This window comes from Clarias gariepinus, chromosome 27 (assembly GCF_024256425.1).
Source record: "Clarias gariepinus isolate MV-2021 ecotype Netherlands chromosome 27, CGAR_prim_01v2, whole genome shotgun sequence".
NCBI classification, from domain to species: domain Eukaryota; kingdom Metazoa; phylum Chordata; class Actinopteri; order Siluriformes; family Clariidae; genus Clarias; species Clarias gariepinus.
Window position 1 is genome coordinate 23,697,824 of NC_071126.1, and position 64,677 is coordinate 23,762,500.

Below are 64,677 nucleotides of genomic sequence, written 5' to 3' on the forward strand. Positions count from 1 at the left end.
CAGATTAGCCAGTTCCGAACTGTTTCCCTACTTAGTGTGGAGGGAAAGATTTTCTTTGCTGTACTTGCGAAGAGAATGAGTGCTTACATGACCCAGAATGGATATATTAACACCTCTATCCAGAAGGGCGGTGTTGGAGGTTTCTCCGGGTGTTTGGAGCATACAGGGGTCCTCAGCCAACTCATCCAAGAAGCGAAGGAAAAGAAAGGCAGCCTAACAGTTGTCTGGCTTGACTTTGCAAATGCATATGGATCTATTCCCCATAACTTGATCCAAGTAGCTCTGGACTACTACCACATCCCGCATAATGTCCAGGGCATGATCACAAGTTACCTGAGAGACATCAAGCTACGATTCCAGTCTGCCAAGATTACAACAAAGTGGCAGCCAGAGGAGAAGGGGATAGTGACAGGATGCACAATCTAATTCAATTCAATTCAATTAAATTTTATTTGTATAGCGCTTTTAGCAATTTTCATTGCCGCAAAGCAGCTTTACACAGTCAAAAGAATTATTTAAGTTTGTATGAAATGTGAATTTGTATGAATCAAAATGGTCAGTTTGTCCCTGGTGAGCAAGCCGAGGGCGACAGTGGCAAGGAAAAACTCCCTGAGATGTTAATGGGAAGAAACCTTGAGAGGAACCAGACTCAACAGGGAACCCATCCTCATTTGGGTGAAACAGAAAGCAGTAAATGATCTGCATTTATACAGTGTGTAGGGTGGGAGGCAGTTCAGCTATAATAGCTGATGTTAATTGATGTTAATATGGAGTCCAGGTAGTTATTGAAGACCCAGGTAGACTTGTAAGAAGTTCCAGTCATAAACTATCGAACTGTCAAGTCCCCAGAGAAACAGTTGCCAACACCAGTCAAGGCCAGAACCATTTTCTAGGTAGAGAGAACCATCCCCAGACACCAGACGCATCCCAGAGAGACACACGGGGCATCCATGTGACGAGATCTTCAGCCAGAAGCGGGGCACCAGGATGGGTCAGACAGGTCCGGAGGGCAGAGGGAGTCTGGATCACTGGCAGCTCAGGAACGACATGTGTAGCTCGACAGAGAGAGAGAGAAAGAGTGAAAGGGGGGGACAGGAGGAGAGAGGAAAAAGAAAGAGGGGGGGAAAGAGAAGAAGAGGAGAGATGGCAGTTAGGTATGGTCACAGTCACACAATGTATAATGTGAATGTATATTAACTGTAGAGTGCAAGCAGAGACTCCGGCAGGACTAACTATGACAGCATAACTAAAAGGGAGAGCCAGAAGGAAACACAAACATGAGGGCTTCCTGACATGTAAAGCAAACAATCACCTCACCGTCAGCAAACCTGAGTGATCAATGAGAGTGAGGAAGACAGCATCTAAACATACCAGTTCACCATAATACTCTACGTCCATGAGTCCCCCAGATCTGCTCCTTTACCTATGGCAAATCTATTTATAAAAATGCTTGGCTAAATAAATAGGTTTTTAGCCTGGACTTAAACACTGAGACTGTGTCTGAGTCCCGAACACTATTTGGAAGACTATTCCATAACTTTGGCGCTTTGTAAGAAAAAGCTCTGCCCCCAGCTGTATTTTTCATAATACGCGGTACTGACAAGCAGCCTGCATCCTTTGATCGAAGTAGGCGTGGCGGATCGTAAGACACTAGCAGTTCGCTCAGGTACTGCGGCGCGAGACCATTTAATGCTTTATATGTCAAGAGTAGTATTTTAAAATCAATGCGAAATTTCACAGGGAGCCAATGGAGTGAAGATAAGATAGGGGTGATGTGCTCATATCTTCTGGTTCTTGTGAGGACTCTCGCTGCTGCATTCTGGACTAGCTGAAGCTTATTTATGCATCTAGCTGAACAACCAGACAGTAAGGCATTACAATAGTCCAACCTAGAGGTGATAAAAGCATGAACTAGTTTTTCTGCGTCGTTTAGCGACAATAAATTTCTTATTCTGGCAATACTTCTGAGGTGAAAGAATGCTATCCTGGTAATATTATCTACATGTGCTTCAAATGAAAGGCTGGAATCAATAATCACACCAAGGTCTTTCACTGTTGCGTTTGATGGAACAGAAAGGCCTTCTAAAGTTACGGTGTGATCTAAAATTTTAGTCCTAGCTGTATGCGGTCCTATGACTAGAACTTCTGTCTTATCCGGATTTAGCAGAAGGAAGTTAATTAGCATCCAATTTCTTATGTCCTGCACACATTGCTCAATTTTAGTAAGCTGTTTTTTCTCATCAGGTTTTGCTGAGACATATAACTGTGTATCGTCAGCATAACAATGAAAACTAATACCATGCTTACGGATTATGTTGCCCAGAGGAAGCATGTAAAGGGAAAAAAGCAGTGGACCTAAAACTGAACCCTGCGGAACGCCAAACTCCACTAGAGAACATGCAGAATAATCACCATTTAAGTCTACATACTAATAACGATGGGTCAGATATGATCTGAGCCAGGAGAGGGCTGTACCCTTAATTCCCACTACATTTTCTAATCTGTGAAGAAGAATAGCGTGATCAACGGTGTCAAAAGCTGCACTGAGGTCAAGTAGTACAAGCATAGTTACACAACCCTGATCAGAGGCCAATAGAATGGCATTTACTACTTTAAGGAGCGCTGTCTCTGTACTGTGATGAGGCCTAAATCCTGACTGATACAGTTCATGTATGCCATTTCTAGGTATATATGAGCATAGCTGCTCCGCTACTATCTTTTCCAGAATCTTAGAGATAAAGGGGAGGTTTGATATTGGTCTGTAACTGGACAACTGACAGGGGTCAAGGTCAGGTTTCTTAATTATTGGTTTGATAACTGCTAATTTAAAAGATTTTGGAACATATCCAATGCTGAGTGAAGAATTAATTATTCTCAACAGGGGTTCTATTATTGCTGGTACTATCTGTTTAAGAAAATGTGTCGGTACAGGATCTAATATACAGGTTGATAAATTTGAAGAAGAGATGAGTGAAATTAGTTCATTCTCTTTAAGGGGAGTAAAGTATTCTAGGTTCTGATCTGACATGGCTAGATTAACATCTGCATCAATTACATTGTTCGGTTTAAAAACCTCAATTTTATGCCTAATATTTACAATTTTATTATTAAAAAAGTTCATGAAGTCCTCACTATTGCATGATGTTGTTGTGGAGATTTCTGCAGTGGTCTTATTTCTGGTTAATTTGGCTACAGCATTAAATAAGAATCTAGGATTATTTTTGTTATTTTCTATAAGAGTGGAGAGATATGTTGATCTAGCTACACTAAGAGCTTTTCTATAGTTCAGGATGCTCTCCTTCCATGCTATTTGAAATACTAGTAATTTAGTTTGACGCCATTTACGTTCTAATTTCCGAGCGGTCTGTTTTAAAGTGCGCGTGTGATCGTTATACCAGGGAGCAAGTTTCTTATCTCTAATAATTTTTCTTTTGACTGGAGCTACATTATCTAAGGTATAGCGAAATGTCGACTCTAAATATTCAGTCGCCTGATCGAGTTCTGTGGGGTCAGACGGTGATCTAATCGAAGTTGGGAACTCTGGGAGATTACTGATAAAACTCTGTTTGGTAGTTGATGTGAATGTACGTTTCATACAGTAGCGCGGCGCTGTGTGTACATTATTATTGTGACACACTTGAATTGAGACAAGATAGTGATCTGAGATAACTTCAGATAGTGGTATTGTGAATAAATTTCTTATACTTAATCCAAATAATATTATTAAATCTAAAGTGTGACCTGCTTTATGAGTGGGTCCTACTACACACTGATTTACTCCTACCGAGTCCAGTATAGACATAAATGCAGTTCTCAGAGGGTCTTCTGGGTTTTCAAAATGAATATTAAAATCTCCAGCAATTAACACTTTGTCTACAGAAACGACTAGATTTGAAAGGAAATCTGCAAATTCACTAAGAAATTCCGAGTACGGCCCTGGAGGTCTGTAAATGACAATTAGCGGGATCGACTGAGCTGACTTAATATAGTTAAATACACTTATGTTACTATAAAGAATTTCAAATGAATTAAATTTGTGTCCGTGTTTTTGTACAATAGTCAAATTATCATTGTGAATAACTGCGACGCCTCCTCCTCTACCAGTTAATCTCTCCTATCTTGTTCATCATGGGAATGAACCTGATCATCTCTGCAGCAAGTACAAAGTCAAAAGGGCCGAAGACCTTAGCAGGATGTCAACAGCCAGTAATCAGGGCATTCATTGATGATCTTACTGTGATAACACCAACTCACGTGCAGGCAAGATGGGTCCTGGCAGAACTGGATCGCATGGCCACTTGGGCAAAGATGGTCTTTAAGCCCAAGAAATCAAGGAGCCTGGTGATCCAGAAGGGTAAAACAACTGAAAGGTTCAAGCTAATTATACAAGAGGAAGTGATACCGAACATCCAGGGGAATCCGATTAGATGCCTTGGAAAGTGGTATGATGATTCCCTGTCAGACAAGAACAGCATCTCCAACACTGGAAAACAAGTTGAAGAATGGCTGAAGAAGATTGATAAGTCTGGCCTGCCAGGAAAATACAAGTGCTGGATCTACCAACATGGCCTGCTTCCGAGACTCATGTGGCTTCTCACTGTTTATGAGGTGCTCTTATCAACTGTTGAAGAAATGGAGAGGAAGTTCAACAAGCACCTTAGAAAATGGTTGGGAATACCCCCAAGCTTTACATCCTTGGGGCTTTACATTAGGTCAGGCCAGCTCCAGCTTCCCCTGTCATCAGTGGTGGAGGAGTTTAAAGTCGCCAAGTGCAGACTGTCCCTGACATATAGGGACTCTCGAGACCAACTTACCAGGGAAGCAGGAGTTAGAACAAGATCTGGCCGTAAATGGGCCGCCAGCACTGCAATTGACCTGGCGGAATGTTCTCTTAGGAACAAAGAAATTATTGGAAATCCTTGTACTGGAAGACAGGGTCTAGGAACAGCCCATTTCCAGCAGTGGTCAAAGTCCAGCCCGAGGGAGAAGAGAACTATGATTCTGGATGAAGTCCGAAACCTTGAGGAAGAAAGGAGAAGAGCAAAATCAATCGAGCTCGTAACTCAAGGCGTATGGACGAGGTAGAACCTCCCTAAGAGAACAATCACATGGAGCGAACTGTGGCGGCTGGAGCCCTTCCGTATATCCTTTCCACTCAGAGCAGTGTATGACACCTTACCAACCCCAGTTAATTTGCACGGGTGGGGGAGGAGGGAGGACCCAATGTGCAGGTTATGTGGTGGGAAAGGAACAATGGCGCACATTCTGTCTGGGTGTAAGATCGCATTGACACAGGGAAGGTACAGGTGGTGCCATGATAAGGCAGTGCTCGCGGACATCTTGGAGAAGGAAAGGGGGAAGAGACAACCAGCCAAAGCAAGACCACTGCTAAGTACCATCGCCTTTGTGAAAGAGGGCCAAAGACCTGTCGTCCACAGCCAAGCCAGACAGAATCTCCTGCAGTCAGCCCAGGGATGGGAAATGGAGGTTGACCTCGGGAGGAGACTCCACTTCCCTGAGGCGGTACTATCCACAACTCTAAGGCCCGATATCATTATGTGGTCTGTAGAGGGAAAGAGGATCATCCTGGTGGAGCTGACGGTACCGTGGGAGGAGGGCTGTGAGGAAGCTGCAGAGAGAAAAAAGGGCAAATACCAGCAACTCGCCCAAGACTGCCGGGACAAGGGGTGGACAACATGGCTGATGACTATGGAAGTCGGTTGTCGAGGATTCCCAGCTCAATCTGTGTGGAATCTGGTGACAAAGGTTGGACTGAGAGGCCACTTGAGGAAAGCAGCCGTTCGTAGGCTGGGAGAAGCGGCAGAGAGAGCCTCCTGTTGGCTCTGGCACAAGAGAGAGGACATAAGCTGGAAGCCTGGTGGAGAGGGGCAGTGACCTGGCCAGTCACTGCTGACCCGCCAACCGGAGGGTGTTGTGGTTAAGGGGCGAAACACCCAGTGAAGGCTGGAGACCACCTGACGACCTCTCTTCCAGGCCAAGGCTTCATCCATTAGAAATGGGTGTATATTAGCATCGTAGATGTATTATATAACCCCAGGACTGAATAGGGGTTATCTGCAGAACCAGGCTGTGCTCATTTTAGAGGACAAATGTCAAGGACAAGGCTGATGCTTTATCAGTCTTCTTCAGTTCGAGTGGAGTTTTCATGACTTTCATTAAAGTTTTGCAGTTCAAAGCCCGCCTGCTTACCCAGCCTTGGGAAGCACCCTCATCTTTTGGTTTTCGTTTCTTTTATCTCATTTATATTTGTGCTTTGAATAAAACACTGTGTGCAAAGGTTCCCTGCATCTGTGTCCGCCTTTTTGGGAAAAGACATGACACCAAATAAAAATATGGAGCATATTAAGTTGTGATGGTATTATGATATTGTTTTATTCCAATAACACAGACATCTGCACAGGCGATAGTAATGAACAGGGATTTTCTGTAAACGCTACACAGCTGTACATGCATTTTTTTCTTATGATTATTTAATTTTAATGATTATGGCTTACAAAAATAGTTTAAATATTTAATTTCTAGTTTGAGTTAATTACTGTGCATACAGTATAAATACCGTGTTCTCTTGGTCTAGTTAAAACATCTTTGAATATCTTGATCTCAAAGGCAAACCTACCTCTAATATTACTCTAATAATAATCTACCATCCCCAAAGTCAAACTCATCTTTCATGTTGGAGTTGCATGATATCCTCAGTTTACTTTTTTTTTCCTCAACATTATAATTATTAGTGACTTTAATATTCATGTGAACAGCCCTTCCATCCATCTGGCAGCTGAGTTTTTAAATCTTCTAGAATGTCTCAGCTTGGTTGGTTATCTCATCTTTCTGGAGATCTTGTCACATGGAGGTCCTGTGTGGTCTGTTTGGAATGTGCGTGGTGACTGGGGATAGTTCCCCTTTACCATGAAGAAGGTTCTGGCCTCGGTTAATGCAAACAACTGTTCTCTGAGGATTTGTAATTGCAGTCACTCTATAGTTCAGGACTGGAACTTTTCTACAATCTAGGAAGTAAAAAATGAAGCGATACATGCCGATAGTTTTTAACTTCTGCTGAATTCAGGCAGGGTTTCTTGAGGATGAGAATAACCTTTGCCCTTCTTAAAAGCAGCAGGAACAAGAACAAACGATATGGAATGGTTGATGATGGTTGTGGTGAAGGGCAGGAGGTCTTAAGAGATGTCTTAGAGCATTGTGAAAGAGATTGGGTCTAATGAACTATTCATATGGTATAAATACCATGTGTTTCTTGGTCTAGATAAAACTTCTCGGGTTACTTTGCTGTAACCCTGTTCCCTGAAAAGGCAGGAATGAGATGCTGCATGAAAACGCTATGGGAACATCTTTTCGTGTTGCCGGTTGTGAAGCATGTGTGTATCAAACACGCCAAATTTTGGCTTATATAACCTTGGTCAGGTGACGTCGTCTGATGAGACGTTCAACATTCCTCAGATTGATTTTGTCTGAAGGGACGTCCAGTCACGCAGACAGTGCGGCATTGGAGCGCAGCATCTCGTTCCCGCCTTTTCAGGGAACAGGGTTGCAGAAAACCCAAGACGTTCCCTTTCAAAGGCTACACTTGATGCTGCGTGAAAACGCAATGGGAACGAGAATACCAACACCGCCGCAACACTGCAAGTGTCTGGACCCCAAGCTGGTGTAGCGAATGCGCACAAGGCCGAGGAGTTCTCAGAACTATAGCATAAACATCCAGACTATAAAAACTAACAAAAGTGTGCGAAAAGGACCAACCTGCCACGTCACACACTTGCTACTGAGGGGAATATCTCTTGCCAGTGCAATAGATAAGGCGATCCCCCTGGTTGAATGAACCCTAATTCCTGGAGGCAAAGTGAACCCACGCGCCTCATAGTTGGTAAACGATGCAGAAAAACTAGTTCATGCTTTTATCACCTCTAGGTTGGACTATTGTAATGCCCTACTGTCTGGTTGTTCAACTAGGTGCATAAACAAGCTTCAGCTAGTCCAAAATGCAGCAGCGAGAGTCCTCACTAGAACTACAAGATACGAGCACATCACACCTATCTTATCTTCACTTTATTGGCTCCCTGTGAAATTTCGCATTGATTTTAAAATACTACTAAAGACATATAAAGCATTAAATGGTCTCGCGCCGCAGTACCTGAGCGAACTGCTAGTGTCTTACGATCCGCCTACTTTGATCAAAAGATGCAGGCTGCTTTTCAGTACCGCGTATTATGAAAACTACAGCTGGGGGCAGAGCTTTTTCTTACAAAGCCCCAAAGTTATGGAATAGTCTTCCAAATAATGTTCGGGACTCAGACACAGTCTCAGTGTTTATGTCCAGGCTAAAAACCTATTTATTTAGCCAAGCATTTTTATACATAGATTTGCCATAGGTAAAGGAGCAGATCTGGGGGACTCATTTAGATGCTAGATGCTTTAGATGCTGTCCTCCCCACTTTCATTGATCACTTAGGTTTGTTGACGGTGAGGTGATTGGTTGCTTTTCATCTCAGGGACCCCTCATGTCTGTGTTTCCTTCTGGCTCTCCCTTTTAGTTATGATGTCATAGTTAGTTCTGCCGGAGTCTCTGCTTGCACTCTACAGTAAATATACATTCACATTATACATTATTGACTATGACTATACCCAACTGTTATCTCTCTTCTTCTGCTCTCTCTCCCGTTCCTTCTCTTCCCTCTCTCCACCTCTCTCTCTTTCCCTCTCTCTGTTGAGCTACACATGTCGTTCCTGAGTTGCCAGTGATCCAGACTCCCTCTGCCCTCCGGACCTGTCTGTCCCATCCAGGTGCCCCGCTTCTGGTTGGAGATCTCGTCGCATGGATGCCCTGTGTGTCTCTTTGGGACTCATGTCTGGGGATGGTTCTCGCTACCTAGAAGACGGTTCTGGCCTCGACTGATGTTGGCAGCTGTTTCTCTGAGGACTTGACAGTTCAATAGTTCATACAAGTCTGCCTGAGTTTTCAATAACTAACTGGACTCCATATTAACATCAATTAACATCAACTGTTATGCTGAACTGCCTGCCAACTAACACACAGTATGAATGCAGATCAATTCCTGCTCTCTGTTTCACCCAGATGAGGATGGGTTCCCTGTTGAGTCTGGTTCCACTCAAGGTTTCTTCCTACTACCATCTTAGGGAGTTTTTCCTTGCCACTGTCGCCCTCGGCTTGCTCATCAAGGATTATCTGACCATTTTGATTCATACACATTTAAATTCCATACAAACTTAAATAATTCTTTTGATTGTGTAAAGCTGTTTTGGGACAATGTCTATTCTTTGCGCTATACAAATAAAATTTAATTTGTGGGAGAGGGCAATAGCATCTCTCACCCAGTGTGACAAGGTCTGTGTGGTGGCGGCCGGCCCCTGGTTGCGGCCCCCCTAGTATATTAAAAGCTGCTCTGACTGAGAATGCAAAATGGCCTTGACTAGCCAGGGACAAAGTCTAGGCAGGATGGGGAGACTGACAAGGCGTGCAGATCTTCAATTCTCTTCAGAGAGGTAATGGCCATTGAAAAAAACATCTTAAGGTTTAGAAACCTGAGGCGCTGACTCTAGTGGTTTGAAAGAGGTGTCAATCAGACCTTCGAGCATGATAGATAAATCCCATAAAGGGACAGTAGCTCTAGTGAGTGGCCTCAACCGTTTAGCTCCACGAATGAAACGGGCAACTATAGGGTGCTTTCCCACGGAAACCCCATCAATCAGAACATGGCAGGCCAAGTCACTTTTTCTATGCATACTTGCACACCATTATAGTTCTATGTGTACAATATATTTCTATTTTCAGGTTCTATTTTTTCTAGTTAAAATTTTATTTACATTTTCTATCATATTTCTTCCATTGATAATAATTACTTATAAGTTTTAATTCTCTTTTTAAGGTCACTGGCGGTCGTGTAAGCATTTCACTACATTTCATACTGTGTATGACTGTGTATGTGACAAATAAAATTTGAATTTGAATTTGAACTTTTCCTGCAGAAACTCCAGCACTGAAACAATTCGGCAGTGGACTGGGTCTACAAGTTTTGTCATGCACCAACTTTCAAATACATTCCATCTGAGGACATAAGCTCTTCTAGTGGAGGGAGCCCTAGCACTGCAATTATAGCACAGAATAATGTCAATCACGCTGGCTGGAAGACCAGTGTGACTTAGCTGTTCCCATTCAGGTGCTAAACGTGCTCTGGTTGGCCAACGGGGCGCTATCAGTAAGAGGTGCAAACCCTGTTGACGACCCTCGTCAAGACTCCCGGGAGCAGAGCTATCGAGAAAAATGCAAAAAGGCTAATCTGGGCCACATACGGGCCAAGGCATCCAGACACAGGGGAGCTGGAAGAGTCAGAGAGTAGTAAATGGGACATTTGCTGTTTCTTGTGAGGCAAAGAGATCCACTTATACTACCTGAAATCTCTCTCAGATTGACTGACTACTTCGGGGTGGGGTTTCCAATCCCTGTGTGTCAGAGCTTGACTGGACAGCACATCTGCTCCTGTTACGTCCCAGGTCTAGGGTCCAGGAGCAACATAAATAATAAATCTTTACAGCAAATGTGTTGGTCTCTTGTTTTCTCTTCTTTTTTTTACAGGAAGCTTTCAAGCTTGACTCTAAACTCCGCCCACAGAACTTAATACACTACAAAGAAAACAGCCAAACAAAAAAACACAGGGACCAAACTGACTCCCTAACTATCCGAACAAAACATGAGAAAACGAGTTTGTTAAAAAAAAAATGGCACCCAACCCCTACAGCTTCCCAAGCACATACATACACAGAAACAAAAGATGTATTTACACTATTTACAATTTATACAGCATAACAGCGGGCAAAAACCTCCAGCCACACTAACAGAAAGGCACCATAAGGAAAAAAAAGCTATCACTACTCAGAAATCGTACCACTGGCATGACACAACAGTATATTGGTAAATGCAAAGTGTCTCGGCACATAAGACCACCATCAACAACCCGCGTGCTTCGGAATCCCCTGTGACACCCAAATATGTTGTCCTCTGAACAGGAAAGAGCACACTTTTCGTGTCGTTGGGTCTCAATCCTAAGAAACAAAAATGAGCTAGGGCGACATCCTGATGTCGAAGCGCTAGCTACTGAGACTGTGTCAGCCAGTCTTGTGGGTGAGAGAGCTAGACCAAATAGAAGAACCCGATACTGGTAAGCTTCGCCCCCAAAAGCGAACCTCAGGAACCTCCTGTGTTGTGGCAATATTTCTACGTGAAAGTATGCGTCCTTCAGATCGATTGTCACAAATCAATTCGCTTGGTACGATTTGAGAACAATCACTTTGACAGTCAACATTTAAGACTGTATTTGTTTATTTTTAAATAGCGGTTCAGCCCACGAAATCTAAAAATTAGACACAGCCCCCCGTTCCTCAAGAAATACAGACTGTAGTAGCCTGACTCTCTGTCTGGTAGGGGAACATGTTCTATGGCCCCTATTCCCAGCAACTTCTGTCAGCAGATGTGCCCTTTCCGGTTTCACGGACGTGAAGCCCACGTCATTGAAACGCGGAGGGTGATGTGAGAACTGAATCCTGTAGGCCTTTTCTACAGTTTTTAGCCCCCAGAGAGATATGCCTGGCAGTAGCTTCCATGCTGCCAGTTCCTCTAAAAGGGGCACAAGTCTTAGCACTTCGGCTGCACGGGGGGGTGTTAGTGGTTTGGCATCCTGGAGTACAGCAGGATATGACTGAAGGACTAACGTGCTGTTGGAGACCGGTGTTGTCCGAAACACCAAAGGCGGCGGAAACCGGGTGGGGGAAAGGGATGGGGGGTCATACCGCATGAGCTTCAGGACTTCTTCTTAGAAAAGAAGATGGTGCGGCAGTCTGAACCCTTTTGAGGCGGCTTGTGAGGAGCGGCGAGCCGTACCCCAGTCCTTACGTGGAGGGGTGCCCGGCTGCTGACGCTCTCCTTCTGCGCCTCTTGTCTGGTAAGAATTAGATCCGGTCGAGGCTGGGTGGCCGACAGTCTTGACTCTTGAGCACAGCGTGGGAGAAATTTCCCAAAAGCCTGTTCGTATAGCCTAGCCTCCCGAAACCTAGGGCGACAGAATTAACAGCGTCACCGAACAGGCCGGAAGGTGAGACAGGGGCATCAAGGAGGAATGTTCGATCCTTATCCTTGATGACTGTCAGGTTTAACCAGAGGTGCCTCTCTGCGGACACCAGGGAGGCCATAGAACGGCCGATAGCACCTGGCCATCTGTTTGGTCGCATAAAGGGACAAGTCAGTAGCCCACCGTAATTCTGCGAATGCTTTATCATTTTTGGGGACTTGCTCCAAGAACGAGTTAATTCGTTGTGGAGGTCATCAAAAGAGGGAGAGAGCGCTGTTGTCATTTAATTTTGAACGTTTGGGGAAGGCTTGCTCCTATGGCCAATCAATGTGCAGCCGCTCGACTGCACGCGTTATGACTTCAAGCAGCTCCTCATATTCTCTATCATCCTTAGAGGAGCGTTCTGAGGTAGCTACTTCCATTTCTACAGAAGCAAGAGAGTGAGTCTCTTCTACACACTCACCAGAAGCACTGAAGTGAGCTCGTAAAGTGGAACGAGAGACTTTCCGATCGGAAGAGAGGGCGAGAAAAAGGAGGGGAGACTCCGTCTCACACGCCTCGGCCAGATCGGCTTGTGATCCCCATGAATGCAGCGCGCAAAGCACTTTGCTGGGAAGAAGACAGTGGTCACAGTCTCCTTGAAGCCCTTGACTTTCACGCAAACATTCGCAGCAAAAAGTGTGGAGATCGCCTCTGAGAGGAAATTCTTGCACGGAGGGACACATCTCGCTTTAAACTCCGCCATTATATCGGTAAGTTAAACACTTTTCTTTCATTTTTTATTTGTTTTTGATTTGTTTGTGACACACGCACACAAGGCGGTCATGAAGACAAAATATTTAAGATATGTTTCTGGTTTACTCCTATTTATAACCTGCAGGTGCATCTCATTAGACGACATCACCTGACCGAGGTCATCTAAGCCAAAATTTGCCGTGTTTGATACACACATGCTTCACAACTGGCAACACAAAAAGATGTTCCCATAGCGTTTTCACACAGCATCGAGTGTAGCCTTTGAAAGGGAACATATTAGCAAGAGGGGATGCTGGAATGCGTATCACCACTTCCTTGCCTGCAAAGTATTCTGTTTTATTGCATTTTATTTTTTCCTCACAACTCTGTTGTAGGTCTGACATGGCTATGTGTGCATACGTGCCTTTGCCTAAGACTTTTTGCTAATTATTTTTCTATGCTTTATCATCCCTTGTGGATTTACATGCAGCCATACTCACTGGCTTGAGAGCCTCCTGTCTGCTGCTGCTACTGCTGCATACCAGATCAGTGTGGTGGAGTGCCGGCTTCTTGCTGTGCTCTTTACCCAATGCTGGGTTTTACTTGTTGTAGTCATCTGTGATAGTGTTAGCTTGGCTATTACCTTAATTAACCTGCCTGCTGCCTAGCGAGCAAGCTGTGGTAGTTGAAATGAGCCAAGTTATTACTGCTAGTCTAATCTAGCTGCCTGTCATGGAAACTAACAGACTTGAACTCCTGGACTTCAACCGACTTCTTGTTTCTAATTGTTTCAATATTAAAAGACACCATGGTTTATTAAACTGCCCTCAATATATTCACAAAGGTTTCTATGCTCTAAATAACAACATTAACAAGTTTTATGCTTTAATACTACTGGATTTTTGCCTTTTTCCGTTTTTTTTTTCTCGCTTTTTCGGAGAACGCGCGTATCATCTGAGAACAACAAGCAGAATCCATCACCAAATAATAAAAAATCCGACTAAGGTACGTTATCATGTCTACCATTTAGCTTGTCCAGTGTATAAAGTGCAGAATGTTTGGACATTCTTCCTGCGTCGTTAGTGATAATTTTACTTGTGGTGTGTGTTAGTGAGCACTCTGATGGAGAAGATATTAGCATTAGAGGAGTGCATCCAGACTTTAGAGAGGGTTAGAGGGCACGAGAGCAGCGTTATTCTCGTAGTGGACACTCTGGGTGCCGCGGGCGGAGATAACCAGCCCTCGACTCCGGCATTAGAGCCCTCACAGCGCGGCGAGTGGGTCCTCAGTGCAGCTTTTGACACTATTGATCATAGTATTCTCCTTCACAGATTAGAAAATGTAGTAGGAATTAAGGGAATGGCCCTCTTATGGCTCAAATCCTATGTGACTGATCATTATCAGTAGGTTTAGATGGTGACCATTCCTCATGTTCTCAAGTGGAGTTTGGTGTTCCACAGGGTTCAGTTTTAGGCCCACTGCTTTTATCCTTTTACATGTTCCATCAAATGCAACAGTAAAAGACCTTGGTGTGATTATAGATTCCAGCCTTTCATTTAAAGCAAATGTAGATAATATTATCAGGATAGCATTCTTTCACCTCATAAATATTGCCAATATAAGAAATATATTGTCACCAAATGATGCAGAAAAACTAGCACATGCTTTTATCACCTTTAGGTTGGATTATTGTAATGCCTTACTGTCTGGTTGTTCAACAAGGTGCATTAACAAGCTTCAGTTAGTCCAGAACGCAGCAGCGAGAGTCCTCACTAGAACCAGACGATACGACCACATCACCCCTATCTTATCCATATTGCATTGGCTTCCTGTGAAATTTTGCATAAATTTTAAAATACTACTCTTGACGTATAAAGCTTTAAATGCTTCTGAGTGAACTGCTAGTGTCTTACAATCCGCCACGCCTACTTCGATCAAAGGATGCAGGCTGCTTGTCAGTACCACGAATTATTAAAACTACAGCTAGGGGGAAGAGGTTTTTGTTACAAAGCCCCAAAGTTATGGAATAGTCTTCCAAATAGTGTTCGAGACTCAGTGTTAAAGTCTAGGCTAAAAACCTATTTATTTAGCCAAGCATTTTTGTAAATTGATTTGCATTAGGTAAAGGACCAGATCTGGGGGACTCATGGACGTAGAGTATTACGGTGAACTGGTATGTTTAGATGCTGTCTTCCCCACTCTCATTGATCACTCAGGTTTGTTGACATTGAGTTGATTGGTTGCTTTACATCTCAGGGAGCCCTCAGGTCTGTGTTTCCTTCTGGCTCTCCCTTTTAGTTATGCTGTCAAAGTTAGTCCTGCCTCTCTTTGTATTTCTGAGCTATACATGTCACTCCTGAGCTGCCAGTGATCCAGACCTCCTCTGCCCTCTGGACCTGTCTAACTCATCCTGGAGTCCTGAATGCCCCATGTGGTCTGCCTGGGGGCCTGCGTGTGGTGACTGAGGATGGATCCACTTTTCCACAAAGAGAACTTTCTAGTTCGGGACTGGAATTTCCTACAGTCTAGTAGAAAATTTGTAAAGCATAGTTTAAATAAAACATAGTTTTATGCAGATCAATCTCTGCTATCTGTTTTCACGCAAATGAGGATGGGTTACCTGTTGAGTCTGGTTCCTCTCAAGGTTTCTTCCTATTACCATCTCAGGGAGTTTTTCCTTGCCACTGTCACCGTTGTCCTCGGCTTGCTAATCAGGGACAGTCTTATCATTTTGATTCGTACAAATTTACATTTCATACAGACTTAAATAATTCTTTTGATTGTATAAAGCTGCTTTGCGACAATGTCAATTGTTAAAAGCGCTATAGAAATAAAAATAAATTGAATTGAATTGAAAAAGGTTTCTGGCATGGGTTTGTTTACACTAATGTGTCACATACCTGCGACATCATCACTAGGAACACCGGGTAAGCCCCTCATACTGGACTGGAGGTAAAATGCTGAGTGGATTCTAGTCTTTTGCTGAGCTTTCCAATATGTCAGTCCACCGTCCCTACTAAAATAAACATTTAGTCTCTCTCAAATAAGACCTGTCTCATCCATGACCATATACTTGACAAAGATAAGGAAAGGGATAAACGAGGGAGGATGGAATGAAAGGGAAGAAAATAATGTGCATGTGCAGTGGCCTGCTGGCATGCGGGCACAGGCTGGTGAGTGGTGGGCAGTGGGCAGAGTGGCAGCATGGGCCTGTGTGGACAGCAGCTCCTGCCTCTGTCCTCTTGGTCTCGGCAGATGGCCGGACAGTCCTTTCTCCTGCCTAAGTCCTCTCTGACGTCCGATGGCTGGGCAGATTTTTTCTGCAGGGAATAGGGTCCGTAATAATCTGGCTCCACTGTGAGAGCTGAAGAACCGCAGGAGTTCCGGCAGTGAGTTCGCGGGTGTCCTCATCGTGGTAATCACAGGCGTACTCGCCTCCTTGAAGTCCCTGGGGCGCATTACATTTTCCAGTCTCCCAACAGACCCTGAGTTACACTCACCGCTGTGTTTTATAGCCCAGGGAGAAGCCCAGGATCGTTAGCGCCGATGGCTCACCAGCTGTGCCTAATCCTGCAGCCCCACTCCTTCGACACACCTGCAGATAGGGGAAGCCACCTATCTAGTGAGCTTTGGAGTGAGCATTAAGCGGTTGATGTGGGCGCTGATTTGATCATTTCCAAGGGGAAGCAAGGTAGCTTCAGGCACTTCCCGTCTTACCCTGACACGCCCATCACTCTGGAATAGGCTCCCATCTGGACTTCACATCACTTCACATGACCTTACTCCAAAGTCCAGTCTTTATGATCTCTAGCAAACTGAAGCCTTTTTTTTCTGATGAGTCTCACTAAAAAGTGGTTTCCTTATGGACACACAGCTGTTTAGTCCCAATCCTGTGAGTTCTCATCACACTGTGTGTGTATGTGTGTGTGAAAATGCTCTTACTTTCACTATTAAACATAGCTCTAGTTTTTATTTTTAAATTTCTTTACAAGTGTTTAAATGATCTCCATTAATTCTTTTTTCCGACCACATTTTCTTTTACTTGTTTTACTTCTTTTACTTTACTTGTTTTCCCTGCTAAAAAGGGGCCTTTTTTTGCCAGGCAGTGTATGTAATATTAATTGAGTATTTCAGGGGTAGCCAGAGGTAGCCTAGTGGTTAAGGCATTGGACTACAGTTCGGAAGATCCCAGGTTCAAACCTCACAACCACCAAGTTGCCATTGAGCAAGGCCCTTAACCCTCAACTGCTTAGATGTGTAATAAGATTAAAAAAAATAAAAAAATGTAAGTTGCTCTGGGTAAGAGCGTCTGCCAAATGCCTAAATGTAAAAAGTGGTCATAAGTCTGGTCTTGAGTGCTACAAAACTAGCCTGAACTTGGAAGCTGGAAATTGGTCAAATATGAAAACAAATATGAAAAGTGACTTTACATTTGTATTTTGCTGTGTTTTATGCAGGTGTTTGTTAGTTTGTTTTCTTCCGCATTTACTTTACAGTTTACAGAGGAAATAAGAAGACTTGTCAATGTAGTTAAGACTATTACACACCCCACCCATGCCTAAGTCTCTGAGCTTAAAATTTAAATGAAGTTTCTGAATTTGCCATTCTAATCACAGATGACTGGAATACTCATCATTACACATGTAAATTATTGCTCTGATACCTATTGGTTCATATCTACACTGAAGCTTTCATCCTCTAAAGCTTGTTCACTTCTTGAAGTCTGGATTTCCTTTTTTTCTAAAACTCAGGCTTTTTTGCACATCTCTGTAGTTAACTTGCAAAGCTTGAAGAGAATGTGGAATATATGTAATTTAAAAATACATTTATTTAAGCACATTATTGAGCTTTGAAGTCAGTTTAACCAAACTTGACTGTACATCTCCTGTGTTTTTATCTGTGGATTTAGACTTACTTAACTATATAGTAACTTCATACAACACACACTCTCTCTCTCGCCTTTACAACCCTCTCCCATCCCCTCCTCATCTCGGCTTCACACACACATACACACATTTGTGTGGACAAATGGAAACATTTATCTGTCAGGATTTATTTTTACTTTTTTAAAAGGTAAAGTGCAGGTAAATTTTTTTATTATTACTTTATATTTTGTGTTAATAATTTTTATGTATTAATTTTCTTATGTATTTATTTTTTTTATGGTTTTTTTTTATATATATATGTATTCACTTCTTTCTCCAAAAATGGCGGGACAAGCCTAATGTTTTTATAAACACAACTGCTTCTCTTGTAAAGGCATCTCGCTAAACTTTGTATTTTGATTGTCATCACAAAGAGGGGAGGATAAACACTCCTCAAGATTGAAACGCCTCGCTCAGAAAGTGCGCTCTTCACAACTTTAATCAGCGTTTCCTTGAGCTTCTTATAACTGCTCGTTACATCCACATTGAATTGTTCGGCAAACTGCAAAAGCTCTTCCTTCGTGCACCTCTCCAATAATATTTTAGAAGGAAATGCAAAGAAATCCTCGAGTACTGAGGACGATGACATACCTACTAGAAGAGACAACAGAACAAACACACAACAACGCGAGCACACGTGTAACTAGAGCGTAAAAAAAATACAAATCCTATCAGACACTTCGCCAGGGACCATCACAATAAACACGCTCAAAAAGAAACCTTACTGTTACAAGATAAATAAAGACTGAATCACAAGTCATTTGTCAAATTATCTTGATATCCGGTAGGCATCACAAACCACACATATATGGAAAAATGATAAAGTGTTACCTTATGGAAAATGAGAGACTCCAATAACTACAAACAAAACTAACTAAACCTACAAATGCGTTAAATGCGTACCAGACTCGGGGCGGCATTTAAACGCTGAACTTGAAGACAATTGGCATTTCAAACCAAAAGCGTACCCTCAACAGAGGTTTAAAAACCTCCGTCCAGAATAACCTTTAAAAATAACAAAGGAAAAATAACAAACTAAAATAACAAACAGTCCCTCGACAGAAGACTTATAAATCCAGCTGAGGACACTCTAACTACTGAAGTCTCATTTACACAGGTAAACACACGAAATCTCTATGCAATTATTGATACATGTAGTATCCAGACGAGCGCCCAATTTTATGTTACAAACCCACTCGTTTGAGGTCGCAACATAAAAAGAGGGGGTCAAACTAAAATATATAATCAATACAGATTATTTATTTCATTGTACGAATACAATGGTCAAAATAATAAACATAAGTCTAGGGGAAAAAAACAAGACAAATATAATCACAACTGAAACTTAATTCACATATTATAGGAAATGCTGAGGAAAAAACAACACAAAATTAAAGAATCAACAAAAAGTTACAGACTAAACGTTAAATTTAATGGAGAGGACTGCTATCCAAATGTGTTGTGATTTCTCATGACGATGCATATCTGCACACTTCCGCCCATACAGTCGACACTCGCATGTTAAATCATTCTCTCTATAGTACTGATCTCGCTTCCTCAGACTGTTTGATGGTGGTTCTAGCTTTGTTAAACTCTGTGTTGCTCAGAGGTTTAGCAGTCAAGGCCTCTCGTGTGATATTGCTTAATTAATAACCTCTTACACTAAAACTATCATGTTTCCTCTGTTTATTGACCTTGCACACTTGTTCTAACTTTTATTACCACACTATATAAGGACTGTTCAAGTTTTCTTGTTTTTGTGCTTTGTGATTCTTACTTTATGCCGCTTGTACATCACCTGACCATTGCCAGTGGTATGTCCCTGTTCTTGTAAAGCTAAAGTAAAGCTGTTATTCATCCATATTTGTGTCCATCCAATGACCTGTGCCACTTATTGTGTCAAGTTGATCGTTTATGGAGTGTCATTGATCAAGTTAGACAAAGGTAGTCATGTGATTGTGCTTTGGGGCCTAAATATTGTTTTCTGAGACTTTTTCCTGAATTGAATAAAAAACAAACAGTAGATCTCATATAGATGTACAGTATATCTCATTAAATGTAGCTGTAATGCAGTCTTCAGCTCTTTTGGATTTTATCTTATTTTATAGTGCAACATTTTCTCTCACAATATCAGAATTTCAAATGTAATGCAAATTTCTGAAAATGATAACTTAAAAAATGCAAATCATAGTGAGCATGTGTTAGCATGTAACATATGAACCTTTTGATGAACAGAGAAGCAGCTAAATAATTACCTGAAGGCATTCTTGTGTTTTAACTGCACAGGTCCTCATCCTGGTGTCCCGCTGGAGATCAGGTCCTGTGCACCATTCTCCATCTTAAATTGTTGTTGTTTCATCTGTTCTTAATGGTTTTCTTGTGTGTGGCACATCTGATGCCCAGCATACTTTACACACTGCACAGAACTCCAGCAGGTCTTTCAGTTCATGTACAATTTATGATTAATTGCTGGAAAAGGAATAAATAAATATAATTGCAAGCAACAGAGGATTATCTTCGCACCCTACCTTCTTTGGACCATCTCTAAAGAGCTGCAGTTTTGGTGTTGCTCTGATCCCATCGTCTGGCCCCGTCATCTAGTCGTTATAATCTGGTCCTTGTTAAGTCACTAAGAGCCTTAAACTTGCCCCTAACACGGTTTTAGGCCCAAAATGTTCAGTTGCTGCCTCCGCCCACTTCCAGGTTCCATGGTGATGGGAAAATGAATGTTATTCATCTCACCAGTCAGTGGTCATCATTTTATGACTAATTAAAGTAGAGGAATATTAAAATGTTTGCCCTATATTTGATTTCATCATGTAAAATTATAGTGTGTTGTTTTTACTTGCATGTCACTTTTTATAAGAATTCATTTGTTGATCTGTAGTAAGTGTTTCAGGTGGCTGAAGTGTTGAATTCACCCCACACTGGATTCCATTCCCTCCCAGTATACCATTTAGTTTTACTGGTTTTCTAAATATTTGTTAATCTCAACGGCATTTACATTGAATGCTTAATGTGTCATGAACAAAAACAAAAATGTTTTGTTCTCATTGTAAACCTTTAAATAAATTAGCTTTTTATTCTCTGGGTACTATACAATGTAATCATGCTTAAAAGTAGATGCTGAGTTTTTAATTTTATTATTATTATATATTTTTTTGGCCACAGATGTTTTCTAATTTTTTTTAGGCAAATAATTCATCAAATTAAATGGTCTCAGTCTTTACAAACATATTCAAAAGCCATATCCAAATATATTTTCTTAAACCAAACAAGAATGTAGGAAAATATGCACATTTCCCTCCTACAAGCTAAGGTATAAATAACCTTCTCATCGTGCAGGTAAGTGTCTGATCAGTGTGTGTGTGTTCTCAGAAGACATTATTATATTATAAACATGGATGCCTTCTTTGGAAGCTGGAAAGTTAGCAGAAGTGAAAACTTAGATAATTTCATGAAAGCAATTGGTAAGTGTTTTTTTTCTTTATTTTATGTGCTTTGACTTTGTATGTAGTTTTTTTTCTATTTATACTTTACAGGTATTAATGTTAAACTGAGAAACGCTGCAAATGTGGTTAAGCCCACCATCTCTACCATTTCCCAAGATGACAACTGTGTGCTGATTAAAATACAAACCGTTAGTCATGAGAGAGAAATCAGGTTCATCCTCGGTGAAGAGTTTGATGAGGAGATATACGGCAAGATGTGTAAAGTAAGGGAAGTAATCCTTAATCCTTATTAGAGTAAATGTATAATCCTGATTATAAGATTCAAAGAGCCATACTCATGTTTGAGATTCTGTAAAAGCATTGTTTGACATCTTGGCTCAGCTTTATCAAAAAGCCACAAACATTATTACTTTTATAACTTTTAGATGACTATAAACCTAGAAGGAGGAAAACTTATCCAGGTGCAAAAGTGGGGCGTAAAAGAGGCCCAGACAGTTCGAGAGATCCAGGATGGGAAAATGATCACGGTGAGAAAATCAGTGAATAAAACGTATGAATAAGACTCTTTAAATCCAAATTAATTTGTCTTTCATCTTATTTTATAGACTCTGTCCTGTGATAATGTCACAGCAGTGCTTACATATGACAAAGTGTAAAATCTGGAAACCTCCTTTAAAAAGAAAAAAAAAGGAATCTAGACTTAATAAATAATTTTGTGGAATCTATCATGTTGTTTAGCCTATTGATTAACTCACTCACTCATTCTCTGTTAAGCAGGGGTTGTGGGAGGCTTGGAGCTCTAGGTGAGGTACACCCTCGACATCATCGATACATCACAAGCACATTACGGGCAATTTGGAAATGTTAATTATCCTAAACCTTATGAACCCCTCCCCCAAGTATGCGGAGAACATGCTAATCCCACTCACACAGACCCAAGCCAGGAACCCTGGAGGTGTGAGGCCACAGTGCTAACCACTACACCACCATACCACCCACTGATTAATGTAATATCGTAATGTATATTATATATTAATGTAATATACATTATAGAGGAATGCACTAATCCTGATAACACCACAGCACTGCTAAATTCTGATTGGTCAGAAGGTGTTGATAGTAGTAAATTCTTATAGGTTAGTTAGTTTGTTCTCATACGTCAAAGCAGAAGATAAAATAAAATATGTGTGTCGCTCTTATATAAAGGGTGGGTAAAAAATAACTAGGCAATAAAAAAATTATAGTAAAGACTATATTTCTGATACAAATTGGTTAAAACAAATTGTACATGTTCTTTATTACTCAGAAAAATTGTAAAAAAAATAAATTAATTAAAAAAAATTACATTTCAGTGTAGACACCAATGGCATTAACCAGTTTCCTCAAACGGCCAGGAATGAAATGCACAATCTTCTACAGAAAGTGGTTTGGGACATTGCTGAGAACCTCCTGAATCCGGCCTCCAAGTCCTCCAGTGCGCGAGACTTTGTCCTGTACACCTCCTTCTTTGCGTCGCTCCACAGGAAAAAAAAAAATCAAATAGAAGGAGATCTGGACTTCTTGGAGGCCATTCATGAGGTCCGCATTGTCTCAACCAACATCCTGAAAAATGCTGATCTAACCACTCACACAGTAAGAGCACAATGGTTTGGCGCACCATTAAATAATGCCTGGTTAGTTAAAGTAAGAAAAGTTGCAGTTGTTTGTATTTTGCTGTGAAAGGAATAAAATGCTTGTGTAAAAACTTTTTCATTTTTTTTTTTTACATTAGCACTTTATTATTTATTCTGTGGTTCTGTATATATTTTTTATTAAAAACAAAAATTACAATTACAATATTGAAACAATAAAAGCACATCTTCCAAGATTCAGGTGTAAAAAAAAAAAAAAAAAAGTAACAGTTTGAGTCGTTGTGACGTCATCCCTGCTCCTTAAGTTCGCTTTTGAACCACTAGATGGCGGTGTAGGATTAATTACGACCCGCAGCATCACTTTCCTCTAGGGGGCAAAAACATTTTATTCCAAGAATCAGCTCATGTCAGAGGAAGAAACTAATGAACGCCTAAAGGGCTGATATTTAATAAGGTCTAAGAATATCAGAATAGTTCATAAAGAAACAAACACAGAGGGACTTTAAGAGCCTTAATGTGTCCTTAAAAAGACAAAACTGTCACTCCTGATCGCTCAACTCCCACTCAGTGTCTGTCACAGTGACTTTACATCCCGACACACACACACACACACACACACACACTGTTAGGAACACTGTAGTCAATGCAAATCAGCTGAATTACACAGAGATATCAAAGGACACTTTAACATTCCCTACTGATTCTTCATCAATCAATAAATAAATAAACACTGGCGAAACATTTAACGTCAACTTATTTAAAAAAAGAAAATTTTAATTGATTGCTCAAAAAAAGTTTAAATATCTACTTTAATTACTTTTAATAAACTAATATCTGTTTGTTTGTTTAATATGCATACATGCAACAAACTTTGCAGAATTTATAATGTGAAATGTATTTATTAAAAAAATGTGTGTGTGTGTGTGTGTGTGTGTGTGTGTGGTAGCACGTGATTAATGTGTTCATTTCTTGTTATTGAAAATGAGAGTCCTGCTGCAGGCCGCTATACACACACACACACACACACACACATCATAAATCACCAGGAAATGAGGACTCTCTCTCTCTCTCTTACACACACACACACACACACACACTACTGTAGCTTTGGGCGTTGCTCACAGTTTCTCCATCAGTTTTATTCTTCCTCATCAGTATTTATAATTTACATTATGAATTTAATACAGTAAGAAAAAAATCTGTTTGTGCGCTACATTTATTTCAAACTATCATCATCATCGAACAACAACAACAACAATAATAATAATAATAAAAATAATAATAATAATAATAATAATATGAAATGCGCAAGACACAAGTTAATATGTAATAACTTATTCACCGCCTTGTTGTTTGTTGTTGTTGGTGGTGTTGGTCCGGCAGGGGGCGCAGGTGAGTAAATAAAATGTATACGTTTAGTGTATACTTTATGTTTAGTATACGCGCGTTTGAGGTTTATTTGCATACTTACGATTTATTAAGATTATTAATAATTAAGATTTTACTTTAAGCGGAATACACTCCGAACATGTTTATTAGTTATTCTGAGGATTGAAGAAGATTTTGATGAAACTGAAGACACTATTTTAACCTCAGTGTGAGTGTGAGTGTTACTAACTGATCAAAGTAAATTAAAAAGGATTAAAAGAATGGATTTATTTGAAGTGGATTTTCTGAGAATAAATCTGAGAATAAAAGTGTGTATGTTTGTAGGTTTATTACAGACATACACACATTTATTCTTTTCACTATATAACTTTATATACAGGTTCATACACTCTATACACCACTGGGGGGGGGGGGGGGGATAAGGAGGAAAAACTTTCCTAAATAAAACTATTTACACACTTCTATACACACACGCGCGCGCGCCTTTGTAATCTGTTATTATTTTAACATATTTCTGTAGTAAACAGAAAAGAGTAAAATATCTTGCGAAACAAACATCACATCAAGGTTTTAAATCAGATTATTCTGATGTAGTGTTGAGTCACACTGATCAATTCACAGTGTACATCATATACACACACAGTACACACAACACACACAGTATACAGTATACACACCTGTATGTAACTCAGCATGTTCACATCCATAACCATTATCGACAAACGCATGTACCTAATATACAGTACACACACACACACACACACACACACACACACACACAGAATAAACACAATATATAGATAAAATACACAATATACTCAGTAGGGATAATAAAATAAACTGTTCGTGTGTATAATGTTCTTGATATTTATTTATAACATTATAACATTATTTACAATTCCACTTCCTGCACTAAAGTATATAGTTATAAAGGTATAAAATAATTAAGCTGATATATTATTAGGTTGTTATCCATGTGAAATCGGCCTGTAGGTAGAATCGATGGTTTAGTGTAAATTTCACTAATTCTAATCTGAAACAGCGCAGAGAGCCGAGCGCGCGAGTCTGATTAATCCGATCGGATGTGATTTATTATAATCAGATTCTGATTTAATGTTTCTGCGATCAGCAGCGCGTCATCAATCACACTGACAGGACACACACACACACACACACACTGACACACTATATCACACCACAACTATTAACATCAGAAATAAAGACTTCGTGTGTGTGTGTGTGTGTGTGTGTGTGTGTTTTGCTGCGTGCGTGCGTAAATGTATTTTCATTTTTGTTTGTTTTACATGATTTGAAAAATGTGTTGCGTGTTTCTTTACATCCTGCTGGACACAAGTTTTTAATTTTTATTGCCATTAATTCTTTTTTATTTTCCTTTGTTTATAAACAGGTTGGATTTATTCTTATTTGCGCACGGACTTAAAGATTTATTATATAATTTACACAATTGTTTTTATATTTTACACTATGACAGAAAAAAAACATCAGTTTAAATAATTACTAAACCTCTCTCTCTCTCTCTCTCTCTCTCTCACACACACACACACACGAGTTAAACCCCTCCCTCCTCTCTCCTCCCCTCTTTTTCTTTTCCTTCTCTCCTCTCTCTGACTTTTGGTGAACGCGGCATGATGAAAGGAGGGATGGAGAGATTTGGGGATTTATTTTAGCTGCTCTGCGGAACACAGGAACATCTTTAAACTCCTCAGAGCGCAGATGGAGGCGGGAACCGGCCGCCGTCACACGGAGCTTTAATTAGCAATCAGTAATGAGAGACTTGTTTTGTATTTAGTCATTTATATCAGATTAACACACACACACACACACACACACACACACACTTGACTTACTCTGAAGTGTTGATTTAAAGGAAACTGAGCTCCGAGTCTGCACGTGCTGATGGCGCAAAGGGTAAGGACACACACACACACACACTTTAGATTATTCTCTATTATTTCCACACACACAAAAAAAATCTTTCAGTTTTTATAATTAATATGTTCCATTAAATGCTTTTTAAATGATTATATAAAACATCTATTTAAATGTAAGAACAAATGTTTTTAGTATTTAAGTATCTTACATACTATACACAGTAATTATATATAACAATATATACCGTATTAAGTATTGTAAGTATGTGTTATATGTTTATATATGTTACACTTTATTATTATTATAATTATAATAATTATTATTATACACTGCCCATGTTTATTATATATTTTTATGACACTTATTTATTTAAGCTATTTGTTATGAGTCTTTATTATAATACATTTACCATGTTAATGTGTGATGTTCATTACACCTAGCTATATATCTATATTCTATTTCTATATAGAAGGACATACAGTATAGATTTATTCTTTTTATCTTTAAACTTATTTTTTAAACTACACCATAATAATAATAATAATAATTATTATTATTATTATTATTATTATTATTATTATTAAATTTAATTCATATATATATATATATATATATATATATATATATATATATATATATATATATAATTTAGACATTCATTTTGTTTTTAAACTGTGGAACACCATTTTTTTTCAGTAACGGACAAAACACATTATATATATATATATATCCTTATTTTATCAAAGGTGCTTCTTTTTACTCTTTTAAATGATTTTCATCATAATGAATTTGTACTTTTCTTACAATTCATTTTGTCCTTAAACATTTACCTTACACTTTTGCATTATATATATATATATATATATATATATATATATATATATATATATATATATATAATATTGAGTTATGCCCCCTGGTTGGTCAAAATGTAGTTATTAATCTTCTATAAAAGCAGCTCTAACAAAAGTGCACATTGATATTAATGTGCTTGCTCTAATACATAATTGTTTCCATAGTTCTAGCTCATCTAGAAGACATTAGCAAGGCCAGTAGCATGTTTAAACGTTCTGTAGTGAGATGTTTGCGTAACATTAGAGGAAGGTGACGCCGGTGTCAGAAGTCGTGCTGTACTGTACATATAAGTTTCCCACGTCTTCAGGACAGCTTCTTGTGTTTTTTCAGTCACATGACAAGCTGAAATGTTTGTCTTTTTAACCTCAGCAGAGAGAAACAAAGTGGCTTTAATGATACACAGATTTAAAATTCTTCCTTTATTAATACATTTTAAATTGGAATACATAGTTCTCAAATAATTCTCACATGCAGTCAAGTGTTTATAAAAAGTTAAAAGATCCTGTTGTCACCCTGTATATTACTGTTTAATTAGAATCTCATATTAAATAATTAATTTAGTTAACTATATTCTATTAAATAAATTAAATATATTTGAAGGCCAAAAAATTTATATAATTTAAAAAAAGAAATAAAATAAAGTATGACTTATGAGCTCTACCTTTTACACAGATCATGTTGTAGGTGTACACTTGCAAAATGCAGGTCATACAGTATTTTGGTCTGCATGAAGTACTGGCACGCCCCCTGTCCCATTGTACAGGGACTTTCGCAGAACATATATACTTGAGGTGGTGGTTTATTTTCAGTGCAAACTTTCTTATAATTTTTTTTTTTTAATACAAAAATGGCCATATATTTTTTAATTAAACAAAAAATAAACTAAATTACTAGGAGTGGAGTTTCTTTCAACAGATTTGTGTTCAATGAAAGCATCGATCTTTATTTATTTATTTTTTTACGTTTGCATTTAGCTGACCATAAGTCATTTTACTAGAATCTCTGCTATGTTGTTGTTTTACACAAGTAGGAAGCATGACATAAGTGGATGTGTTTCCTGTGTGCATTTCCTGCATGTGTGTGTGTGTGTGTGTGTGTGTGTGTGTGTGTGTGTGTGTGTGTGTGTGTGTGAGAAGGGGTGTTAAACTGTGTTGTTTTTATGCATTTAGTTTCTCAAATGGTTTAAGGTTTAAGTCCTTAAGTCCTTAATAAATTCCTATGTGATTAGATCCCTATAATAATAATAATAATAATAATAATAATAATAATAATTGCTGCTCGTTAGAAATGGATAGCAGCAGTACATTTCTGATGCTCGCTGTTCTAGCTGCTGGTCCTTTTGATAAGGGTGCGACTGTTCCTGTTTCAGTATGATGACTTGGCGCATTACAGCAGCATGATGGATGGCGTGGGTGTATACGGAGACCCACACACACATCACCACCTGAACCATGCTCCTCCCCCTCCGACTCCTCACACCAATCAGCCATACGTGACATCACATGGGCTCATGGCGGGGATCATGAGCGCTAACGATGGACTGAAAAGAGACAAGGATCAGATTTATGGGTAAACAGCACATCATTCTGTAAATAACCTGCGCTCTCTTCACTGAGTCAGAGGAGTGTTATAACTGGAAGACATGCTGTGTGTGTATTAGTAGCTGCACATCACATAGTTTATGTCTGTTGAAGTTAACAAACCAACCAAATCTCTGGGAAAAAAATTCCAGCTTTACCGACTCTGAAGACTCTTTCATCAGTATATAATATAGAAACATATTTTTGTGCTATGTAATTAGCGTCAGTGATATTTTAAAAATATTTGATTTATTAGTTCTGTACATTTATATAAGTTTATATAAAATAAAAAGGTTCTTCTCTTAATTATTATAAACTTAGCAGTTTTATTTTTTTTCAGCTTATCTGTCCTTTATTAATCAATCAGGACACACACACACAAACACACACACACACCGTCCCTGTAACAAACTGTTTATAATTGATCTTAACGTTTATGCCTTCCTGATGTAAAGTCGTAGAACCACTTAATTGATTATATAAAATGACAATAATTTTGCTGTTTATATTTTGATAGAATTAGTGTTTAGACCATAACCACCTTAATTTAAATGCAGATACTTAATACAGACTTCAAGTCTGGGAGGATCTCGTGTAAAGACGTTTGGATGGCCTTGTCCTGAGTCAGTCTCCCTTTTGTGTTCCTGCATGGCGTGTTTGGGATTCTATTGAGATACACTCAATGTTTAAACTTTGTATATGTATATATATTTATCATTCAGTAGAAATCTCCAGAATTAAATACGTTCCCTCGCTAAGAGTCACTGAAGCCAGACAGCAAAGTACATCTTGGTGTCTTTGCTTTCTCAGACATCCTCTGTTCCCGTTATTGGCCCTGGTGTTTGAGAAGTGTGAGTTAGCGACATGTACACCGCGGGACCCGGGCGGGGCCGGAGGAGACGTATGTTCATCAGACTCCTTTAACGAAGACATCACCGTGTTTGCCAAACAGGTCAATAATCAATGTTATTCATTAACTGAATATAATCTATCAATAAATCAATGCATTTCCAGAGTGTCCATTTAAGTAAAATATGTAAGATGAGCAAAAAATAACAGTAAAAATTGTATGTTAATAGTAAAATTATCAACCATTATAACCAATTTGACCATTATAACCAATTATTTTGATAAAATTGACGTTATGAAGATATGTAAAAGGTGCACTAAGCCTTTTAATGTATTTAGATCCTGTTCTTCACTATGGCTCTTATTAGTGCACCAGGTGTTGAACGTGTCTTAGTTTATTGATCTAAAGCATCTAAAGCATCGATCATACATTAATCCTGAATTAACGTTGCATTTATGATCAACTTCTATTGGTTTGTTTGTTTGTTTTATTTGTTTGTCTGTTTGCTTTGTTATGTTTTCGTTGATTCATTAGATGCGAGCAGAGAAACCAATATTCTCATCTAATCCAGAACTAGACAATCTGGTGAGTGTGAGTTCCTCATTTGTCTCACCTTAAAACCTTAGAGCTTTTATATAGAACAAAGAAACACAGGGTCACAGCATTGGGTTCCAAATAGAACCATTTCAGGAAACCATTTAATGAACCTGTAAGAAACCCTTTTTCCCCTTAAATATAAACTCGCATTATGACAAAACATAAACTTTTATGAAATAAGCAAACTAAATAATTAGCATGAATTTGAAGAATTGTGATTTTTTTTCCCAGCCGATTAAAGACATACCTGCGCAGAGCTGTTAATAGAGGTGTATAAAGTATAACGTCCAGCCATGATTTCTTTCCCATTTTCCTTTCAGATGATTCAAGCAATACAAGTGTTAAGGTTTCACCTCCTGGAACTGGAGAAGGTAAAGTAAAGCTAATCTGCAGTCACATGAATATAAATGTTTTATTTATCAGCTCATTGTGTTGTGTTGTTTCTGTTTTAGGTCCACGAGCTATGTGATAATTTTTGTCACCGCTACATTAGCTGTCTAAAAGGAAAGATGCCAATTGACCTAGTTATTGATGACCGGGATGGATGCAAGTCGGACTTTGATGATCTAACGTCTACGCATATATCAGATCATGTAAGCTTTGATTTTAAAATGATGATGATTATTTTAATAAAATTTTCAAAGTCACAAATAGGTTAAATGAGCAAGGCAGAGGTGACATGATATTATAAATATCATATTAATATAGATCACTCACTCACTCACTCATTATCTATAGCGCTTATCCTGTACAAGGCTGCAGGAGGCTTGGAGTCTATCCAAGGGAATTTGAGGCACCAAATGAGGGTCCATTCTTGGCTGGGTGCCAATCTGTCACAGGGCACACAAACACACAAACACACACTACGGGCAATTTAGAAGCACCAAATAATCTAATGTGTTCGGACTGTGGTAGGAAACTGGAGTACCTGGAGGAAACCCACCAAGCACAGAGAGAACATGTAACATGTAACCTACACCAAAAGACGCAAAGTGCAAGGACACAGCGCTAACCACTACACCACCGTGCCACCAATTATATATATATATATAATGTTTTTTTTTGTAAACAGTTGTATCCTGTTTGAGGTGTTGAAGGCAGCACATAAGCACTGACATTTCCTTTATTTAACATACAAAAAAAGCATAATTAAATATAAAACGTGGATATACTATAACAATGGGAAGAGTCCAGTGGGCGGGGGACCGGCCTGACACACACTATAGAATCAAACAGCAATACGTTTGTTCAGAGGAACTTAAGTTCAGTATAAACATTAAAAGTCATTTAAATATTTATCCCTAAGCATTAAGCTAAACTAATCTATCAACTGTTCATGATGGAGACTTGAGTTTAAACTGGTATTAGAAATGTCTCCATCATTATGGTTTTGATGTGGGAGTATCCACTGTGAAGTCATGGTGATCTGTAGCCTCTCCATATGAGGTTCCTCATCAGTAGCAAGTGATTTTCAGGTGATTAAGGGTCTAAGCAGAAGTGGGTCCATCAGTATGGATCAGATAGATATAAAGAGTGGAAAGAGTCAGGATCACTGGCATCTCAGGAGAAACTGTAGGTTAACACAGAGAGAAATATTCAAGGCTTAGCCTGCTCTTTGTGTCTGTGTGCAGCGTATCATTGGACACCGTGCCCCCCCCACACACACACACAAACAAACACACAGACCCCTCCTACTTTCGCCTTCACAGACACACACACACTTTCTCTCTGCTCTACACAGAAACTCTCTCGCGATTCTTTTCAAAGGTAAAGTGCAGGTTCATTAGTTTTATTTTCCCAATAAAACAGTGTTTTCGTAGTGTGGGCACACTTGTGTGAAAAAACGTGGAGGAAGTGTCTGTGTAAGACAAGAAGGGGGAGGGGGAGCTAACTTTAAATTCACAAAAAGCTTGACAAATCAGTTACAACATTTTCTAATATATCAAGGAAATAGTATAAACTATGGGGTCATGTCTCCTCTAAGGTCAGGCAGCAAAAGCAAAGAGACACACCCCAAAGCAGAGACCAGTGGGAGGTCATTTACCACTTTAACCAGTGCTGTCTCTGTGATATAATGAGGTCTAAATCTGGACAGATTCATTTCATGAATATTATTCCTATGTAAAGATGATGATGATAATGGTGGTGATGATGACGATGCTGATGATAAAGGTGATGAGGAGGACAGCTGGTAGACAGGATCAGCCTATGATGGTTTTGTCCTAGCTGTAATGATGAGTGAGTGATTAGCATGTCAATATGTCTTTGTTTCTAAGTGTTTAGTGAGACAGGCACCAGAGGGTGACACACACACCCACATTTGCTCATTTTACTTGCCACAACTAGGCCAGATTGGAACTCTCCCATGAATGCCATTTTGTCTCTTTCTTATCGTTGACTCATAACCACTGACCTTACCTGAGGCGAGTGAGGCCTGCAGGTCTTTAGATGTTGTGCTGGTTCTTTTATGAGCTCCTGGATGAGGCGTTGTTGTGCTCTTGGAGTGATTTTGGTGGGTCGGCCGCTCCTGGGAAGGTTTACCACTTTTCTCCATTTGCGTATAATGAAAGACACTGCTGAACAAAAAGGACACAAAGGACACAAAGTCTTATCTGCAAGTCTTTTTGGAAAATATTTTGTGGACGGATGTAGCAAATGTTGAACTTTTTGGAAGGTGTTTTGTTTTCTTACATCTGGTATAGAACTAACATATGATTTTACAAAGAGAACATCAGACACATGGTAGTGGTAGTGTGATGGTCTGGGGCTCTACTAGACGATCCTGGAGGAGAAAGCCCGGCGTTCAGTTCGTGACCTCAAGCTCCAGTGTACTTGAGTTATGCAGCAGGCCAATGAAACACATGCAGAACACATCAGCAAGTCCACCTCTAAATGGTAAAAAAAAAAAAACATTTAAATTTGTCAAAAATCTAAATTTGTTTGATGACCTGAATCTTAGGTCAAATTAGGAAGGTGGAAATACTTTTTTAGATTTTTCCATTCCTACTCCAGACATTCCTACTCCAGACAAAAGTAGCTCTCATCAGGAAAAAGGACTTTGGACCACTAAGCAACAGACCAGTTCCTTTTCTCTTTAGCCCAGGTAAGACGCTTCTGACGTTGTTTGTTGTTCAGGATCGGCTTGACAAGAGATATACGACATTTAAAGCCCATGTCCAGGATCCATCTGTGTGTGGTGGCTCTTGATGCACTGACTCCAGCCTCAGTCCACTTCTTGTGAAAGTCTCCAACACTTTTGAATGGCCTTTTCTGACAATCCTCTCCAGGCTAGGGTCATCCCTGCTGCTTGTGCACCTTGTTCTTCCCACACTTTTCCCTTCCACATAACTTTCTATTGATGTGCTTTGGGAACATCAAAACTTTTTTTTTCCCCTTGAGACTTTCCCTCCTTATGGAGAATGTCAATCATGGTTTTCTGCAGGTCAGGTCAGCAGTCTTTCCCGTGATTGTGCTTCCTATTTGATCCCCTACCAACCAACAATAATTCTGCCTCTCACAGACTGGTTATCTGCTCTTGTGGCGCACACATCAATTTAAGAAGGTGCTCCTAACAACAATGTGGTGTGTGTAAAAAGCCACGTGTCCAGAAAATCTACATCTTACATTCAAACCTCACCACCATCGGCAAGACCGAAGAGCTGTCCAAGCAAGTCAGGAACAAGGTTTTAGACCTGCACAAGGCTGGAATGGGCTACAAGACCATCAGCTAGAGGCTTGGTGAGAAGGAGACAACTGCTGGAGTGATTATTTACTAATGGAAGAAATACAAAGTAACCATTAATGTCCTTATATGCAAGATTTCACCTCATGGAGTAAGAATAATCATGAGGAAAAAAACGGAGAGAGCTGTAACTTCGAGTTGCCAAGCGACAGGCAAGAAACCTTAAACATTTAGAGAAAGTCTGTAAAGAACAGTGGATCAAAATGCATCCCAAGATGTGTGTAAATCTGGTAAACACCTACAAGAAAGGTCTTCCCACGGTGCTTTCAGCGAGGGTTTCTCCACCAAGTACTAAGGCATGTTTTGGGGATCAAATACTTATTTCCCTCATTGAAATGCAACTTAATTCCTAACATTTGTATCATGTGCTTTTTCTGGAGTTTTGGGTGATATTCTGTCTCAATCCTTCACCATAAAGGATAAAAATTGATATAAATTATAGACCCTTCATTTCTTTGTAAATGGGCAAACTTAGTAAATCTGTAGGGGATCAAATACTTATTTCCCCCACTGTATATATATATATATATAGATATATTCAAGTAAAACTCGAAAAATTAGAATATCAAAAAAAAAATGAGTTCACACACACACACACACAAACACACACACTGCTGTGTATCGTAAATGAGAAAACACTAAGTGGCTGTGTTGTTATACTGGATTATTTCCGGAGTGTGTGTTCATGAGTGTGTGTGTGTGTGTGTGTGTGTGTGTGTGTGTGTGTGTGTGTGTGTGTGTGTGTGTGTGTGCTTCTGTGGCTCTTTATCTGAACACCATCAGGCGAACAGCTGACGCTCAAGGGTTCGCCTCTTGCTTGTTCCTCCTCTCCATGTGTGTTTAAGTGTGTGTGTGTGTGTGTGTGTGTGTGTGTGTGTGTGTGTGTGTGTGTGTTGAGGATATAAAGAGACTCTGACATCCCCTAAAACACACAAACTCTTTCACACAGATATTCACACACACTTGCTGGACCTTCATCAGTTTTTATTTTCCGTCCTTTATTTATTTTTGTCTCTTTCTTCTCGACATCACTCACACACTCTTGCTGGGTATAAATAATTGATCTCCTTCTTTTCTTTCATTTTAATTGTTTCTGATCATCACGTTTTCACCTCATTCGCTGGATCTTTCTCGGCTGAGTTTTTCTTTCTCCTGCTCCAGATGGACAGAATGGTGAATTCTAATACTTTAATATTTACATTTATTCGTTTATTAGCTTATAAGGTTAAAGCCTCAGTAAGTGGGCGTGGCCTATAGTCTGCAGGTAGAGCTTGTTTTTTATAAGAAAAGATAGTGTGTGTGTGTGTGTGTGTGTCATTGCTCCCGTGTTGTGACTGAGATCATTAAGACTGTTCTATTATGATGACATGTACTGTCTAACCCCACAGCACTGATGGATTCTGGATGCTGATTGGTCAGAAGGTGTTGATTAGTTCTCTGTAACAGCAGCACTGACAGTAGTACAGCTTCAGATTAGCGCACTAGTAACAGCTCGCTGGCCGGGCGTGTACGGCACACATCAGTAACTCCGTTGACAGAAGAGTTCATGTGGTTTCTCAGTCACATGACAAGCTGTGATTTTTATCTTATTAAGAGAGAATAAATGTTTATAACTGCTTTATTGCTCATATCTCTCATATTAATGATTATCTTATAGCTATTGTGACAGTGTGATTTTCAGTGGCATACAGTAGCTCTATAGCTTCAGCACATATTCACTACACGCGGCCTTGGTATTGAATATTTACTGTGTATAAATAGATCTATTTTTTAAGACACACTTTGTAAGGTGCACAACAACAATATTTGTCCAGATGTATAAACACTTCTATTTGCACTTCTGGTAGTTGCTGTGTTCTTGTACCATGAAATGACAATAAAGCCTTATCTCTCTACAGTATCTGTCTCTAATGTAAGGGATAAAAAGAAGTGAGTAGTTTCACTGACACTTCCCAACATTAAACACATTTAAACCTAAATAAAAGTGAAGGATTATGCAGGGCGGCGTTGGTGACATCACTCTGCTGAGATATTGTTAATCTCATGATGTACTCAACATGTTCAGAAAAATTATATTAGACTAGATTGTGTTTTTATTGATTCTTGGTTCATGTTTTAAATCAGTATAATTTAGTTAGGTATTATTATTATTATTATTATTATTATTAATCAATTAATTACCTTAAACAGAACACAGCATCATGGAGAGATTTGGATGACAATCGCTCCACTCCTTCCATCGGCACACCGGGACCGTCCAGCGGCGGCCATGTTTCTCACAGTGGGGACAACAGCAGTGACCTGGGTAAGAGGAAAAGGATTACTTATTTATTTATTTACTTATTTAAATCTCAGCCAAATATTACTAAATGGCAAACGATAGAGTGTTAAAGTTAAAGAGTTTGTAGTTTTGGCCACAGATGAACTCTAAAACACTCAGGCCGTTAATTCAATTATTTAAATATAAAGATATAATAGAAGCACCATTTATTTGTGTTTTGTCTTTTACAGTTTTTATTATTTTTTTAGTATGATTATTTTTTTTAGTAACTGTCTGAATTTTAAACAATTTTAAACATTAAAAATGATATTTTGTCATTTGTATGCTTGTGTGTAACTCAGATCAATTATGTAAAGACTTGCCTTAAGTACAATGTGTTTAAATGGACTTTTGTTTTGTTGTGTACAACGAGGGTTAGGTGTAGTAGCTCTGAGAGTCAGTGTGTGTGGTTGGAGACACGGAGGGGGGAGATGAGAGGACGCTAGACAATAAAAGAATGAATGAGATAAAATAAAAGCAGCACAAACCCGTTCCTTCTCTTTTCGACTCAGGAAGACGCTCTTTAGTCAACTGTGTAGCTGCATCCTGTCCCCGTGTTTGTTTTAACTCTTTACACCAACAAACGTTTTTATTGTCTCACTTATTACACCATCAGTCTTAACTTTAGCACCTCTTCTTCTTCTTTGTCTTTCGGCTGTTCCCTTTCAGGGGTCGCCACAGCGAATCATTTGCCTCCATCTAACCCTATCCTCTGCATCCTCTTCTCTCACACGAACTAGCTTCATGTCCTCACTCACTGCATCCATAAATCTCCTCTTTGGTCTTCCTCTAGACCTCCTGCCTGGCAGTTCCAACCTCAACATCCTTCTACCAATATACTCACCATCTCTCCTCTGAACATGTCCAAACCACCTCAATCTGGCCTCTCTGACTTTATCTCCAAAACATCTAACGTGGGTTGTCCCTCTGATAAACTCATTCTTGATCCTATCCATCCTTGTCACTCCCAAGGAGAACCTCAACATCTTCAGCTCTGCTACCTCCAACTCTGCCTCCTGTCTTTTCTTCAGTGCCACTGTCTCTAAGCCGTAGAGCATTGCTGGTCTCACCACTGTCCTGTACACCTTTCCTTTCATTCTCGCTGATACTCTTTTATCGCACAACACACCTGACACTTTTCTCCACCCATTCCAACCTGCCTGTACCCGCCTCTTCACCTCCTTTGAACACTCTCCGTTGCTCTGGACCGTTGACCCTAAGTACTTAAAATCCTGCACCTTCTTTACCTCTGCTCCCTGTAGCCTCACCAATCCTCCTGGGTCCCTCTCATTTACACACATGTATTCTGTCTTGCTGCGGCTAACCTTCATTCCTCTGCTTTCCAGAGCATACCTCCATCTCTCCAAATTTTCCTCCACCTGTTCCCTGCTCTCGCTACAGAGCACAATGTCATCTGCAAACATCATAGTCCATGGGGACTCCTGTCTTACCTCATCTGTCATCCTGTCCATCACCAGGGCAAACAAAAAGGGGCTTAGAGCCGATCCTTGATGCAGACCCACCTCCACCTTGAACTCTTCTGTCACACCTACAGCACATCTTACCACTGTCTTACAGCTCTCATACATGTCCTGCACTACTCTAACATACTTCTCTGCCACTCCAGACCTTCTCATACAATACCACAGCTCCTCTCTTGGCACCCTGTCATATGCTTTCTCTAAATCTAAAAAGACACAATGCAACTCCCTGTTACCTTCTCTGTACTTCTCCGCCAGCATCCTCAAAGCAAATACTGCATCTGATGTACTCTTTCTAGGCATAAAACCATATTGCTGCTCACAAATGCTCACCTCTGCCCTTAACCTAGCTTCCACTACTCTTTCCCACAGCTTCATTGTCTGGCTCATTAGCTTTATACCTCTGTAATTGCCACAGCTTTGCACATCTCCCTTGTTCTTAAAAATTGGCACCAATACACTTCTCCTCCATTCCTCTGGGATCCTCTCACTCTCCAAGATCTTGTTAAACAAACTTGTCAGAAACTCTACTGCCACCTCTCCTAAGCACTTCCATACCTCCACAGGTATGTCATCAGGACCAACAGCCTTTCCACTCTTCATCCTATTCAACGCCCTTCTCACCTCACTTCTACTAATATTTGCTACTTCCTGTTCCACAACAGTCGCCTCTTCTACTCTTTGTTCTCTTTCGTTTTCCTCATATATATATATCAACTAACTCTCTTCCCTTCCCTGTCATGGTCCCAACATTTAAAGTCGCTACTATCACTCCTAAACTCTTTCCTTTCCTCTTCTCTCTCTGCTTTCGAACACGCCTTCCTCCTCTCCTTCTTCGACCAACAGTAGCCCAATTTCCACCAGCACCCTGTAGGTCAACAACACCAGTGGCGGTCGTTGTTAACCCGGGCCACGACCGATCCGGTATGGGAATTATATTCGTGATTCGCATCATTGATTTGGCAAAAGTTTTACATCGGATGCCCTTCCTGACACAACCCTCTGCATTTATCCAGACTTGGGACTGGCACAAGAGGACACTGGATTGCGCCCCCCGTGGTTGCATTTCTTAACTTTAGCACCTAATACTTTAGCACCTAATATTTAACTTTAGCACCTAATACTGCTAATTCAACACTTTACACTGGAAAAGCATCCAGTATTTATTCCATAAACATGTTTTTACAGATAGTGTGAATTCAGATTAAACAAGATTCATAAAGAAACTTCTCTATACATGCCAATCAAATTATAAAATACTATATAGGTTTAGTAATTGTTTTTGTTTTTAGAATGGTTACCATCAAATTGTAAAATTCTTTTTTTTTCATTATGTTTAAACATTTCAGCAATGTTCACGTGCTTATTGCTAGTGATGGCTGGAAATGTGGGGCAGGGTCTGGATTCTGTATTTTAAGTAAAATAATCATATAATTGTTTCATTAATTAAATGAATTATATAAATATATATTGAAAAGATGAACTATTTAATTAAAATGCAGTTAATTCATTCACCAAAATGTATCTAATCTAAAATTAAACCTCAGTAAAAAGTGATTGGCTGCTTTGACCACTGGCCAAGTAAACAGTAATTAATGACACGGCCAGGGAGAACATTATATAGAACGTTATATAGAACATTATATAGAACATTATATAGAACATTATATAGAACATTATATACCGTACATGTTTTATTAATATTAACTCATTAAGAGACAGCGGGACAGAGATGGCAAAAGCTGAGACGCTGAGACATCATTTGTCCACATAAAGCTTTTCTTCCACAGAAACATAAAGGCATGTGACCCATTCATCTCTGAAAAACTTGTTAAAGAGTTTTCAGGCTTGAAAAGGTCATAGGTCAATCAGAAGGATCATTCTAAACAAAAGCAGGAATTGGCATCAGCCTCTAGTTTTTCTTCTCATTCTTCTAGCAGTTAGAAATGATTCTGTGTACAGTGTGATATGCGTGGTGTTTCTAAGGTCAGGGTTCGGGTCTAGCAGTACTGCTGCAGCAGGTCCAGGTTCTGCTGTAGACCCTGAGGGCTGGAGGAACAGCAGCATACAGCAGGGGTTTAATCTCTGGGTCATTTAGAGTAAGATTGTAAAATAAAGGTCTCTCTCTCTCTCTCTCTCTCTCTCTGGTTTAGGAGACGGGCTGGAGGGCAGCTTGGCTTCTCCAGGAACAGGGGATGAAGATGACCCTGATAAGAAGCGACAGAAGAAGAGAGGGATTTTTCCCAAAGTGGCAACTAACATTATGCGGGCGTGGCTCTTCCAGCACCTCACAGTAAGACAAGCACCTCACAGTCTGAGAGCCTCATTGCACTAGAACCTCACTTTATGAGAACCTTAATGCATTAGAACCTTACTGTATGGGACCTCACTGCATTAGAACCTCCCTCCATGCTAACCTCACTGTTTGAGAACCTCACTGTTTGAGAACCTCACTGCACTACACTTTCTTTGTGTTCTTATTGGATAATCATGCGTTCCTTTGCCTTATCTACTAAACCTTTCCACCTCTCTTCAGCATCCTTATCCATCAGAAGAGCAGAAGAAACAGCTCGCTCAGGACACTGGACTCACCATCTTACAAGTGAATAACTGGTGAGTGACCTCTGACCTATGACCTTAAAACTACTTTGATACTGTAAGTGTCCTGGCACCACAGCAGCAGCGGGAGGAGGAACAATATGAAATGTTAAATCCACTCCAATCGAATATGAAAAGAAAACGTACTGTATAAACTGTAACTAGCGTGAAAGGGAGCGCAGCAGGACGCTGTGTCTCCTCTCGTCGTTGGTGAATATTACGATGTTTATGTGAACACACAAAGCTGCAAATTGAATTAGAGGAGATTGTGTTTATAATTAGAGTTTATAATGAGGTCATAAATCAGAGGCAGATTATTATTACACTCCAACACCATCAGCTGTGTGAAATCATTACGGTCCTGTAGAGAGTCATTACAAACCGCACTGTCACTTTAAATGGTTTTAATCTAAATGCATTAAAGGAGAATGACTGGAGGGAGAAGGGTTGCCAGATTGTGTCTCACACATTAACCTACTTTTTAATTTTATTAGTCGGGAAATAAAGAATGGTTTCCTGCTGGACATCATGGCATCTAGTGTAATGAGTTCAGGACTGATTTACTCCCAGGGGAAATGTTTACAATTTTAGTTTATTCTGCGTATTAATTTCTGTATGGTTAGTGTTACTGTTTATTGTCGTCTGTTATCTTTAATGTTTATTGCAGTGTTTGTTGTTGGTGTTTATTGTATTATGTTTATTGTTGGTGTTTATTACAGTGTGTGTGTGTGTGTGTGTTATTGATATTTATTGCAGTGCATGGTGTTGGTGTTTATTGTAATGTGCTGTGTGTGTGTGTGTGTGTGTGTGTGTTAATGACGTGTGGTGTGATTATTGTTGTTGTTTACTGCAGTGTTTTTGTTACAGTGTAAGTGTGTGTTGGTGTTTATTGCAGTGTGTGTGTGTGTGTGTTAATGACGTGTGGTGATTATTGTTGTTGTTTACTGCAGTGTATTTATTGTGGTGTTTATTTGTGTTTACTGCAGTGTTTTTGTTACAGTGTGTGTTGGTGTATATTGTTAGTGTTTGTTGAAGTGTGCTAATTGTTGGTGTTTCTTCTCGATGTTTCTTGTGTTTTTCAGGTTTATTAATGCGCGCAGACGGATAGTGCAGCCCATGATCGACCAGTCCAACCGCGCAGGTACCGTACGACTCTGACTCCGCCCACACGTCCACTCATGTACAGAGATTTGGGAATTTCTCAGATCAAGATATCTGGACTCAGGAGTTGTGGTTGATGATGAGGTTCACTTTGTCGTCATGCTTTATCACCCGCACACAGAGTGTGTAATACCACACCGGTCTAGTAGTGTGTGTGTGTGTGTGTGTGTGTGTGTGTGCACTTTATTATTTATTTTTTTAATGCAGAAGCATAAAGAAGAGAAGTGTAAGGTTCTGTGGGTTCACCGCGGATGATCTTTCCTCATTTGGGTTTCAGTGTGAACCTTTGAACCTGAGCCTGAGGTCCTGCTGTAGCTCATGAGAAGGCTGCTGTGTGCTTCGGGTACTGATGTCAGTAACGCTGGTGTTGTGTTTTGTGCCGCAGTGAGTCAGGGAGCTCCGTTCAGCCCCGACGCTCAGGCCATGGGCGGCTTCATGCTGGACGGGCAGCAGCACATGGGCCTGCGAGCTCCTGGTAGGGGAATCAATCAATCATCCTGTCAATCAATCAATCAAGCAACAAAGAACCAGTCTATTGGTGTACAGTATTAGGTTTATTATATGGCAGAGTTTCTTTTAACACCAGTAGGTTGATTATTTTACTATAACAGCATGACCCCGAATGTTTTATTCCTCTTCGTCCAAGATTACAATTTTCATCTATAAATGATATTAATTATAGAGCTATAAACATTTTATTCCCTCACTTCAAAACTCCTGAAAACTTCACTATATTAACCAATTCACACGTTTTTAAATAATCCTTTACCCTGTACCATGCACTGTACACGTGCCTGTGTTTTCAATGTGTTGCTATAGAAACAATAATGTAATAAAGTTGTGAATTCAAATATTAAACATGTGGTGTGTGTGTGTGTGTGTGTGTGTGTGTGTGTGTGTGTGCCGTAGGTGCGATGGGAGGAATGGGTATGAACATGGCGATGGATGGACAGTGGCACTACATGTAGCACTGCAATAGGAATCAACTCTGGTGTGTACACGTCTTTACTAATGCATGCAACTTTAATTTAACCACACACTGATTACCACACACACACACACACACACACACACACATCACATACATATGTGGACATCAGATCTGTAGATTCTGATCAACCAGCAGGTCTACCCAGAACCCTAGAACACCTCCAGCTGCTTTCACCTGATGTTTTGTTTCACTCCGTCTCTCCCTCCCCTCCGTCTCCCCCTTCACTCCGTCTCCTCCTTCCCTCCGTCTCTCCCTTCACTCCGTCTCCCCTTCACTCCGTCTCTCCCTTCCCTCCGTCTCTCCCTTCACTCCGTCTCCCCCCTCACTCCGTCTCTCCCTTCACTCCGTCTCTCCCTTCACTCCGTCTCCCCCTTTACTCCGTCTCTCCTTTCACTACGTCTCTCCCTTCCCTCCGTCTCTCCCTTCACTCCGTCTCTCCCTTCCCTCCGTCTCTCCCTTCACTTCGTCTCTCCCTTCCCTCCGTCTCTCCCTTCACTCCGTCTCCCCCTTCCCTCCGTCTCTCGCTTCACTCCGTCTCCCCCTTCACTCCGTCTCCCCCTTCCCTCCGTCTCCCCCTTCACTCCGTCTCCCCCTTCCCTCCGTCTCTCCCTTCACTCCGTCTCCCCCTTCACTCCGTCTCTCCCTTCACTCCGTCTCCCCCCTCACTCCGTCTCCCCCCTCACTCCGTCTCCCCCTTCCCTCCGTCTCCCCCTTCACTCCGTCTCCCCCTTCCCTCCATCTCCCCCTTCCCTCCGTCTCTCCCTTCACTCCGTCTCTCCCTTCACTCCGTCTCTCCCTTCCCTCCGTCTCCCCCTTCACTCCGTCTCTCCCTTCACTCCGTCTCCCCCTTCCCTCCGTCTCTCCCTTCACTCCGTCTCTCTGCCGGGGAAATCGGATTAGACCACGGGCCGTAATTTTGCTCTGATATTCCTCCGTCTTACAGTCTTGACACAAATGAAGACGTATGATACACTCACGAAGGCGAGTTTTATTTAACACACATGCGCACACACACACACACACACACACACACACACACACACATAGTGGCGCCCAATGAGCCGCACACTAACAACACTTACTGTGATTAATAGAGCTCTTTTATATGGAAATACGTGCCCAATCACACACACACACACACACACACACACACACACACACAAAGAGTGTTTATTAAAGTGACTTTATTCAATCGGACATTTCTATTTTCTTCCTGCCCTTTTTTTAACACCACATGTTAATTAGGGCGCCTAACAAGGGCACTTTGTTAACAGAAGTCTGCTTCTTTCTTTCATTCAAACTGGATGATAATACTAAAGTCAGATTACATAATAAACAAGTACACTATTTTTCATTATCACTGACTGTTGCTTGATTGATGAAATAATTAAATTAAAATGTTTACTTTAACGATACATTTATACTTAACAAGGACAAAATATTATAATAATTTATAAAGAAGCAAAAGCTTACAATTCTACTACAAAAGATTTTCATGTAAATGATATTTGTTTAAAAATTTTTATTTCTGTTATGTTTGTGTACAATAGTCACCTAATTAACATAAATAAGTAAAGAGATAATTACTGTACTGAGATGTCATGTGATGTCATGTGATGTGATGTGATGTCATGTCATGTGATGTGATGTCATGTCATGTCATGTCATGTGATGTCATGTCGTCATGTAATGTGATGTGATGTCACGGTTACTGTATGTTGCTAAGTAACAGGTGTAACATCCTCAACCAAGGTGGAGCTTCAGGTAAATTTGATCGTTCAATTTTTAAATGACATCATCTGGTGTAAATTGCAGTTGGTTTAATGTGATATAAATGAGACAATAAAATAATCACCAAATTCTTTTTACATTTTTAAAAATTTTATTTTAAAGTATCACTACTATTATTTTTAACACATTAAAATAGTTTAACAAGCATTAGCTAGTAAATTATGTCCACAATACTGAGGTCACATGGTTATTTGCCGATTGGCTGATCAGCTTGATTGAAAGCTCCGCCCTCGTTGTCATGGAGATGGTTGTCGCTTAGAAACACAAGGATGTGACCGAAATTGTGTCAAATTAATGTTTTTTTTTCTTCTTTTGTCTTCTTGGCAGCTGTTTGTTGAATTGCACACACACACACACACACACACACACACACACACAAACAGAAAAACACACTTCTTCCATGGACTGAAGAAAACTTCAGCAGAAAAGAAAAGGAGGCGATGTTTTTGTGTTTTTCCAGAAGAGTTTATTAGTATTTTAATTATTTATTTATTTGATTTAAAGAGAAAATGTAGAGACTCCACGAGTGTCTCAAACAGTCTCTCTCTCTCTCTCTCTCTCTCTCTCTACAACTCTAACCCTGGATGTCCTGAAACACTAACTAGCGAGAGTTCTTACTCTACAGGACATCAGCACAAATTAGAGTCGAGCGATCGTTGACTTTGATCATTGTTTCACTTTATTTATTACATTATAAAGGCTCTGTTCAGCCTCAGATTCATGATCATGGCCTTACGTGTTACAGCTGAAGTGGACGTGAGCAGACGGAGGAGGCATCATGACGGAGTGTGTGTAAGGGTTGTTGTTTACTGTGAAACACACGTGTGTTAAATACATACTAAATGTTTTTAAGTGATCTGAGGTCACACACGTTCTTGTAATAAATATTTCCTTTTCAAAATGCCTGACATCTGCCTTGATTTCCTTCCTATTCACGTTTTCATTCAATATTTACTTTTTTTTTTTGTTACTCTATGTACTGAAATTTGTGAACATAACAGGCACACAAATGTTTGTCTCGACAAGGAGCTGTTTAAACCAAAGTGGGACTTGGGAAGGTGAATCTTTATTATACAATAAAATTATATTATAATTTATTTATAATTTTATATTATACAACATTAAAGGTTGTTAGCTATTAGTTGTTGTTTAGACCAATTTAAATTTGCTAATAAATAATGGCCTGTACTTACAGTACGTCACGTCCATGCAAACATTTTTTCATGAAATTTTAAATCTGGTTTAAATTCTACCTGTTTATAGAGTAACTGCGCTATACAAAGGTTTGACTCAACATAGTCGCCATTACAAGCTGTGTGTTTGTGCCGTCGCTACTTTTTTTTTGCATTAGATTAGCATTACAAGCAGCATCGATTTAACAAAAACTAGCCAGAAGTTTGCTAATTAGATTATTTTTTCAGATATCTAATACCAAATACCGTATAATGTAAACACTTTAAACGTTAAAATAAAAAAATTTGAAGCCTATTTGAAATATATTTATTTATTTCTAGCTTGCACTGCTGTGTGAAGCGGCGTTCCATTGCTTGTTGCTTAACAGTGTCACACAATTAATACCAGGTTTCAGGAACAGAAGAACAAGATATTGAGAAGAACAGATGAGATAAACAAATTTTGAAAAAAAAAGAAGTGATGTAATGTTTCTCTTATTATTCACATTTCACATTTCCTTGAAGCTTCACTCTTCCCCTTTACATAAATGCACTCACCTCTTAAAAATGTTCCGCAAGTTGAACAGAGGACAGGAAGCTGCGTCATGAAGATCTGGGAAAGCGTTTGCACGTTTATTTTTTTATTTTTGGGACTTACAATTTTGTGACGCCGGTTGATGAGGTCAGGTAGAAAGAACAAATCTGTGACGTAATGTCGCGACAATGTCTTGATTCAAGGCTGTTCAGCTCACACACCACACACTCATCTACTCTCGGGTGGATCTTTGGAAATTTATCAACTTTCAAAAGAAGGTCTTTGAAGTTCTGGAGTTCCATGTCAGCTGTTTCAATACAAAGACTCCAAGGACCTTTAGGTTGAGCCCACACTCTCTCTCTCTACTGCCTCACTGTTGATATGAAGTGGTTAATGGTCTGAATCCTTTGTTCTTTTAAATCAAGATGTTTTTTTGTTTCCACTTGAGTATATATTTTTGTTTGTTTAGATGCTTCCATATTAGATTGATGAAGACTTAGAAGGTAGTCTGGGATGTGATAGCTCATCGTTTATCAATTTAAATCCTGGAACTTTTGAGAGTCCTCTGCACTGTAACCCAACGTTATATAAGGAGAGAAATGTACGTGACTTTGGAGGATAAGGGGATTCGGCCAAAGGCCATGAATGTAAATGTCTTATGTTCATGCCTGCATCTGTGGCAATGAGATCAGATTACGTGATGGACTAGCTAGCTAATCTAATCTTATCGCTAAAACTACAACTGCATACAGTTACAGTGATGTATTAAACACAAAGTCTTTATTAACGTCACATACACTAAACAGCTTTAAGATTAGGCACGGACTTCGCGTGGCATAGACCCATGGCATAGAAGGGATGCTGTGGTAGATAGGTGGTACGTGTCAAAGTAACATCCACATGAATGGCAGAACCCAAGAACCCAGCAGAACATCCCCCAGAGCATCACTCTGCATTCACCCGCTCGCCTTTTTCCCATAGTGCATCCTGGTAAGAGAGTGCACACCTCTATCCACATGATGTAAAAAAAAATCTGATTGATCAGGCCAGGTCACTTTCTTCCATTGTTCTGTGGTTCAGTTTTCATGCTCATGTGCCCATTGTGGGAGGTTTCAGTGGAGGACACGGGTCAGCATTGACACCCTGACCATTCAGACATTAATCAGCCCTATACACAACAAACTGTCATGCACTGTGTGGTCTGGCTCCTTCCTATCAGCATCAGAGTTTACCTTTTCAGCAGTTTTAGCTACAGTAGCTCTTCTACTGGACTGGACTACATGGACCAGCCTTCACTACCCATGTGCACCAGTGAGCCTTGGCTGCCCATGACCCTGTCACTGGTTCACTGGTTCTCCTTCCTTGGAGCACTTTTAGTAGGTCCTGACCACTGCAGGCTAGGAACATTGGCAGAGCTGCAGTTTTGGGGATGTTTTGACCCAGTCGTCTAGACATCACAATTTGACCCTTGTCAAAGTTAGTCACATCCTTACACTCACCCATTTCTTCTGCTTCCATCACATCAACTTCGCAGACAAAATGTTCACTTGATGCTTAATGTATCACACCAACCTCCAGGTGCCACCATAACGAGAAAATCAATACAATTCACCTCACCAGTCAGCGGTCATAATGCCATGGCTGATCGGTGTGTGTTTCTTTTATTCTTTTTTTTCTTTCACTTTATTATACTTTTTATTTGATTTATTTCACTGTTCAACTGTTCAATCCAATCCACAGCTTGACATGAGTTGTAACTGCTATGATTATAATGAGACGACCATGACACCTATGCTGATTTGTGTTTTTTTTTTTTATAATTTAGGTTTTCTTTTAAAATTTTGGCATAAAGGTATTCGGATATGTTCCTCCTTTACTGTCAAAACACTTTACCACTATGAGCTAGCATGCTAATGTGCTAAATCCTTAGCCACCAGTGATGGTAAAAAGTAAAAAAGTCTTATTGTTCTACACTCTTTTCCTATGAGTTTCATTATGATTATCTTGTATTCACAGAACTCTGAGTGCACTGGATTTTCCAAACATGGAGCCGAACAGGAAACAGGAGAACTCCCGAAATAATGCAGCGCATACAGTGTGGTTTCTGACAGTCTGATTCGACTTTGTCTGCTGCATTTTCTTTCTTTTTCCTTAAACAGAAACAAGCGAGGGCTGTAGGGAAGGGGGAAGGGGTGATGTGATGAACGAGTGGGTCATCCATCACTTTCTGTATTCGTTCAACGTGACAGCGACGGTCAAATAGCGTTTAGCACACGGGACCACTGTCAGAGCCGTAATGGATTAGCCTGAACCAGCCAATCACAAGCCAGCACAGACATTAGCATAGTTATCAGAGCCCACACACGCGCACACACACATACACACGCACATACACACACACACACACACAAACACAGCATAGGGACATTCATCATCCGGGCCGACACCTGTCCGAGTTGCACAAAGAGACGAGCCGAGCTCATTAGATCAGACCCGACAGCAGAGAGCGAGACCTTTCTATCACTTCACTGTTCTCTTCTTCTATTCTTCTTTATCTCCTTACTCAATCTCTCTTTCTCTGTCTCTCTCTTTCTCTGTTGGTCTGACTGAATGAATCACATGTGGTTTTGTGTTAAAATTAAAAGTAAAATGAAGAAGAAATGTGGAAGAATTTAGATCCAAATGCAAGCGGACAGAAAAAAGCTGATTAATTACATTTACTATCATCACACCCTAACTATCATCATTTCACGTTATTATAAACACACACTGACTAAGGATCACACACCTTGTATGAATACACCTGTATAAGCACACACTCACCGATAGATAGATAGATAGATAGATAGATAGATAGATAGATAGATAGATAGATAGATAGATAGATAGATAAATAGATAGATAGATAGAGTACTTTTTTAATCCCAAAGCTTTGTTTATAACATTACAGCAGCCAAGTGACAGATTATACAACAATATACAAGCAGCAAAGTGTAGGAGAATATTAGGGCTATAGAATAAAATAACAACAAGGAGATAAGGATATTATGGAAAGTTATGTTTTTAATGATATACAGTTTACAAGCCTACAGTCGGGTAGGAATGCAGTCAGTGTGACTGTAATGTGTGTGTGTGTGTGTATGGGTGTGTTGGTGTTTGCATGTGTGTGCTCGCATGTTCGTGTGTGTGCGTGTGTGTTTATGTGTGCGTGTGTGTTTATGTGTGTTGTATATGTGTGTATGTGTGTGTTGTATGTGTGTGTGTGTGTGTGTATGTGTGTGTTGTACATGTGTGCATGTGTGTGTTGTATATATGTATGTGTCATGGTGTTCACGCCACATCACGTCAATTTTGCTCCCAGTCTTTATATCTAAAAAGGAAAACAAGATTAATTAAAAAATCGATATAATCAAGAAGTTTTAGTTAAATCACAAGGAACTTAACCAGGCTTAACTGATTATAATCACACACTAACTATAATCACACACTGATTATATTCACACACTGATTATAATCACACACACACTATGTACACTCCTTATAATCACACACTGATTATATTCACACACTCACTATAATCACACACTGATTATAATCCACACTCACTATATTCACACACTCACTATAATCACACACTGATTATATTCACACACTGACCATAATCACACACTCACTATAATCACACACTGTATATTTACACATGGATTATATTCACACATTCACTATAATCACACACTCACTATAATCACACACTCACTATAATCACACCCTGACCATAATCACACACTGACTATAATTACACACTCACTATAATCACACACTCACCATAATTACACACTCACTATAATCACACACTGAAAATAATCACACACTGATTATATTCACACACTCAGTATAATCACACACTCATTATAATCACACACTGATTATATACACAAACTGACTATAATCACACACTAACCATATTCACACACTGACTATATTCACACACTCACTATATTCACACACTCACTACAATCACACCATAACTATAATCACACCATGGCTATACTCACACACGCACTATAATCATACACTCACTATAATCACACACTCACTATAATCACACACTGACCATAATCACACACTGACTATAATTACACACTTACTATAATCACACACTGATTATATTCACACACTCACTATAATCACACACTCACCATAATTACGGACTCACTATAATCACACACTGAATATAATCACACACTGATTATATTCACACACTCACTATAATCACACACTCATTATAATCACACACTGATTATATACACACACTGACTATAATCACACACTGACTATATTTACACACTGACTATAATCACACACTCACTATAATCACACACTGATTATACTCACACACTGATTATATTCATACATTCACTATAATCACACACTCATTGTAATCACACACTCACTTTAATCACACACTGATTATATTCACACACTGACTATAATCACACACTCACTATAATCAAACTTACCATAATTACACACTGACTATAATCACACACTGAATAAAATCACACACTGACTATAATCACACACTCATTATAATCACACACTGATTATATACACACACTGACTATAATCACACACTGACTATATTCACACACTGACTATAATCACACACTCACTATAATCAAACTCACTATAATTACACACTGACTATAATCACGCACTCACTACAATCACACACTGATTATATTCACACACTGATTATATTCATACATTCACTATAATCACACACTCATTGTAATCACACACTCATTATAATCACACACTGATTATATACACACAGACTATAATCACACACTGACTATATTCACACTGACTATAATCACACACTAAATAAAATCACACACTGATTATATTCACATACTCACTATATTCACACTCACTATAATCAGACACTGACTATAATTACACACTCACTATAATTACACACTGTATATTTACACATGGATTATATTCACACATTCACTGTAATCACACTCACTTTAATCACACACTAACCATATTCACACACTCACTATATTCACACACTCACTATAATCAGACATTGACTATAATTAGACACCCATTATAATCAGACACTAAATATAATCACAAACTGATTATATTTACACGCTGATTACATTCACACATTCACTATAATCACACACTCACTTTAATCACACACTGATTATATTCACACACTGACTATAATCACACACTCACTATAATCACACACTGATTATAATTACACACTCATTACAATTCTGATTATGTTCACACACTGACTATTTTCACACACTGACTATAATCAGACACTGACTTTATTCATACACTTACTATATTCACACACTCACTATATTCACACACTCACTATAATCACACACTCACTATAATCACACCATGACTATACTCACACACGCACTATATTCACACACTGACCATAATCACACACTCACTATAATTAAACTTTCTATACTCACACACTAAATATAATCCCACACTGATTATATTCACACACTGACTATAATCACACACTGACTATAATCACACACTCACTATAATCACACACTGACTATAATCAAACACTGACTATAATTACGCACTCACTATAATCACACACTGATTATATTCACACACTCACTATAATCACACACTCATTATAATCACACACTGACTATTTTCACACACTCACTATATTCACACACTCACTATAATCACACACTCACTATAATCACAACATAACTATAAAGTACTTACACACTCACTATAATCATACACTCACTATAATCATACACTCACTATAATCATACACTCACTATAATCAGACACTCGCTATAATCAGACACTCATTGTAATCACACACTCACTATAATTACAAAGTGTATGATTCTATTCACACACTGTAATCACAGATCTACAGTCAGACTTTGTGATTTAAAACCTGAAATGTAAATCCAAACACACACACATGTAGAGACTCTGAGTAATGATGATGCTTCAATAATCTTCTTTCTCGATTCAGTGGTTAGTACATCTGTGTGTGTGTGTGTGTGTGTGTGTGTGTGTGTGTGTGTGTGTGTGTCAGTGGATGATGGATGGTGGGTAAACACTCTACATCCCCCAGAGCCCCGATATCACGCGCCCCGTTTCTCCACCTCCCTCCATCCACCCGAACTCTCCTCCGCGCGCGACACCTCATCTGTCACTGAAAACCGTTTTGTGTGCAGCAGAGCAAACACACACACACACACACACACACACACACCACACATACAACACACATACACTCACATACAACACACACATACACACACATACAACACACAAATACAAACACACACACAACACACACACACATACAACACACAAATATAAACACACACACACACACACACACACATACAACACACACACACACAACACACAAATATAAACACACACACACACACATACAACACACAAATATAAACACACACACACACACATACAACACACACACACAACACACAAATATAAACACACACACACACATACAACACACAAATACAAACACACACACACACATACAACACACACACACACACACACACACACAGTGGTTTCTGGCTTTCTACATTACCACGGGTTATGGGGGAAATCGGTGTGTGTGTTGCATGTGTTTGTGTGTGTGTGTGTTGTATGTGTGTGTGTGTGTGTGTGTGTAAAATCGTTAGTCTTAGTCAGTGATTGGCGCTCGTGCGCTCTGCATGACCGGGGCAGACGGTGACAAATGCCAGCGCGTGCCTGCAGTCGCTCCAGCTCGCGCCAACGTCACATCATCCATCAGTGGCCCTGACGCCGACCCGCATTAAGGACGCGCGCGCCGACGCACCCTAATTACAGGGACTGGAAGAGAATACTGGAAGAGTTCTGACCCGTCTCACTCAATAACAATAATAATAATAATAATAATAATAATAATCTGTTTTTAATTGTTTACTTCTCTTTACTGTAATTTAGTGGAAACATCTTGACTTTTCTGTTTATTTGAACAGTTAAAGTCAAATATTCCGGGACATTTTAGTTGATTTTTAAGGAGATTAATGCACTGATTAATTAGTAGACCTTACACGGTTTCAGTATAAAGAGACTCCGAGCCCAACGAGAGGCTCTTCGCTAATATGATGCCACAGTGCCTGGGCCCTAATTATTAATTATTATTATTATAGTTATTATTGTTCTTTATACGTTCAATTTAGTCTAAAGCTCCCTCTGGTGGACAATCTAAAGAACTTCACAATGTTGATAAATCAGAGAATTTGGTTTATTATGCTGATTAAATGCTTTAGAAAGTTCTTAATTAGGCAAAATCATATCTGACATGTCATATATATACTGTGAGAAAGAATTATAGATATTTTCCCCATATTATTATTATTATTGTTGTCGTTGTTGTTTTTGTTGTACCCATGACATACTGCATATATTATATATAGTGTATAAATAAGTATACAGTGTATATTATAAATTCTATACTCTTGTGATGCAGTTGAGGTATCACAAATAAAGTGATATTATTTGACACATTTGATTGTTTTTAAATAAACGATACGTTTACAGAGTGAACGACATAAGAAACCTTTCTGAGTTAAACCTGAGGTAGGAACCTTTGTTGAGAGTCTCTGTTCCCACACGGTGTTATCTGAGCGCCGCACACAGACTGTTTATTTCTCCGGTATGTTTGTTTCTCTGAAACGGCATCAGTTCTTTGATGTATTAGTTTTAATTTTTATTTTAATAATGAATAATACAAATGTGTTAATGATAGCCGTTGTGTTTAAATGGGAGTTTATACTAAAGTCAGTTGTATGTTTTTTTACGTTTATAAGGCGGAAATGTTTCCAGGGGGCGTTTTATTGGTGTCATCACTTTAACCAGCAGTAAACAACAAATGATATAAAATGATTTACAGTTAAATGAATAATTAGGAGGAATATACAGTGAGGGCAGAGATCACAAATGCTTTTTTTATGCCTATTGTTTTTAAAAGTAAAAATATTAAAGCCTAAACCTACTTGATTATATCGACTTGTTAATTAATCTTGTTCTCCTTTTTAGATGTAAAGACTGGGAGCAAAAATAACGTGATGTGACGTGAACACCATGACACACCAGTGTACGATCTGCCTGAAACAGTTCGATTTTGTTTCGAAGCTCCGTCGTCACCAGCTCTCACATTCGGGACAGAGACCGTTCACGTGTTACATCTGTCTCAAGTCTTTCCGTCAGTCGTCTCACTTGAAAGGACATCTGAAAAGCCACTCGAAGCTTAGACAAGTCTCACTTATTTTATCACAAACAGTTAGCTCTCAGACATCATACACCAAAACAGAGGAAAGGTACAACAAACATTTTGGAGTTGAGATTTCTGAAGAAGGAGAGCTCGGTGATGAAAAAACATGGTGCGCTTCCCTTCAGACACAAAACCAGAGTGAATACGAACAGAGCAGTGATGGCGTGAAACACCTGGTATCTTATAATGGACAGACGTGTGACGTGTCACAGGGGAATTACGATGGGTTTGAGGACTTTCAGTATTCAGAGTACGCTAAAATTCAGCCAGGTTCAGCAAATAACAATGTTGGAAAACAAGATTATCTAAAAGCAGGTGATGCAGGAATACCTGAGGAAAAAACAGTTAATATGACCCATAGGCACCAGTGTTCGGTGTGTCTGAAACGTTTCTCCGCACCATCAAAACTTAAGCGTCACATTTTAATCCACAGCATTTTTAGACCTTTCTGCTGCGAGTTCTGCCCTAAAGCTTTCAGGCAGCTCGCTCACTTAAAAATGCACCTATCCACTCATTTTACGCAGAGACGCAAAGAGACAAAAGAAATCCTTCATGGAAACACCGTCTCGCAGAATATTCCGATTCATCCACTGGATACCATGGTGTATAGTTCTGATTCATCAGTGAAACAGAAGTGCACAGAAGAAGCTGGAGATCTTGAAAATGAACTTAAAGAGTCGGAAAACGTTCATATGGAGTCGTTTCCTGAAAATATAAGTTTAAATACGTCTGAAACAACTTGGATTAAAAGCAAAGTTGGACATGAATGCCCCGTGTGCCACAAATGTTTCAGCGCCCCATCAAAGCTGAGAAGGCATTGTCTCACCCACACAGGTCAGAGACCGTTTCAGTGCTCGTTATGCTGCCGTGCGTTTAGGCAGCTCTCCCACCTTAAAGCACACCACAGTGTTCACGCCGCTCCCAAAAAGAAATTAACCTCTGCACTCCAGATGCATAAAGTCACCCACACTCAGCCTTCTACATCCAAGGCTAGGCTCAGGCGTTTTGTCCACATCAGCCTTGCGAGGAAGTTCAGATCTGCAAAACAGAAACTTTTGTCACCTGCTGCAGAAATTAATCTCCAGGAGAATAATTCACTACCCTGTGCCGTGTCCTCATCCGACCAAGAGATCAACGGTAGACAAGATTACTCTTGCTCCGTCTGTTCAAAACACTTCAACGCTCCTTCTAAGCTTCGACGCCACATCCTGATTCACACCGGGCAACGGCCTTTCAGGTGCTCACTTTGCTTTAGAGGCTTTAGACAGAAGTCCCATTTGAAGTCCCATAAGTGTAATAGAGGAAGCAGAGGAACATTTCAGTCTAGCACAAGTGAAGTCCATCTGAGAGACCCCCAGATTCCAGATTCCAGATCTAACTTAAGCATCAGAACAGAGAATGAGTTTGCTGAGGAGAATTCTATGTCCATCAGTAAAACAGGAGACAGCTATGTCTGTTCTTCTAGAACTAGATTTGCCGCCAAGTCTATCCCAAAGGACAGTATGGATCACACATCTCTTTCCTACAAAGCCATATGTAGGCCTCTGGAAGAAGCCAGTCAGAGTAAAGGATCTGGGTACCAGTGCACGGTATGCTTTAAAATATTTGACTTCCCTTCCAAGCTTTCTAGGCATATCCTCATCCACATGGACATCAAGCCTTTCAAGTGTAGCATCTGCAGCAAGTCCTTTAGGCAGCTCTGTCACCTGCAGAACCACTCCAAGGTTCATGCCGGTAGAAAGAACGTGCTCTGCCAAGAAACTTTCAAGAACAGAATAGGAACCTCCATCCCAGAAACAAATAACCATACAAAAAAGTCTGGAAAACCTCCAGTTTCACAGAGACCAGATCCTTATTGTGGCAAACAAAAAAATAATCTGTTTATTAGTTCTTCACATAATCATTCTGAAAACATAGAGGAATTCACACCAAATATACAGAGCACAAGCTCTCCACTTAAAGTCCATGAAGGTGAAAACTCTTACAGCCAGATAAAAAGAAATCCAAATCAGTGCATCTTTTGTCTAAAGACTTTTGATTTTCCATCAAAGCTTTCAAGACATTTGCTGGTGCACACCGGGATCAGGCCATATGAATGCCGTGATTGTTGCAAGTCATTTAAGCAGCTCAGCCATCTTCAGTGTCACCAGTGGGTCCACAATAAAAAACATAACAGTGAGCTTGGAGCTAGCGTTGCAGATCATCAAAATTCCATCTTCTGTGCTAGGACCACCCTGACTGATGAACCAGACCTTCATCAAGAGAGCTCTGAAAGTTTAGCCATGGTTAAACAAGGTCAGGCTGGATACACTGTGCAAGTCCACAATCAGGAAGGGGTTTCTCTGGACAACAACAACGGCTGCCCTTCAGATTCAGGTCATGGTGAGAGCAAGGTCAAGTCTGAGACAGATCTTCTGGTGGATACGTCCATTTATCCTACACTAAAACACGATTCAGATCCATCCAATGCTGATAGGACTTCAAATATAATATTTTACAAATGTCCAAATCAACAGGCTGACAAATTTGAGAAAGAGGATTTTAAAGTGTGTTTAAACACAGCAAGTGAAGTTGCTGATATGATTACCAGGATTCCAGTTAGGGATCAACAAGAAATGGTCAAAACTGGAGATCCTGGTTCTTTTGCTCAAAAGATTGATCGAACAAATTTGAACAGTTTTCCCTTTTGTATTCCTGAGGACTCTTTTCAGAGATCTCCAGCTATCCCTAATTCTTATAATTCCAGGCAGGGTGAAGGTCAGAATCAGCACCTGACAGAACCTCCAAATGACCTGCCAATATGTCCTTCCTGCAGCCAGTGCTTTGATTCATTAAAAGACCTTAATGCACACAGTTGTCCAGTTAACTGTCCTACACAGAGAGTCTCAAAGGCCTATCAGTGCGCCGTTTGCTTCAAAAACTTCGAAGCACCTTCTAAGTTAAAAAGACACTACGTGATACACACGGGACAGAGACCATATCGCTGTAATGTTTGTGGCAAAGACTTTACTCAATCAAGTCATCTCAAAACACACATGATGTCCCACAGGTAGCTAACAAAACCCCAGAAGATCTAGAGTGTTCTGGCTCAGAGCACAGGGCACAAGATTGCCAGAGAAATAGAAATAGAAAAAAATTTCAAGTATTGCTGTCAAAAAGAAATTAAAAAAATAAACATTTGTGGTATTGTCGTTTGTCTTCCTTTCCCTTCTCCACTTTTACAAACACTTTCTGGTTATGCAGTGATCAGACTCGGGTGGTTTTAAGCTCGGGTTGGTCTATTTGTCCAGTTCTTTATCAGTTAGCTTAAAATGCATAAGCTCCTGAGTGGCGCAGCAGAACACTGTTCTCCCTATCATCCAGAGATCATAAGTTCTAATCCTAGTTGAGTCCAGGAAGCAGACTGGCCGTGCGCTCGGGGGAAGGGATGACATACATGCGCTCTCATGTCAATCATAGACTGGTGTTTGTGACCTCATGCAACCGGAAATCAGTGGCTAGCGCTGTCCTCCCAATTTGTTGTGCTGCCCCCTAATGGTGTGTAAGCAGATTTTCTATCTAAAAGAAGAAGTGGGCTGGTATCGCATGTCTCAAAAGAAACTCGTTGTAATAGTGCTGATTAATTTGACCTCATATCAATATCATGATTAACTTAAAATAAATGGAAAAATACATTTTATTTTAATTATGATTAAGGAATGATCACCCATGTTCTCCATGTTGCTTCCATGTTGGGCTGGGCCGGGCATATGACTACACACACACACATGGTATTGTGTTTTTTAGGGGACAGCACAAGAACACACATAGTGAGTATTAACAGAATAAAAAAAATTTGAATTGACATGGGCAAGATCACATGGCATTTTAGAATGAAGGAATCAATTAATTTTTGATTTATTGCCCTGCCTTATTTGATAACTTTCACTCTCCTTCTTAGTAGCTGTTGGATTGTATTTGTACAATAAAAATAAGACCTTCTGTCAAGTAAACTGGAGAACTTTTTTTTTTCATTTAGAGATATGTCTGAGTGACAAGGTGAAAAAATTGAGAAAACATAAAAGTATTTTTTTTTTTTTTTATTAATATACAATTGAATTTTCCTTTAAAGAACTGGTTGTGTGCTATCAGTTGTAGTTCATAGAAAAAAATAATCCAATGTGTATTATTATTGGTAGGTTATACTTGTATACTACTGTATACACTCACCTAGAGGATTATTAGGAACACCTGTTCAATTTCTCATTAATGCAATTATCTAATCAACCAATCACATGGCAGTTGCTTCAATGTATTTAGGGGTGTGGTCCTGGTCAAGACAATCTCCTGAACCCCAAAACTGAATGTCAGAATGGGAAAGAAAGGTGATTTAAGCAATTTTGAGCGTGGCATGGTTGTTGGTGCCAGACGGGCCGGTCTGAGTATTTCACAATCTGCTCAGTTACTGGGATTTTCACGCACAACCATTTCTAGGGTTTACAAAGAATGGTGTGAAAAGGGAAAAACATCCAGTATGCGTCAGTCCTGTGGACAAAAATGCCTTGTTGATGCTAGAGGTCAGAGGAGAATGGGCCGACTGATTCAAGCTGATAAAAGAGCAACTTTGACTGAAATAACCACTCGTTACAACCGAGGTCTGCAGCAAAGCATTTGTGAAGCCACAACACGCACAACCTTGAGGCGGATGGGCTACAACAGCAGAAGACCGCACCGGGTACCACTCATCTCCACTACAAATAGGAAAAAGAGGCTACAATTTGCACGAGCTCACCAAAATTGGACAGTTGAAGACTGGAAAAATGTTGCCTGGTCTGATGAGATTCAATTTCCGTTGAGACGTTCAAATAGTAGAGTCAGAATTTGGCGTAAACAGAATGAGAACATGGATCCATCATGCCTTGTTACCACTGTGCAGGCTTAGTGGTAGTTGCCAATTGGGCATGGTTTAAATGCCATGGGCTACCTGAGCATTTTTTCTGACCATGTCCATCCCTTTATGACCACCATGTACCCATCCTCTGATGGCTACTTCCAGCAGGATAATGCACCATGTCACAAAGCTCGAATCATTTCTAATTGGTTTCTTGAACATGACAATGAGTTCACTGTACTAAAACGGCCCCCACAGTCACCAGATCTCAACCCAATCGAGCATCTTTGGGATGTGGTGGAACGGGAGCTTCGTGCCCTGGATGTGCATCCCACAAATCTCCATCAACTGCAAGATGCTATCCTATCAATATGGGCTGACATTTCTAAAGAATGCTTTCAGCACCTTGTTGAATCAATGGCACGTAGAATTAAGGCAGTTCTGAAGGCGAAAGGGGGTCAAACACCGTATTAGTGTGGTGTTCCTAATAATCATTTAGGTGAGTGTGTATATTAAAAAAAAACAAAAAACGGAATTATCCAATTATCCATCCTGGTGGTGTAGTGGTTAGCACTGTCGTCCTGCACCTAGGTCTGGATTCGAGTCCTGTCTCTGTGTGCATGGAGTTTGCATGTTCTCCCCATGCTTGCTGGGTTTCCTTTGGGTGAATGAGTGTGTGTGTGTGTGTGTTTCCTGCAATAGATTTGTACAACCCCACTCTCCCCAATCACCCAAGAAAATTGCCATTAGTGCATCCCTAATTCAGCTGTTGTCCAAACTAAATGCCCTCCAGGTGTGCGCTGATGGGTGTTTGATTAAGAGTCATCCTAACCACCATGAGAACATCAGAGGTTAAATCATACCTACTGCTTTTATTTATTTATTAGCAAAGTCAAAAGGGACAAATAATTAAAACAACTGTAAAAGTTTGTTTTCTTTATTTGAATTTGATTCTGTCAGTTATTACTTTTTTAAAGTTATTAAGATAACTTTTACATTTTTTATAAGTTCACATAACATGTTTTGTTGATCTAATCATACCATGTGTAAAAGGATAGAGTGTTTATTATTGTTTATTTATTTATTGGGTGGTTCCGTTGGGTGTGCTGTTTTTGCTTGCAGTGGCAGTTCACTGAAATGAAATTCACTGCTTTTGACCTGGAAAGGTTCAGTGTTGCTTCACACAACCTGATTACTGATCTCCTCTGTTACAAGCATATTTCATTTGACACGTTATTGTTGATTAATTCCACGAATTAGTTTAATTTTCTGTGTGAATTTCAACAATTGTAAATTATACCATTTAATATTTTATAACATTGATTTAAATACTTTCTAACGTTCTGAAGTTTTATAGAAATTATTATTATTATTATTATTATTATTATTATTATATTTAAAACAGCTTTACATTTAAAAACAGAATCTTTAAGGTTATCTGATGCAAATAAATACACAGTGAACGTTACACTTCTCTTTGTCTGTGTAGTTTCATCCATGTTCACTAGGTGGAGCCACCTGTTCATCTAGGAGAGGATTATTCCAGTTCATTTGGCTAAAATAATCTATTGGCTCTGACTTGTCTTACAGGATGCTTTAGTGTAAGGTCAGTGTATTTACCATTTAAAAGTTAAACTGTGTCCCAAAGTCAGCTTCCAGTTTTGTCATATATAAAGTGTATTTGATTACCTTTAAAAAGTTATATTCTATAATATTTTCCTGTGTATTCATAAATCACCTTGTGCATGTATATACAGTATGTGTAGGAGAGAAAACAGTCCACTCGGATCATATGTCTCACTTCTTATATCATCATTACATGCTGCTATCTGGGGTTATTATATACAATGTTCTTCATGTAACTAACTTTAGACTAAACTAAAGAAAGGCAGAGACGTTGCATGTGTGTGACATCTAATTGATTTATTTGATAAAGACACACTGACTTCAGGCAGTTATTCCTATAAAACACACGCTATTATCAAAGTATTAGGAATGGAGTTTCACACCCTATTTAGTTTATTACATAACTGAGTCACTCGCATATTAGGCAACCCGTGATGTGACACGGCAGACATGCAGTAGTGATGGATCCGTACCCCAGTTTACAGGTCTGTGGGGGTTAAATGGCCCAGGGCTTACTTAGCCCAAGCCCTTTGGGCTCAACATTTAAATCTTAAATTTCCTAAATTTGAACAATGAAGTTTGCTCTTGAAATTTACCAAAGAGAAAATTTAAGTTATATATATTTTTTTTTCTTTTTTTTTTTTTTTATTGAGTTATTGTTGAAGTTACTTAGAACATTTAGAAAGCTTGTTTGTTGTTGGGTTGCACAGTGGCCTTGCATCTCCAGGGTCAAAGTCACCCTTAACCCTGAACTTTGATGGATTGGCACCGAATCCAGGGTATCTCACTTTCTGCCTGAGTCTCCAGGCCTCCTGCAACTCTGAACAGGATAAGCGCTATTGAGAACGAGTGACAATATTGACCCCTGTCAGCTGTCCAAATATGAGCCAATATCAAACATCCTCTCTATTTCCTATATCCTAGACAAGGTTGTAGCACAGCAGCCATGTTCATATCTACATAGGAATAACATTTAGAGAATGTATCAGTCAGTTTTTAGGTATCACCATAGCACAGAGACAGCACTGGTTAAAGTGGTAAATGACCTCCTAATGACCTCAGCTTTTGACACCTTTGTTTATATTCCTTTTACAAAAATTATTACTAATTTCCTTCTTATACAGTATAGCTGTATTTTTAACTCTAACATTTTTTAAAAAATAATAGATAAACAATCAGCAAGTCCTGGTTACTTTGTTGTTTTATTATTTATAAAGCAATAAATATCCAAACACATCAATGGACAACAAAACAAGTTGAACTTTGGTGTAAACATACTGTACAATGACAAAAACATAAAAACCATTAAACAGTTCATCTTTGTTAAACGTTAAATATTTATCTGGAATTAAAGAATTAAAGGTTTACATTGAGGAACTGCTTTATTCAGTATTTTAAAGGAATTTGCATATGAGTGGAAATCTTTATCTTGGTATGTTGTCTGATGGAATCGACTGGTCATTGGGGAACTGGATGAGGAGCACATTAACAGGATGGAATTCAGGATTTAGAAGCACTTCCTGTGCACGATGGAAGGTCCAGCTTCATCGTATTCCTGTTTACTGATCCACATCTGCTGGAAGGTGGAGAGCGATGCCAGAATCGAGCCACCGATCCACACGGAATATTTACGCTCTGGAGGAGCAATGATCTGTGAACGTACAAACGCATAGCAGTTAGCAAATCTGCTAAACAGAAGTGCATAAATGTTATATAGAAGACCATGTCCTAGCTAACTAAGCTGCTTATTTTAATAGCTTGTTCACGTTTTGTAAGCTGATACAGTTTGCAAGTAGAGGAGCCCTGGGCCTGATGTAAGCGTGTGCTAGGCAGGTTATTATTAATCATGCTTGTTTGTGTGCTGAGAAATATTTCGTTATTTGTACCTTGATCTTCATGGTGCTCGGGGCAAGGGCAGTGATTTCCTTCTGCATGCGATCAGCAATACCAGGGTACATTGTTGTCCCACCTGATAGCACGTTATTAGCATAAAGGTCTTTACGGATATCAATGTCACACTTCATGATGCTGTTGTAGGTCGTCTCATGAATACCAGCTGACTCCATACCTGTACAATAAATAAAGACAATTTGTCATTTTCAGGAAGTGGCTCCAGTACTGGTGCTTGAGTAGAAAGAACCTCTAGCTTATTAACACAAGTGCACTTGTTGCGACGCACTCACCTATAAATGATGGCTGGAAAAGTGTCTCTGGGCAGCGGAACCTCTCATTACCGATGGTGATCACCTGACCATCAGGCAACTCGTACGACTTCTCCAGAGATGAGGAAGAAGCAGCAGTAGCCATCTCATTCTCAAAGTCCAGAGCAACGTAGCACAGTTTCTCTTTAATGTCCCTCACAATCTCACGCTCAGCTATTCAGAAAAATACATATACTTGATCTCAACATGGGTTTTATGCTAAATTTTAAGCTAAGCATTATTCATGTGTTTTTAATATGTAATGCTGTATACCGGTGGTGACGAAAGAGTAGCCTCGCTCTGTTAGGATCTTCATCAGATAATCAGTGAGATCTCGACCTGCCAGATCCAGACGCATGATGGCGTGTGGGAGAGCGTACCCTTCATAAATCGGGACGTTATGTGTCACACCATCACCAGAGTCCAGCACAATCCCTGTGAAAGACACAATAGTTAGGGTCAAGTAGCTAACGCTAAAGAGATGGCCTGAGACATGACACTGCTGTAGTTCCAGAATGAAGAACGTTGAGAAAACCCTTACCGGTGGTTCTGCCAGAGGCGTAGAGTGAGAGAACGGCCTGAATGGCTACATACATCGCAGGAACATTAAACGTCTCAAACATGATCTGTATATAGATGATATATTATTTATTATGATTATTACAACACCAGAATGCATCCATATGTAAAGGATTTAGAAATCAGGGTCTCTGTCTCTCTAACCTGCGTCATTTTCTCTCGGTTAGCTTTAGGGTTGAGTGGAGCCTCAGTCAGCAGAGTTGGATGTTCCTCAGGAGCCACCCTCAGCTCATTGTAGAAGGTGTGGTGCCAGATCTTCTCCATGTCGTCCCAGTTGGTGATGATGCCATGCTCGATGGGGTACTTCAGTGTCAGGATACCTCGTTTACTCTGAGCTTCATCACCTACATAGGAGTCCTTCTGCCCCATACCCACCATCACACCCTACAGAGGGAACACAGTCTGTTACCATGTGGTCAGGTGATGTTCAGAACCTCACTCGTTATAGAAGTGCAGGATGTAGTGTATGTGATTATAACTATGAATAATAATGCACACTATAATGAGTTTAGTACAGTAGGATTCTGTGGATTGGGACACAGCCCAGAGTCTTGATTTTAGGTTTCAGAAAATAATGCTGTACCCTAAATAATGCTGTAAAGGCTTTGAGGACAAGACAGGAAATAAAAGCTTCACAGTGTGTTGTGAGTGCTGACCTGATGACGCGGCCGGCCCACGATGGAGGGAAACACAGCGCGAGGAGCATCGTCTCCAGCAAATCCAGCTTTCACCAGTCCAGAGCCGTTATCACACACCAGAGCAGTGGTTTCCTCATCATCACACATGGTGGCGGCTGGGTTTCCACACACACACACACACACACACACACACACACACACACACACACAGACACACACACACAAGAAATAATAATAATACACACTCGTCAAAAATCACTCAAAATGTTTAAAAAATAATAAATCACAATTAATCTGGAATTTAATTTCTTCATTATCATTCAGCAAAAGTTTGAAGGTACAGTACAGGCCAAAAGTTTGGACACACCTTCTCATCTATCTGTCAATGTGTTTTCTTTATTCTCATGACCCTTTACGTTGGTAGATTCTCACTAAAGGCATCAAAACTATGAATGAACACATGTGGAGTTCTGTACTTAAAAACAAAAGGTCTCCACAGTCACCGGACCTAAACAAGTGCTAAACACTTCTGGGAACTCCTTCAAGACTGTTGGAGAACCATTTCAGGTGACTACCTCTTGAAGCTC

The 64,677-nt window shown here is 39.7% G+C and overlaps 4 protein-coding genes across 4 annotated transcripts in view; 3 read left to right on the forward strand and 1 right to left on the reverse strand.

The window, feature by feature from the left end:
* The first annotated feature begins 21,149 nt into the window (after window positions 1–21,149).
* Window positions 21,150–21,939, forward strand: LOC128514807 (fatty acid-binding protein, brain-like). Its single transcript, XM_053488690.1, has 4 exons — window positions 21,150–21,243; window positions 21,316–21,488; window positions 21,651–21,752; window positions 21,831–21,939. Exons 1-4 carry the CDS (start codon window positions 21,174–21,176, stop codon window positions 21,879–21,881), a joined length of 396 nt encoding a protein of 131 aa, XP_053344665.1. The 5' UTR covers window positions 21,150–21,173; the 3' UTR covers window positions 21,882–21,939.
* A 4,011-nt stretch (window positions 21,940–25,950) lies between these two features.
* Window positions 25,951–44,978, forward strand: meis2b (Meis homeobox 2b). The gene is made up of 14 exons (XM_053488676.1): window positions 25,951–26,028; window positions 26,134–26,174; window positions 28,363–28,562; window positions 29,384–29,525; window positions 29,958–30,008; window positions 30,341–30,391; window positions 30,473–30,613; window positions 35,953–36,067; window positions 39,717–39,856; window positions 40,100–40,176; window positions 41,244–41,302; window positions 41,708–41,797; window positions 42,232–42,313; window positions 44,432–44,978. Exons 2-13 carry the CDS (start codon window positions 26,163–26,165, stop codon window positions 42,288–42,290), a joined length of 1,137 nt encoding a protein of 378 aa, XP_053344651.1. The 5' UTR covers window positions 25,951–26,028; window positions 26,134–26,162; the 3' UTR covers window positions 42,291–42,313; window positions 44,432–44,978.
* An 8,547-nt stretch (window positions 44,979–53,525) lies between these two features.
* znf770 (zinc finger protein 770) lies at window positions 53,526–57,355 on the forward strand. Its single transcript, XM_053488624.1, has 2 exons — window positions 53,526–53,558; window positions 53,942–57,355. The coding sequence occupies exon 2, from the start codon at window positions 53,987–53,989 to the stop codon at window positions 57,227–57,229; it is 3,243 nt and encodes a 1,080-aa protein (XP_053344599.1). The 5' UTR covers window positions 53,526–53,558; window positions 53,942–53,986; the 3' UTR covers window positions 57,230–57,355.
* Window positions 57,356–61,862: 4,507 nt separating this feature from the next.
* actc2 (actin, alpha, cardiac muscle 2) overlaps window positions 61,863–64,677 on the reverse strand; it is a 3,403-nt gene continuing 588 nt past the window's right edge. The window contains exons 2-8 of the mRNA XM_053488677.1: window positions 64,109–64,245; window positions 63,597–63,836; window positions 63,415–63,499; window positions 63,147–63,308; window positions 62,856–63,047; window positions 62,559–62,740; window positions 61,863–62,323 (exon numbers count right to left, since the gene is read on the reverse strand). Of these exons, the coding sequence (XP_053344652.1) occupies window positions 62,180–62,323; window positions 62,559–62,740; window positions 62,856–63,047; window positions 63,147–63,308; window positions 63,415–63,499; window positions 63,597–63,836; window positions 64,109–64,237 (1,134 nt within the window). The 5' untranslated portion in view covers window positions 64,238–64,245 and the 3' untranslated portion in view covers window positions 61,863–62,179. The remainder of the gene's footprint in view (window positions 62,324–62,558; window positions 62,741–62,855; window positions 63,048–63,146; window positions 63,309–63,414; window positions 63,500–63,596; window positions 63,837–64,108; window positions 64,246–64,677) is intronic.

Coding starts and splice junctions, on each gene's coding strand:
- LOC128514807 (XM_053488690.1), top strand. CDS start 21,174: ATGGATGCCTTCTTTGGAAGCTGGAAAGTTAGCAGAAGTGAAAACTTA. Junction 21,489..21,650: donor TATACGGCAAGATGTGTAAA/GTAAGGGAAGTA, acceptor TATAACTTTTAG/ATGACTATAAACCTAGAAGG. Junction 21,753..21,830: donor AGGATGGGAAAATGATCACG/GTGAGAAAATCA, acceptor CTTATTTTATAG/ACTCTGTCCTGTGATAATGT.
- meis2b (XM_053488676.1), top strand. Junction 30,009..30,340: donor ATCCAGAACTAGACAATCTG/GTGAGTGTGAGT, acceptor TTTTCCTTTCAG/ATGATTCAAGCAATACAAGT. Junction 30,392..30,472: donor ACCTCCTGGAACTGGAGAAG/GTAAAGTAAAGC, acceptor TTTCTGTTTTAG/GTCCACGAGCTATGTGATAA.
- znf770 (XM_053488624.1), top strand. CDS start 53,987: ATGACACACCAGTGTACGATCTGCCTGAAACAGTTCGATTTTGTTTCG.